Consider the following 72089-nt stretch of genomic DNA (forward strand, 5'->3'; position numbering starts at 1 on the left):
GGAGAAGAAACAGTTGATACCATTAACAAGCTGAACAGATTAATGTTTGTTTAAATGATTTTGAGGCAATTCAGAAGTAAATGATAAGTATCGGAATCATTTCTCTTTCTGGGCAAGAATTTTCTGGAATAATGAAATCATGTTAGTGTAGCCAGGAAGCTACATGTTGTAGTCAGTTTCCCTTCTCAAATTTTCTCTGTTGCAAGAGGTCACATAACCTCAGCGACATCTTACAAGGATTGCAGCTCTTCATTATGCATCCTGTGTAATGGGTAAAACTTAGATGACTCTGTCATTTCTGTTTCAGAACCAATGATCTGTACTAGTTTTCTAGTTTGGGAAATGTTGTTCCATTGTATCCAAACATTATTATTTTGGGTTCTCTTAGGCATTTTCTTAACTCCTTCCATCTCAAGTTACTTGTCTTTTAAAATGTAGAGGTGGAGTTTTATCAAAGTATATTAAAACTTATTGATTTCTTTTTTTTTTAACCCAAGTTCTAAAAGACCCAGATAAAAATCTTGTTGAAGGACACAATCCTTTCTGTTTCTCTTTAGAACATATCATATGTTATATTTATGCTTAGTGTTTTGTCTCTTGAGAGTGCTCAAAACTGAATCTAGGAAAGGAATAACAAGCCTTTAGGTTCCAGGGGCTTCAGTCATATTGTAAGATAGGGCTTCATCCTTCCTTTTCCCTTGGGAATCTCTTGTGTCAAAAACCTAAACAGTACCTGAAAGTCAGCAGAATACGACACCCCCAATCACCTGTACGGGTTTTTTTCTACATCCTTCTACAAACAATGACTAATGATTGAATAACACAAATGCCTTATTTTTGTAGGGAAATTATCTGTACTAACATTTAACTAATTTGAATCAGAAAGATACTGTGTAATTTCACCCAAGTGCTGTAGCTGTTTAATTAGTAACCTTACCCTTCCACCTTATTCATTTACAACACTAATGCTTAATGCCTTGTTATTGAAGCCTTGATACCTGTTTATCTAGGTTTTCTTACATTAGGTGAATTTTGAAGCCACTATTAATGGTACACACTTCAAATGAAAAAAAAATGAAGTCAGTTTAAATGATGTGGTAAAAATGTGTGTAAATGGAGGATAAAAAAAGACTAGAGTACATGGGTAGGTAATGAATTTTAAGTCATGCCCTCAAAGAAGTGGCAAAATTGAGTATATATCAAAGAAGCATTTTGTGCTTAATGAAAACCTTTGGAAGTTTAATGATTTTCCCCAGTTCCTAGTTTGTCAATGACCCTTCAGTTCAGATTATGAGATCATTTCATATGTCACTGTTTGTTCTTTCTTTGTGGAAACCCCTCAAGAGGAAGATGAGACACTCCAATTAGTAGGTGAGTTATTTTTTACTCAATCAGCTTATTTAGAATTTTCTAGATGGATTCTAGGAACTCCGGGTAAATAAAAATAATCCAAAAGGCCTATGAATTTTTTTTGCTTTGAACAATCATGCTTTACCTTGAATAATTCCTTTTTCAACCATCATACTCTATAGTTTTATCTTAATAGTTCAACATTACAAAAAGACCAAACAAGGGGGAAAAATCGTTTGTAGAGGGTAATGATTTGCATTCATTTTAAGAGTTCTCTCAGCTCTAGACAGTGTGGTCATTGCTTTCCTTCTGAACATGCCTATTTGAGGATTCCTCAAAGAAATGCTTTCATTATCCACATGCTCTATCCCATCACTGAGTCAATAAAATGGAATACTTGATAATAACCATGACAGGATCCTGTACTTGGTATAAAGGCTGCAGAGTAAATGAAATATTGTTCCTATCATTAAGGAACACAGAATCCAATGGAAGATTATCTTGCACATAACAAGGATCACAGTCAAAACTGGGGCAAAAGAAGGTATTTCAGGGCTCAGAACAGGGAGAAAAGAGGAGAGGCATACTGGATATGCCAGGTGGTCTGGACTGTGGAGTGGGGAGGCCCAGGGGAAAGCAGAGTGAAATCCAAGGCTAAATCTCTCCATATTATTGTCAATAATCTAGGAACACTGAATAATCAGTAAGGTTGAAGTGAATCTAAGAAGATAGAGCTGGCGATGTGGGTTAGTTTCATCGTGTGAAGGGTGTTAACAAATGGCAAAGTCAATTTGATATTTAATCTATGGGCAACAGAGAGATCTTTGAAAACCAAGTGATGCATCGATTTCTTTGCTAATGTGACAACAATAAGGAGTAAGTGGCCTGAGAGCACAGGCTATGTCTTTTCAGCTTGGAATCTTAGCATCTGCAAAAGGTGCAATTATACTTCTTGGGCATTCAATAAAGTCTATATTAATCCTGAGGAAAGCGATGATAAGAGAGATAGCTAGGAGAAAATGAAGAAATGAATGAAAAAAGATGCCACAGACAGTGAGGGATTACTCATAAAAAATACTTAAAATTGTGGAAGGGGCTCACTGGCTCAGTTGGTAGATCAAGTGATTTTTGAACTTAGGGTTGTGAGCTTGAGAGACCTGCATGAGGTGTTAGAGGTTTCTAAAGAGAGAGAGAGAGAGAGATGCAGAGGTTTTATACTCCATTATAGGTACCAGAAATGTGCAAAAGGAAACACTAAAGGGTAGGCTTTATTTATACTTTTTTTGCCACAGACTTCACAATTTTTAGAAGGTGACAGATGATAGGGCAAGGGAGGATATTCCAGGATTGTTGGACCATTGCTAACCCAAGTGCATGCACTGTCACAAAGCCAGGATCTTATTGCCTCTTCTTTTCTGAGATCTAGTCCCTGGTCACTACCTAGTACCACAGACACCAGTTATATCTTATTTAATTCTTTTTTTTAAATTTTCTTTTTAATATTTTATTTATTCATGAGAGACACACAGAGAGAGAGGGCAGGGCAGGCAGGCAGAGAGGCAGAGACACAGGCAGAGGGAGAAGCAGGCTCCATGCAAGGAGCCTGACATGGGACTCAAACCCGGGTCTCCAGGATCAGGCCCTGGGCTGAAGGCAGTGCTAAACTGCTGAGCCACCTGGGGTCTCCTTATATCTTATTTCTAATTCCATTTCGGCTTTGTACTTCTGTGCATGTCTCCTTGTAGTTTGTAGCTAAACTTTCTTTTCACTTGTTCCTTTCTGAATTTGTGTTCTCTTCCCTAAATAGATGATGAATTGTTGAAAGAAAACCCAGAGGAATCACAAGTGAAACCTGAAGAAGGATATGGAGCGGAGTACAGCAAACCTGGCAAAGATGGTCCAGGTGGCGCTCAGGGACCAGCAGGCCAACAAGTTCAAGGTAGTCAACAGCATCCAGGAGCCCAAGGAGGTCCAAGAGGCCCACAGCATCCAGCAGGCCAACAAGGCCCAGGTGGCCAGCAGCGTCCAGGACCTCAAGGTGATCCAAGTGGTCCACAGCATCCAGCAGGCCAACAAGGTCCAGATGGCCAACAGCGTCCAGGAGCCCAAGGTGGTCCAAGTGGTCCACAGCATGCACCAGGCCAACAGGTACCAGGTGGCCAACAGCATCCAGGATCCCAAGGTGATCCAAGTGGCCCACAGGGTCCAGCAGGCCAACAGGGGCCAAATGACAAACAGCATCCAGGAGTCCAAGGTGGTCCAGGTGGCCCACAGCATCCAGCAGGCCAACAAGGTCCAGATGGGCAACAGCGTCCAGGAGCCCAAGGTGGTCCAAGTGGCCCACAGCATCCAGCAGGCCAACAGGGGCCAGGTGGCCAACATCGTCCAGGATCCCAAGGTGGTCCAAGTGGCCCACAGGGTCCAGCAGGCCAACAAGGTCCAGATGGCCAACAGCATCCAGGATCTCAAGGTGGTCCAAGTGGCCCACAGGGTCCAGCAGGCCAACAGGGCCCAGGTGGCCAACAGCGTCCAGGATCCCAAGGTGGTCCAAGTGGCCCACAGGGTCCAGGAGGCCAACAGCGTCCAGGATCCCAAGGTGGTCCAAGTGGCCCACAGGGCCCAAGTAGCCAACAGGGTGCAGGTGGCCAGCATGGTGGACAGTGACAAGAAAAACCAAGTAAAGAGGACCTCCTGTGATTTTCTAGGTATTAATTCCATTCTTATTCAATAATCTTCTGAATTTCTTTTGATATTTCCTAATTCTCTTTTCTTGTTTCTCTTTTGTCTTAGTTAAATTTTCACTTCAATCTCTCTTAAAATTGTTGTTCATGCTATGACTCTCCTTGCCTTAAGCTAACCCTTAAAATCTCTCCTCCTTTTACAATCAAGTGTTCTTTCCTTCAAACAATTTTTATTTTCATGCTCATTCTTATATTCGCCTATAACTTTCCCATTTCTACCTTCCCTGTTGTCCTCTTCTTCTCTCCTCTCTTCTCTTCCCTTTACTCTCTCCTGGCCTGTTCCTCTGACATCCTACTTCTCTCCCTTAACATGATGCTTGTAGTGTCTTCTAGTACCCACTAGGAGAAACACTGACATGGATCAATTTCAGGCCTAACGAATATTTCTGTCTAAAATTCTTCTCTTTGTTTTAGAAATTGAGAGCTCAACTGGTGACCATGGACTTTTCAGTCGTGTCATCATGGCCTTTCCTTTCTCTGACTTCAATTCATCAATAAAGTCATCAGCATTAAAGTCCTGGCTCTTGTTTTCCTTCTAAGTCATGGTTCTTGGTTAGAGGACAAGAAGGGCAGGTTGGAAGATACAGCCCTGAAAGACTCCTAATGTTGTGTATTGTGCAGATTTATCTAGCTCTGATTTTAATAATTTTGTGGGGACTTCACTCCCACCAATATTACAAAGCAGAAACATTTTATCCTTGAGACCAGTAAGGGAGTTTGTCATGTTCAGATGAGCAATGTACACATCCTTTTCTTAGCTTAGACACAGAGAGAATTACCTCATGAACTCCTTTGACTTCTGGTAGTCCTTCAATGTATGTAAGTTCTATTATGAGGTGAGGGTGTGTAGAAAGGAAACACTGTGCAGTGTTTGTGGGAATGCACACTGGCACAGCCACTATAAAAAACAGCATGGTGATTCTTCAAAGAGTTACAAATACAACTACAATGCAATACAGCACTTGCCTTTCGGGTATTTATTGAAAGAAAGTGAAAACACTATTTTGCAAATATATGCACCCCTAATGTTAACTGCATCATTATTTATGAGAGTCCAGCTGTGGAAGCAGCCCTCATGGCCCTGAATAGAGGAATGGGTAAAGATGTGGTACGCATACACAATGGAATATTACTCACTCTAAGGAAGAAGGAAATCCTGCCATTTGCCACAATACAAATGGATCTAGAGAGTGTAATGGTCACTGAAAGAAGTCAACCAGAGACAGATAAATACCATATGATTTCATGCATACATGAAATCCAAAAGACAAAACGAATGAGCCAACAAAACAAAACAGAACTAATTATCCTTTGCCTACCAGAAGGCAGGGGATGGAAGGATGGTCAAATAGGAGTGAAAAGCAGATGTAAGGTGCAAGAATACATTTATAACATAAATAAGGTACAGGGAGAAAAGATATACATAAGGAACACAGGACAGCAGTTAAGAATATGCAACCATTTTGTTTGTTGTGCATGGTAACTCAATTTTTCTTGGTGAACCTTCACAATGTATAGAAATGCTGAATCACTATCTTGTACACTGAAAACTAATGTAATAATGTAGGTCAAGTATGCTTCCATCCGGGACCCTAAGATCATGACCTGACCCAAAGGCAGACACTTAGCCAACTGAACCACAAAAGCACTCCTATAAAACTTATTTTTAATCCTCCTTTGAATAAACACTTAACACCAAAATAAAATATGTCCTTCCAATTTTCAAAAATTAGCTTCTCCCTCCATAACTAAACAGGGTTTGTCATTTATTAAATGAGAAATCAAAATACCCTTTTATAAAAAGGCAAAGAACATTTATAATGATATTCAATAATCCAAAATTTTCTACTTAAAAGTCTCTTCCTCCTGCCAGAAACCCAAAGTAATGCCATTCATAAGGGGCTGGGAGACCATTTACTATGCAAGAAAACTATGTGCCTGCACACTTTGAGACCCAACCACAATATTCTCTCACTTTCTCTCCTTTATCCACATCAAACTCTACAGTTACTTCAATTCCTACACTGTGCAGATATTTCCGTGAATTATTCTTTTTGTTGGCAGTCTGTCAACAGAACAGAAAGTTGTAAATGAAGCAACATTAATACTGGCCACAGATTTCATCTTTCACGTTTATTGCCTGTATTATTACTTTTTTTACATTATCATTACCCACTAACCTGGATCTCCAAAACAATAACGAAAGTAATAAATACACTGTAAATCTCTGTTTCATTCTTTTCTTGATTCATGCTACCTTTGGTAATTCTCCTTCATAGATGGATTAAATAGAATGTTTAGTTACTACATACTGTTGTTACAGCTTGATGATGGTATTGGATACTATTAGTTCCCTCAAAATATTCAGCACCTAACATTCTGACTGTACGCCTATCACTAGAGGTCTGGGGGGGGGGGGTCTTGATGAAATCTTGGAAAACACAAAAATACACATTTCAGGTAAAGAGGTTTCTACAGACAAGGGAAACTGTGAGCCTGATAAGGAATTATAAAGTATGTGAAAGAGGAGGGATATTGAAGAATGGAAAATAGCAATTTAAAAATGCCAGTGGGATAAAGTATTTCTGATGGGAATACACAAGATTACCTCGGGAATGAACCACTACTGATAATCATAATGTGGCCTCTTCCCTCATGCCCTCCATCTTAAGGATAAGTTAATACGAGGCTGGTAAGTGATTTACCTGAACACCTAAAGGTACAGCTTGATCCAGGAGGAGTGCATAGGGGAAATTCATATCCCTGCACTGTATGTATGATTATTTCTGCAATAGTTGCCCCATCATACCACTCTCACCTACTCAACCCTACACATTCCGTGATGATGCATTAAATGGTTGAGGCAGTTATTACACTGCATAAGACACCTATACCTGAAGATCTTCCTTCTCAGTCAGTGGAAGGCACAGAAGAGTTTCTGCAATGAATTTCTGTTTCTTTCCTTTGTCTCTGTAAACAGTAAAAGGGGCTCAGATTTTCTGTGAAAACTGGTCAACTTTATTTTCTAAAGCAATTAGGCATATGAGAAAGAAAAGCTGTGAATAATTCCAGACTAAAAAAAGCTAAAGAAACATGGCAATCCAATATAGTACTTGAATGGGGGGATCCCTGGGTGGCGCAGTGGTTTGGCGCCTGCCTTTGGCCCAGGGCGCGATCCTGGAGACCCGGGATCGAATCCCACATCGGGCTCCCGGTGCATGGAGCCTGCTTCTCCCTCTGCCTGTGTCTCTGCACCTCTCTCTCTCTCTGTGACTATCATAAATAAATAAAAATTAAAAAAAAAAATTTGAATGGGTCTGTGTTCTGGAGGAGAAAAAAAAAATGTTCCCAAATCATGGTTGGATTAATTAGCAATTTGGGAATACAGCCTGTAGATTACATGAAAGTATTATATCAATGTTAAATAGATCAAGGTTTTACACGACTCTTGTTTCATAAGAAATTATTACCACTCTTAGGGAATACACACTGAAAAGTTAGGGCTGAAAGGACACAATTTATGTAATTTACCCTCAAATCATCAGACAGAAAGAGAGAACAATACAGCAAAGAGGCAAATATTAATAGATGAATCTGGATAGAAGACATGTGGATTCTTCTTGTACGCTTCCCTAATTGCAATTGTACTCTTCAATTGCAGTTTTCTGTATGTTTGAAAGTATATGCATATTAAAAGCTAAAACCCTATTTAAAACATGCATGTCATCTTTTTATTCTTTTGAATGCATTTACAATGTTTCTAAATGTGTTCAAATAAAGTTCAATACATTCAAATACATTTTTTTCTGGCATGACACATCAAATTTACTTCTTAAATTTATTAATTTCCAACTGCTATGATAAAACCACAGACCTCGGCATGGAAACAGAGAGCAGTTCTCTGTGAGGCACCAACAGCTGGAAGGCCTAGAAACACATAGTGTGGCATCTCTGTAATTGATGAGACGATATGGTTGCCTGGCAGGGTGGAAAGGGAGCAAAATGAGGATGATGAAGAAGAAAAGAGCATAATGTGAATCTCTTACTGTGTCTAAGCAGAAAAGAGCATAATGTGAATCTCTTACTGTGTCTAAGCACCCAAATTAAAATACGCAATGCATTCCATATTATAAATATGGGTCGCTATATATTTGATCTATGGAGTTACTTACACCGGTTAATATATATCACATTTTTAGGTGTCAGGCATCCAACATAGTGTGGAGATTTAATATTGTGCCAATATAACTAAGAAAATAACATTATTTCTATTAATTCCCCAATTGGCACATGACCAAACTATAAAATAAAACCCAGTTAGACAAAAGACCCTGTTTTTGATGGTGCCTTTCAGACAACCATCCACCTCCTAAGTTGGGAGTTTTTCCTAAGCATAAAGGATTATGACAATGCTGACCAAGTTCTCAGTATCACTCTGAGGAGTAGCTTGTAAAAAGGTGTTAAAGACTTGAATCATTTATGAATGTCTCATAAAAATAAGCTAACAATGACAGGATATTTCCACCCCGTACAACACTGCAGTCTCTATCAAGCGTGGAAGGAGAGGAAGTTCTAACAATTCACCTCGTGGGGTCAGTAGAGAACTTTATAGAATATTGTATGTGACCTTTGGGACAGGAAAGATCAAAGTTACCATTTATTTGCAGTCTTATGGCAGGAGCTATGTACAATATACCTACAAGGAATTAGAGGAGGGATGAAACAAAATTTCAAAGCAGCCACTAAAATCTAAGCACTCAGAAGGCCAGGGAGGTGCTCCCCTACCTACCTGGCAAACAGTCTGTTTGCTCTCACACCCTTCAGTGGTAAGAGGAAGAAATAATGGAACAGAAGCCTCAGAGCGTGACTCAGCACATCCTACCCTGGCTCCTTTAACTGCTCTTCCTCTCTCCTGGCCCCTAATCCACCTTCAACAAACTAACATCTCTTTGCTCTTATCTGCTCTATCAAACAATGAGAATTCATCTGAGGTAATTACTCTAGAAGCTTCTCCTACTGTAAAATGTCAGTCTCCCTAGACTGAAATTCTACCAAATAGAGGTTTATACACTTCAGTTAGGGAAGTTTTAGCAGAAATTTCATAGTCTCTGCCAACTTCAGTTGATGGCAGTGGCTACCTGGACCAACTTGCTAGGAAAGAATCTGAGATGGCTGAGCTCAGCATGAAGGAAGAGAACCCTGCTGGTCAGTGATGTCAAGAACAGTGGGAAAAGAGACTACCAGGGGCATTTCTGAGTGTTTCTAGGTGAATGGATTGCACCTTTAGGCATCCATTTTATTCACATGCTGTCACATCTCCATGTGCTTTACAAATCCGTTCATCTGTCTACAATCCACTTTCCCCTTCTGCACTTCTGAGAGTTTTCATTATTCCTTCAAGACTGAGCTCAAACTTTTCTATCTTTCTGAAGTGTCCCCTGGCTTCTCCAAGGATCTTCCGAGATGAGCATGTTGTGTGCCCTTGGAAATCTGATTATTGGTCTCCCTCACCATACAGACTCTGCAGGAGCAGCAGAGTGACTAACTAGAGGCAAGAATCAAATGTGAGATGAGTAAATAAATTATTAGTCTCAAGAAAAGTCATAATCTTGGAGTGCCTGGGTGCCTCAGTTGGTGACGCCTGTGCCCTCTGTTCAGGTCAGGATCTGCTGGGGCTTTGACCTTACATATTGCCCCATGTGCTCTGGGGATTCTGTTTTCATGTTTACAAAATGGGAATGATGACGGTTACGATGATGATGACCATACTGGAGGGGATTTCATGAGTACGACACATGCTAACATGCCAGTGGGTTGCTACCCACGTAGTAGGACTCCCTATATGGTGGCTTTTACCTGTGAATTCGTACTATGTGCCCAACAACATTTTAACGTTACCTGATAGTGTTCTCAACAGTCACTTTTACTCGGTATGATGAAACCCAGTACATACATTTACAAACTTAGGAAGTAGTAGACGTAGGCTATAACCCTGGCTGGCCTGACAAATATGTAACAATTCCATTATACCAGCATCCTTCAGAGACACGTGACAATAGGAATACATAGAACTTGGCTTTTCATTTTGTCTAGTACTAGCCCTGTTGCCATCTTTTGAGCTTTCATTCATCACTGAGAGGATTTGGGATGTTATCTGTGAATGTGTGTATATGTATTTAACTCTGCTGACCACCGTGATCCCTATGTCCAATTTGTGTCAACCAGGATCTTGAGATGGAAGGCAGTAACTTATTTTACTATTTGTTGTTTACTTAGAGTTTTGAGTGCCTTTGGTTGTGTTTGGTATAACTGTATGAGCCCAGGAAAATATCTATTAGAAATGATTCTTCTGTGCTGAGCTGTGTGTAAGAGTTTTTTTTTTTTTTTATTTTAAGATTTTATTATTCATGAGAGACACAGAGAGAGAGAGAGAGGCAGAGACACAGGCAGAGGGAGAAGCAGGCTCCATGCAGGGAGCCCGACGTGGGACTCGATCTGGGATCTCCAGGATCACACCCTGGGCTGAAGGCGGCGCTAAACCACTGAGCCACCCGGGCTGCCCTGTTTGTAGTTCTTAAAGTTCTCAAAGTTCCTTGACATTAGACTTGATGAGGACATATTTAAATTTGACAACAAAAGGGTAAGTCCAAATAAACAAGTGAGACTATGTCAAACTAAAACGTTTCTGCACAACCAAGGAAGCCATTAAGAAAATGAAAAGGCAACCCCCAGGATGGGAGAAAAAAGTAGAAAGTGGTTACCAGGGACTGGAGGGTAGAAGAAATAGGGAAAGGTTGGTAAAGGGGCACAAACTTTCAGCTACACATGAATAAAATCTTAGGGTCCAATATAGAACACGGGGAGCTAATGCATCTTTATTCCATTTAAAATACACCCTTTTAAAATTTTTATTTAGTTATTTGACAGAGAGAGTGGGCACACAGGGGAAGCAGGAGAGGGAGAAGCAGACTCCTCACTGAGCAAGAGTCTATCCTGGGGCTCCATGTCAGGACCCAACGACCTGGAACAGATCTGAACACAGATGCTTAACCAACTCAGTCACACACATGCTCCAAAAACACATCCTTTAAGTTTGAATGAAATTCTGTTATTTTAAACTCAAAGTGCCTCAAGATGACAGCCAATGAAGAAATGTTCCTGAGACAGCTGGATGGCTCAGTTGATTAAGCATCTGCCTTTGGCTCAGGTCATGATCCTGGCTTCTTGAGTGGGGCTCCCTGCTCAGGACTGGGGTGGGGGTGAGAAGTAGACTCCCTCTCACTCTGTCACAAGCCAAATCAGTTCACTTTCTCTCCCTCTCTCTCTCTCTCAAATAAATAAATAAATAAAATCTTAAATAAAAACAAATGAAATTTCCTGTTCCATTTAAGAAGCTGGAAAGAATTGTGAATGATCCTGATATAATCCCTAAAGTGAAATTTCTATAGAAATGAAACTATTATTTAATAGTGGTTGTGAAAGTTATTTGTATTTTCTTATCCTAAAAATGAATATAATCTTTTAAGTGTCCCTTCTGTTATAAAGAAAATAGCCAACATTTCATTTCTAAAGCAATGATAAATTGGTTAGGAGGAAGGAGGGTAAATCTGTGTTATTCTAATAGGTTGGGTTTTTTTTCTTTTTGTTTCTGTTTTTTTTCCCCCGAGGTCTCAAGTGTGGTGGAAGGACCATGGACTTTGACCAGAGCCACTAACTTTTGAATTCTGGCTCCATCACTTCCTCTCCATCCCCTTGAGAATTTACTTAGTTTCTCCCTGCCTACTTTCTTTCTGCAAAATAAGGGTGAGGATGGTGAAGTCTCTTTTGCTGGACTGTGAGGAAGGCAGAAAGTCTGGAGGGCAGTTGGTCCCACGGTGCGAGTCCTCCCCATCCTGCTGTGTGTGCAGCCTCCTTCTCACAGCTCCTCTGGCCTGGGTGACATCATCAGAACCGGGGAAGAGAAATCTGGACACATGAGCCATTGAAGAAACCTGCTTCTTAGAATTCAGCTTTGAATTTAGTTTAGTTCAGGGCTCCTGCCGCCCTGTGGATGTCTTGGGTAGTGAAACAGTCTGAGAAACTAAAAGGGGGACTGCTGTCCCTGTAATCTTCCTGAGAGTCCCCTTGTGAGCATCGGAGGACTGAGCACAGGCAGCCTTCCAGTGTGGTCTGTGAGGTGGGATGTCTGTAGAGCAGGGTCAGGGAATGAAATCCTTAAAGCATCCATCCTCCTCTGTAGACCTGGCTCTTCCTCAGTTTAGACTCAAATGCTCAATCCTAAGGAATCTGAATGTCAAAGCTGGCAGGAGTCAACCCAGAAAGGGAATTTTAGGCCTCCTGACTTCCAATTGAACACACTTCCCACTTACACAATTGGATAGGAGAAGCTTAGAGCTGCAGTTAGCTGACGGTTATTTTTCCTTTATATATTATTTTATGGGCTGCAGTTTGTTCATCAGTTAATTAATTTGCATTATGGCACTGTATTTACATGCTCTCTTCTAGTTATTTTTTGGGTGCTGCCAATTCCTTATGTTTCTAATCATTTTCTTGTCATTTGTGTGTGTGTTTGTGTGTATGTATGTGTGTGTGCTTGAGTGTATAATTTTGGGTAAAGGTTTAATACCCTGTCCAAGTCGGCTGAAGATTCTTTGCAAATTTCGACTTCTGTGGATTCCTCCTGCTTTCTGAAATATCCCTCCCCATCTCTCATGTATGCAAATGCTATTTTTTTAAGGCACATTTCAAGATCTGCTACTTCTTTTGAGACTTTCAGGCCACCATGGCTCGTGCTATTTCCTTTGGGGACTCATAATACTGACATGTTATTGAAACATGGATATTATCACTCCTTTAGGTTCTCTGTGCCCTCTTTGAAAGCAAAATCTGGGTCTTAATTGTGTTCCTATGAGCACTTGAATACCCAGCCTATAGATGATTAACACGTATTGCCTGATTCATTGGTGTGTCCCAGCTGTCATTTCCCTTTTCATTCATATTGCCATCTTTCTAGGCAAGCCGGAAAATCCTCTGATCTGTTTAAGATGAATGCTTTTTGTTTCCACTGGTTTCGTGTCACCTGGGTCCTCATTTGTGCACATTGCTTTATAAGCAGACAAGTGAGCCGAAGACAGAGGTAGAGAGCTTGACTTCTCCTATAACTTCCAGTTCCCAGCAAGTTTCCATGAATTGGGATCTATATTCAAGTGCTTTCCCCATTAAGGGTTTCTTATTTCCTTCTGTCAGGCAACTGCTGGTATCACTTTAAACTCTCAGGTGGAGGTTTGGAGAACTAAATGTGACATGTTTGAAGACTGATTTGTGGGTATGAATCCTCAGTGGAGATTCCTTCCCTTTCTCCCTTCATTTCCAAGGGTGAAACCTATAGTTTACTACTTCTTTACCTGAGGAGAGGAGTGGTTTTTTGTTGTTGCTTTAATATGTTTGTTTCTGTTTAGTTCCGCTCACAATGAGAGTGTAGCTTTATTTGTTTCACATGCATGTGTGTGTGGAGGGGTTCATGCCCATGAATTATCATCCAGCTGAATAATGATTGTTCGTTATTAGGGATCTTGAGTGAGTACTCAGTTTTGTGTCTTTCTTTTTCCACGTGGGCTGTTACCTGGTTGGGCAGATTCCCTAAGGGTAGGTCACATTTGAGGCTTTACTTCCCTCTGTGGATTGTTCCTTTTGTTTAATTTTGTTACATCTATGAGCATTTCCTTTGATATTGTCCAGCTTGGGAATGCACTGAAAAAAATTTTTTTTCATATCATATGTGGAATTCTAGTTGGTGGAACTGCATTGTTTATCTTTCTATTTTTACTTCTTGGTATGTCTTTAAGGAACTTCATATCCTTTCATAATTTTTTACCTGGTGAGTCTGTTTACTACCTGGAAGTTTCCTGTCACTGGATTTCTTTTGCACATCAGTAAGTACAATTATATCACCTTAGTTATTTGCTTCCTTGCTTTCTTTTTCAATATCTGTGCATATTTTTTGTTTAATCTTTTTTTCATTGTGTCTTATTTGGTGCCTCCATTTAAGGAAATTGTTTTTCCCTGTGTGTTTCACTAACTTTATGGTAAGCTTATCTTTGCTTTTGAGAATTTGCCTTTTCCTGACTGTAGACACTTTTAAATTTCATATCGCCTACTGCTAATGTTGGAGTAGAGGTGCTTGGAATCTACCAGCAAAGAACCTTCCTGTTATTCCTACCAGGCTGTTCATTTCCTTTTGAGTGTTGTCAGCCACCTGGAACGTATAATGACTCCGAGACCCAGTAATTCATACTGGTTTCTTCAGTCTGGAAGCACTTGCTGAACTGTGGACTGCTTGACTCCCTGTGTGTGTGTGTGTGTGTGTGTGTGTGTGTGTGCACATGTGTGTGCAGGAGGCATGGTATCAGGGCAAGCCTGCTTGACTGCTTACATTCCTTCTCTATGCAGTCACTCTCCTGAATGTCCTTGGGCTCCCTTTTCCTCTTTCATTTCATTAGTTATGAGTTAGAGAAGTCTTTATAAGTAATACAAGTCACCCATATCAGCCATTTTATGTGGTGTCTCTTTGTCCCCAATTTCCTTCCTCAATTCAATCCTGTCTGATTTCTATCCTTTAGACGTAGATAAACAATTCTGCTTTCCTTATGACATTCGTTTTTTTTCCAGTACCGTTACGAATTTATTCCTTATTTTTTGTTCATATTTCAATATTCGTCATGAAATGAATTTTGTTGTTTTTTTATTCTATTACTAATACCCACCTACTAATTATTAATACCACTTATTAATCATTTTTCTCATTCCTAGCTATTTGTTATTGGCTCAATTGTTAGGAAACCACACTAACAATAGCAATAGTGAAGGATATTTGTTTCCAGCAATTTCCAATGAATATATAGACTAGGAAATCATTGGACTGAGTAAAACTGAGTAATTATCAAGGGAGGCGAAAAGAACAAGAGAGAAGCAGAACCCCCATAAACTGGGAACTCAATGTGGGGCTTCATCACAGGACCCTGGTTCCTGACCTCAGTGGAAGGTAGCCACTGGGAGCCTGAGCCTCACAGCCACCACATATCCAGCATCTTTTACTACATTGTATCATTATATGTAAGGGTAATTGTTTTTGAGAGACAAAGAGTAAACATGTGGGACATGGGCTGTAGTGGGAGGAGGGGCAGAAGGAGAAAAGGAGAGAGAAGCCTTAGCAGGATCCATGGGCAGCACTGAGCTCACTGTAGGTCTCCATCCAAAACCCTGAGATTGTGACCTGAACCGAAATCAAGAGTCACACACTCAACTCACTGAACCACCCACGTACCCTAGACTAATTATAAAGGTCCTTTTGAATTTAGGCATAAGATCAAATGAAAAGCGAGAACCTTCCAAAAGTGCAAATACGCACACAGTACATAAGTATTGTCTAAGCATTTGCAGTGCTAGCTTAACCTATATTCTAGACAATGTATAAAATGTGGCAAGGAAGCAGTGTTGAAGAAGAAAGATTCTGCTATCTCTCATGGAGCTTACATACCAGAAAAGGAGGCAAGTGATAAAAAATATAGTTATACTAGGAGCCCCTGCCTGGCTCAATTGGAAAAGCATACAGCTCTTGAGCATCTGACTCTTGATTTTGTTCAGCTCATGATTTCAGGGTTGTGAGTACAAGCCCCACATTGGGTGTAGTGTTTACTTACAAATAAAATCTTTAATAAAACTATTATACTAAACAAAGTCATTAGAGTTGTACTAAGAGCCTCAATGTATGATATAATTTCACAATGTACTACTTATAAAAATTAGATACTCAAAGTCAATTGCAGTGACTAGAATTTTATTTTCCCAAAGGCATATTTAGAAAATAACTGCCTTTATTTTTAAAGATTTATGTATTTATTTATTTGAGTGAGAGTGTGAATGAGTGTTGGGACTGGCTGAGGGAGAGGGAGGGAAGGAATCCCAAGCAGTCTCCCCACTGAGCACACAGCCCAACATTGTGCTGGATGCCATTGTTCTGAGAACATGACGAGAGCTGAAATCAAGAGTCAGATTTTCACCAACTGAGCCACCCAGGCGCCCTAATAAGTGCCTTTGAAAATGTTGAAAAAATGTGGAATATCAATTCAATGGCTTCTATTAAGAGAGTCAAAAACAAAACTTTATCATTTTTTTCTTTTACTATTGCAGTAAGGGAAACAGAGCATCTGACAGGCAAAAGGTCATCTCTTTGGACACATGTTCTCAATTGTGAAAAGAAGAACAGGTCTTCTGTTTTTGTTGATGCAAGGTTCCAGAGGGAGATGCTTGAGCGGAACAAATATGCATCTTTGTGTTCATGGATTACAGGTAGGATGTTACCAAACGGCTGTGTTTTGAGTGCTGTGTCCCTTCAAATTCCTATCTTGAAATCCTAATCCCAAAGATGATGCTATTAGGAGGAAGGCCTCAAGGAGATGCTAATGTCATGAGGATGGTGTCTTTGCGAATGGGATCCTTGTTCTTCTGAGAGACCCTTCACAGGTTACCCCCTCCCCCCTTCTTTCACCATGTGAAGCACACAGGGAGAGGTTGGCAGTGTGCAATCACAAGAAGGCCTTTGCCCAATCACACTGGCACTCTGCTACTAGACTTCCAGCCTCCAGAATTGTGAGAAATAGATTTCTGTTGTTCTTAAGTTGCCCTGTCTATGGTATTTTGTTATGGGCAGCATGAACGGTCTATGGAAATAAAAAATTAATACTTGCTGTGTATTGATCAGAGATCACTGACTTAATATTTCTTTCATTACTTGTGTTGGTTCCTTTGTGTTTTATTCCCAGGTGACTCAATAAGAAATATCCTTCAGGTTTTAAGTATTTGTTAATATATAAATATATATAAATAACATATTAATATATAAACAGTTTTATATTTTTATATATAAATAGTATATAAATATATGTATATATTATAAAAAATATTTAAAATTCAAAGAAGGAGAGTATAAGTATTGATATGTGTGCAATCAAAATAATTAGCAATTAATACATAATTAATATTTACCATTTCAGATATAGGCTGACTCCTCACAATGCCCTAGGCACATATCGAGGCATTTGGGGACATATTAGTGAGAAAAACGTGTCATGATATCTGACTTTGCCACTGTAAGTAGGCAACAGAAAATACCCCCTGTTCTCTACCCACTGTCTCTGGGGAGAGATGAGGAAGGGGCAGGACCCTGCTACTGATGACAGAAGTGAGGTAAGAATAAAGACACCTGAGCTCCAATCAAGGCAAGGAACCACTGTAATGTTCCTCTTGTTGGTCTTGATGAGGTTTGCTGGCCTGAGGTATTTTCACAGGACATCCTCCATAGGGTGTGCACTGTGGGTTCACTGGCAGCCACGGATGTTCTCTCAGTGGTCACATACTATGCCAAGCATCACAGGGCCTCTCTATCTGCAGGCAGAGCGTTCAGGGCACGTGGAGAGGATGGTGACCTTTCCAGAGTAATGCGACAGACTAATGGGAGTTGAAGCCAGTACAAGGGATGCAGAAGGGAATGATTGTTAAGGAAGCATTGCTAAAAGAGTGAGATTTGAGGCCTTAGATGTCATTAAAATGGTCCCCTGAGATGTTTCCATTAGATTTTTGCCTTAGGAGTCCTCCCTGAGAAGATTCTATGAAAAGAAGAGTGATCAAAAGAAAAGCACACTGCTGTGGAGCAGCCTCTAACACAGAATGCAGAAGCCAAGTCTGAACACAAGGTGGAAACTCATGGAGTGGTACAAATACCCATGAACATCTTGTAATTGACTCAAGTAAAAGGACTTCACATGTGTCATGTTTACAACTCTGCGTCAGGTCCTATCACCCTTTGTTAGTCACCTTTTTCTTTTTTTAATTGGAGTTCAATTTGCCAACATATAGCATAACACCCAGTGCTCATCCTGCCAAGTGCCCCCTTAGTCACTTTTTTTTATGCCCTTACTCAACTCCTCAATCTTTCTTTCTGGAATATTAACAAATCCAGCATCACTCACATGTCTGGCCACATGACCCACACATTTCTTTTCTCCTTTCTTTCTATATCAAAAATCCTTCACATCAATTGCACCAATGTCCTTAGGTTTGCTAATACACATTGACTCTCTTCAGCTTGACTGGACTTACTTAGTCTAGATGATGCTCAATTTATATCCAATATTTTAATAAATTAAATTTGTGTATGAAAACTTTGTGACATTAGAAATCATCTGGGTGAGCAGTAGGTAGTGCAGGACTCTTTGGGATAAACTGGATTGGAAGTCTGGAGGTTTAAGTGAGGCCTCTGGCCCTCTTTATCTCTCTCTCTGTCTGACACAAAGGCTGAGCCCAAGAGGGGACCCTTGAGACCTTACTGATCTCGATACATGTTGGGGAGAGAATGATCAGTCTGCCTTATGGGAACAAGGCCAGCTAGGATTTACTCCAGGAAGCGCATGAACAAGAAAGTGTACTCTCATGATATTTTTGTTGCTGAACAAAAAGATTAATAAATCCTTTCCTCTCCTGAGAGGGAGCAGCAAGAGAGGTGGGCAGAGGGTGAGAGGAAGGACTGGAGACATAGGAGGAAGGACGCAAGTATATTTAGCAGGTAAACAAGCTTCTCTATATATAAACCCCATTACAAATCAACTGTGCTATAGGGACATAATGAACCCAAGGCTTCCAATGAAAAACATCACCAAAGAAAAAATGCCTCATATTATTACTTTTTCAAAAGACATTCTACATATACCTTCTACCGTAATAAGAAAAAAAAAACAGAAAAAAAAATGACTCTAGATTCCAAAGTAGTCTCTTCAATGTCAACTTCTGTGCATCTTCTCTGAGCCATTCAAATACTTAGTTGGATTCTACTTTCCTTTTGTTGTAACTGTGCTTGAGCCCTCTGTCACTTAAATAATTTTAGATCCTTGAATCACCAAAATTGAAAAATTGCCCCTTATTGTCCAACCCCAGCATCTCATATGTTCTATTTCCTTAAATACAATAAAAATAATTGCAACATAAAAATTCACAAAGATGTCTCTGGACTTAAGTTTAGGATAAGCCTTGAACAATAACATTTAATGAGTAAAACAATCTTCCCTCATTACTATCACCAGGCACAGACATAGGAAAATGAAAAAGAAAAAATACTGTTTTAAACTTCAACTATCAAATTCTACCAGAAGCACACAGTCCAGAAATCTTAAGCTAAAAATCAACTGGAAGAAATCTCTGCTTTAAGAAGTTAGCAGAGATCTTATGCTTTCTCTATAGATTCTCTGTCAGAGAGTGGAGTGCAAACCTCTGACTTTAAATCTTTAGGAACATTGTCTACAGTTTACTTCAGAAATACCTCTTTCCCATTAGTTTATGAGAAGCCTCTGAATTTCCATTTCCTTAGGAATCTCATGTTCCTAGCATCACAATATTAAGTGGGGTCTGAGTTCTTCCACAGTATTTTTTAAAATTTCTTTATTTATTTTAGGGAGAGACAAAGAGAGAGCACTGGAGCCAGGGGGAGGGGTAGAGGGAGAGGGAGGAACCTCAAGCTGCTGAGCACAGAGCCCCACAAGGTGCCTGAATCTCTTGACCAAGAGATCATGCCCTGAGCCGAAATCAGGAGTCAGATGTTTCACAGCCTGAACCCCCCGGGGGCCCCCACAGGATTGTTTTAAACACAATTCCCTTATGTGCAAAAGGAAGTCTAAACATCTTTAGTCTTCGTCAGGTTTTCTGCTTTGAACGATGTATGTCTTCATCCCCAGTAGGAGCCTCAAGCGTCTCAGCCCTTTATTATTACTGTGTCTGTCACTGTTATTTCCTAGAGTGAAATTCTTTAGGCCCATGAATCCTGTCCCTAGAGGAAACTTCTTTCTTGCGCTCAAGGTTACTTCATCTGGAGAATTACTCTTACCTTATGCTTTTAACCAACTTCTCTTTCTGTTGAGGAGTAACTTACACACAGTCTAGTGCACAGATCCAAGTCTATAGCTTGATACCATTGTACATATGAACATTCTTGGTGACTGCCTCCTCAGTGAAGCTAAAGGACTTGTCAGTTGATACTTGAATGAAGCTCTTGATGTATGGGGAGCAAACTCAATTCCTCAAGGACTAGGTGAGAAACAAGAGATCCCTTCCATAAGCCCTTTCCTGCAGGAGCAGCAGAAATATATCTGTTACAACTCCTATCTTGAAAAACTAGACTGGATTACCAGTGTTCTGTTTCCTTTTTTTTGTCCTTTCAGTTTTTTGTTTGTTTGTTTGTGTTTTATTTTGTTTAGTTTTTAGATATGCCTCTAATTTTTTTCAAGCATATCTGACTTAATTATTTCATTTGTATTTCCATGATGATTAATAAAGATGAACATCTTTTCTTACGTTATTGGTCATTTGGTGTCCTTTTCTGATGCATCCATTCAGATCCTTTACTTATTATTATATGTTCTTTTTTCCAATTTTCTTAACTGATTGAAGGAGTTTCCTCTAACTTCTGGAGAGAAGCCTTTCTCAAGGATTTGCCAATATGTTCATTTTGTTGTTGTTGTTGTTTTCTGATTAGCACTTTTGTCTCTGTCAATCAATCTTTTATGATTCCTAGGCAACTTTTCTCAAATTTGTACTATATTCAGAATCCAAAATTCAGTATACAATTCCCAAAGGGTTGTGATGGTCACTTAAGGTTTTTAAGTGAAGAGAGCACTGTTGTTCTGCCTTTGTATTCAAGGAAGCACTCAGATAGGGCAAAAGACCCCTAAACTGCTGTCATACACCTACTGCAAATTATCTTATAGTATACAGTACATAGAAAGAAAGCATTCTTGGGAGTCAAGACCCAGTTTTGACTTCTGAGTTTTCTCCCATAATGAATAATATGAATGTGGAAGAATCATTAATACACTCTGAGTTTCACTTCATTGTAACTTCAAATTATGATTAAATTTAGATTTATAAAATTGACTTAGACATTTATATTTTAAAGGAGAAAATGAAAGAATCAAATATGGTTGGAGATAACTGGTTTTATTTTGTTATAGGCACATTCATTCACATATATCAGAAACAGTATTATTTTCTAAACATACCCCAAGTGGTAGAAATCAGTTTAGAAAACATGTGTTTGATTTTCCATGGGTACGGCCTGCAGTTTGTTCTCAAATTTTCATACCAGAGGAGGTCCTTGGAGCAGCAGCATTTCAGGAGAGGGAAATTTGAGGATTCAGTTTGAAATGGAAGAGTCCCATTTCCATAAAAGTTCCCAATCCTACCTCCTCAAAAGGCTGTTTCTTAGTGATGGGCTCTTTTAAATTGGCCTTGGATAAACAGGGTATTAAGCAAGGCTGGTGATTTTCTCCTCCATCTATTTCTGGGTTTACTAATACTATTGGGATGTTACTAAAGAGCAGTTACAAGTTTCTAGAGAAAGCTTTAAATATTTTTTTAATCAAATTGTGTCAGATTCAAAGAAAACCCTCACAGACCAATACTGAGTCTTTCAGAAACAGGAGGTGGGGCATGACTGGCTGGCTCAGTAGGGGAGTATGCTGACTCTTGACCTGGGGATAGTGAGTTTGAGCCCCAGAGTGGGTAGAGATTACAGAAAGAAGAAAAGAAAAAGAAGAAAGAAGAAAATAAAGAAGAAAGAAAAGAAAGAAAGAAAGAAAGAAAGAAAGAAAGAAAGAAAGAAAGAAGAAAGAAAGAAAGAAAGAAAGAAAGAAAGAAAGAAAGAAAGAAAGAAAGAAAGAAAGAAAGAAAGAAAGAAAGAAAGAAAGAAAGAAAGAAGAAGGAAGGAAGGAAGGAAGGAAGGAAGGAAGGAAGGAAGGAAGGAAGGAAGGAAGGAAGGAAGTAGGAAAGCCCTGGGGATTTATACATAGAGAAAAGAAAGTTTAATGAACCACAAATATCTTGGATTCTTTCTTTTTTTCCTTTTTACTGTAGTGATGACCACATCACATCTTTGGACGATTCTGAGCTTCAGTCCCCTGACCCATTAAATGGGAATCATTTCACTGAACTGTTGTGGTTTTTACAAGGCCTATGTGAGACAGCAGTGCCTTGCACATAGTAGCTGCTTAATAAATGTGGGTTTTCTTTTCCTTATGGTTTTTCCAGCTTATCTTCTATCCATTGTTAAGTAAATCAGGAGCCCATCATAACCAGAATAAGACAGAGCTAAGATGCTTATAGCTCTTGAAATGGACTGCCTGAGTCCCACTAATTCTTCTCTGCCTGACGTTACATATGCTTTAGTATTCTTATTTGCAAAGTAAGAAAAATAGTAGTACATACTTAACGATATTTTGGTAGGGATTGAATGAGACAAGCTTATAAAGTCCTTCACACAGTGCATGGCTCAGGTAATACTAAAAAATGTTGCCATTTAAAACAGCAAAGGAAATGAGAAGGTAGAAATAGATATTTGTATTAAACTTTAAGATAGTCGTAGGAATTCACCTAAAGGGCCACATCAATATAAGAATGCAGAATTTAAGTAAAGATGGTAGGGAAACCACAGTGTGGAATGGGTCTATGTTTCTAATAACTGTTCTTCAATTATCTACTGGGGCTACTTTTCTGTTACTTGAAACATATCAACATGTTCATATGGTTGTTGATCTCTAAAGCTCTCCAGTCACCCCTGCAGTTGTCCCTGTGACCTACCACCAGCTGCCCACCTCACCTCAATACTAGACTGCCCTGAACACAGTTCTTGACCCTGATCAGCCTGTTCTCTAATTTCTACCCTTATTTACGTAAAAAATAGAAACAGAAAGACAATTGGCTGTGCAGGACCAGGGCAGACACCCCAAGAGAACACCTTTGGCAAGAACATGATCTTTGAGTTAAAAAGCAATCAAAACTCAGCAGATTCAGGAAAAGCTCTTTACCTTCCCTTCAACTGCATAAGAAAAATTGAGGATGAGGACTTGCTCCAGCAGGAGAGCTATCACCTGAGTTAGGTCAGTACATACCTAGCTATGGTAGACAGAGAGGAACCCCAGAGGCCTGCTTGATCAAAGTCCTCTATGTCCCATTGTTTACCAACCCTCTTTTTCATCTTCCTGTAAATTGAACTCTGTCCCTTAGAAGTCTCAGACCCCTACCCACTTCTTAGTTCAGAATCCCATGTATACCTCATTTTGCCTGTCTTTCGAATTCTCATGTCTGTGTGGATTCCCCATATATAGAAAATAAAATTTTATTTTCTCCTATAAATCTGTCTTTTGTTGATGGAGGACTTTACCTTAATTTTGTCCATAATCTGTATTTTCTAACAGATTTAATTCTTCTTTACAGCATATCTTTTAATTCAGGCAAAAGACTATGTATGCAAGGCATCCTGTGATGAGAATAGAAATTACCCCCAACCATGATGCTAGTAATACCCTGAATGATTGACCCCAAGACAACTGAGCTGACCTTTACTGCCTACATGCACAACCTCTGACCTTTGTCTCACATTTGCCTCATATGAACCAAGAAATAGTTTTAGCACCTGAAGACAGTCTCTGAGACATTAGCCTGTGTCTTCCCGGTGTTAGCTTCATTGAAATAAATTCCTTTCTTATTTCATCACCACTTGTTTCTCTTCCTTTGGCTTTTGTCAGTGGCAAGTTTCCAAACCTGTCTGTTTGGAGCCCCTACAGCCATGTGCTCTTGGACCTGCATTACTACATGCTTTTATTTTATTCTTAGTTCAGCTAGAAGGATGCTGAACAGCAGAGGAAATTCTTCCTCCCAAACAACTGCAATGTTACTTCCTTTAGGGGATAACTCGGATTCTTCTCTGTCCATACCCCCTTACCCTCAATGTATTGTCTTTATTGCCTTGGTTCACATCTTTGTTTCAACTTTCTCCATGACTTTTTTAACAACTCCACTCCCCACTCACCCATCCCCACGCCACACATACCTTATAATCTGTTAGATGCTCAGTAGATGAGAGATGATCCTCTCTTTCATCAAGCTGTTCACTTCACAAGAAAGAATTCATACGTACTAAGGAAGATCATGTCACTATCATCATTGTCCTCATCAGTCATATTTATTGTATTTTGGTAGGTCAGGATAAAAACTTTATACATGTCATCTCCCTCAGTTCTCAAAAAATATTGTAAGCTAATTACTCCTATTTCTCTTTTATAGACAAAAAGAATGAGCCTTAGAGTGCTGAACTATTTTGCCCAGATTACAAAACTAATAAGTGAGGAAGACAGATTTTGAAACCACATGTGTTCAGGACACAATTGCTGCCCCTATATTCTACTTCTTAGAACCAAAGGAGCCTCCTTTCTTGGTGTATTCTTCCAATCAAGTATTTTTCTAGTACATGCTAAATAGTTTGGATTTGAGTTTTTCGGTTTTTTGTTTTTTGTGGGGTTCTTTTTTTGTAATTTTCCATAGACAATTGATAAAATAGCCATTTCTATCCTTAGAAACTCTGTTCAGACTCCCAGCATGTGACATAAGCATTTCTTCAGAGAATGTTTCATTCAGCTCTTCAGGTTTTTAGCCTTTTTTTTTTAAGATTTAAAAAATATTTTTAATTAGGATTGATATGCTGACATTTGTTTCTCATTCCTTATCTTCAATTCTTTAGTTTTTTTTTTAATTCTTTAGGTTTTAATGCTCAAATTTAAAGGTACAGTAAATGGAGGAAACGAGTCTGAAGTTACAGAATTCCTTGGACTTGATTTTTCATGTTTGTGCAAGTTAAAAAGTCAACTTCTATTTATTTTTTTAACCCCATAAGTCCCTTCCATGGAGATTAGTTTGTTTTAACTTCCCTTCCAAGGTGTTCTGGAAAGGACCAGCCACCACCAGATGATTCTCTGGACACTCTCTACAATGTCCATTCCTCAGTTGTAACATTTTTGCTAAGGGAATTTGATGTCAAAATTATCTTCACTTATTAATTCTCTATGTACTAAATTAATTCTAAAATTAGATATATTGAGGTGAGTCTCCTTTGTAGACTCTTGCCTTGGCACTACTTAGTGATTCCTTTGGCTCTATTGACAAATCAAAATGTTCTTCCTAAATCCTCCCACCCAATGTAGTTCCTGTGTCATCAAGCAATTACATTTGCATTTTCTTAACCTTTCATTATTTGTCACAGTTAAGGAAGACCTATTATCACTTGACCGTTTAATAATATGGAAAACAATGAGATTAGTGATAAAACCTATAGAGGAAATGTTCTGGTTGAAGCAACCCAGTGAAAGACTAGAGGTTCTTCCTATATAACAGCAATACTCTTATTGTTCTTTAGGAGCTATATAAGTGAGAAACTCCGAATTTCTCCACAAGAAAGAAGAGTATACCTGTAATTTAAAGATAAGTAGCTACTTCTTCTTCTCATCCTCTGCTGCTTCTTTTCTTCTTCTTCTCCTTCTTCTTCTCCTTCTTCTTCTTTCTTCTTCTTCTTCTTCTTCTTCTTCTTCTTCTTCTTCTTCTTCTTCTTCTTCTTCTTCTTCCTTCTTCTTCCCTTCTTCTTCTTCTTCTTTACTTCTTTTCTTCTTCTGCTTCTGCTTCTGCTTCTTCCCGATTCTTTTGAAATTGAGCACAGACCAGTAAAAGGCAAAAGACCAAGCTTGGTAAATCTGATATGGTAAGAGGTATGGTAAAATTTTGATGAGCAGATATTTTAGTGACTTTACTGTCTCTCAGTCATTATTTTTGCGTTCCATTTTCTGAAAGCAATCAGAGAACAAGAAGTGATAGAATTAGATTAATAATACTACAACTAGTACAATTGACTTCCAATCAATTAAAAAAATTGTAGCCTTTTCTACTTCAAGTCAACTAAATATATCATTTCAATTCCAAAAAGATATGATGAGGAGTAATTTCCTCAGCCACTAAAATGTTTAACCATGGTTATACTTCATCTGTGTTCAAGTCTCTTGAAACTTTTATCAATTTTTTATAATGTTTATAATTAATGTTTATAATTTTTTATTCCAATCACTAGGACAGATTAACATTTCTAAACTTGGTCTTACCATCTCCCGAGAATTGTACCCTATTACTTTAGTTATATGCTACTGAAATTTTAGGGAGCAATTTGTTTTATTTAAAGTAGTATTCTTGAAAGTTAATTGGATTAATCAATGAAAAGACAAGAGTTCATGTTGATATACTTGTCACTTTGGGCAATAAAAATAAAATTTGAAAATATAAGTAATTAATTTGATGAAATTGTTAATTGAAATATAATTTTAGAAATGTAGCCTTCTTCAAACTATGAGTTTTAAATTAAAGATATATTCCTATAGAAGATACAAAGGAAATGTGGTATGTGGCTTATTTCTGAACAATCTTCACTTAGAGTAAGACTTAATATATTTAGTAGAGTAGTGTATAAAGAAGTACTAAGTTCAACATTTTACTGCTAGAGTATCTGATAGAAATAAGTGACATATATCCTATGGGATTGTAGTACTAAGGCAGTAGTAAGTTGTTAGAATAAAATAAAAAAGAGATTAAGAGGGCAATGAGAAAAGGGCAAAAATGGAGTCTATGTGATTGAGTGACTTTCCCATAGCTAGAAGATAAAGACTAGTTGAACAAGATTTGTTTATACGGACCTATCAGTCCAAAATTACCTGTCTTTAGGGATAAGAATGTCTTCTTCCCTCCCAGTACACAGAGGGTATCTTTCACATCTTACAAAGTCAAACATTAATTTTCAGAAGAAGTATGGTCTGAATTTTTATGGAAGGAGGGAATAATTTTTTTCCCAATTGGTTCATAATGAGCCAGGTAATTTGAGTGATCAGAAAAATCTTGTAACTTCTTGAATTTTCACCAAAAGAAAGGAGAAGCCTTTTTTACCCTGATATTTTGCAGAGTTTGTTGGATACAAAGGATTGTACCCCTTTGAATCGCTACTTTTTTAACATACTACTTATAGATCACTCAGTGTCTGAGCACAGCTAGTGATTAATTTTCCCCTTAAGAACTCAACCTTGTTTCAAATTTCAATAATCCAAAGAATCTTATTTTTATGTTATCTAAGATACTTAAAATTTCTCTGAGATAGTTTTAAAATAAATTTTAATTAAATCTAAGATTATTTAAGCCATTCTAAAAAATTATTTTATATTGTCTTCAAAATATCCTCTTTTAACAATCAATAGATCTTTCTTCTTATTTCTACCAGAACTGTCCATATGAGATTACTCTTTGTTCTATGTAAATAAAATTATCATACTTACTCATATTCTTATCTTTTCAAGCTGAACACCCTAATTAACAATGAAACTTTGCATAATATTATTTTCTAACCCACTCATTAATCTGGGCATTTCGAGTTTTAAGATTTCACAGTCCATTGAACTCATGAATTCAGGTGTATTCTGAGTAAGTATATATATAATTTCCTGAGTCTGAAGTTGGTTCTATTCTCTTACTGACAGATGTTTACATTTTTCAATACCTTATATTAGCCTTTCTTGATGCTTTGTTGTTCTTTCATGCTATAGATTGCTTTTCTGTTATTTTAGTTGATGACTTCATGATGATTCTCTTGGCTCATTTTATAGGAAAGAGGCCTGAAGTAAACAACATTTGGACAGCTTAAAAAATGTCGAATAGGGTAGTAAAACAGAACCAATTCTGAACTGAATATTACAAAATGGAATACTTACAACTATAACTAATAATTGAGGATTATAAACAACTGTTTTTAAAAACCTAATTGATGGTATTCCAGTGAAGAGCTTGACCATATCTTGATCCCAACAAGTTGACTGAGACACAAATGGAAAATCAGATATTGGTGGGACGTGGGTAAGAATCCATGGTTTTGAATAGTGATATCATTCTCTTGGATTTTGCCCAGGAGTGTGTCTGAGTTTCCTGCAGCATCAGGAGAGGGAGAGAGACAACATGACTTCTACCAAGATTCTGCTGCTCTTGCTGTCAACAGTTTTGCTGGCCTTGGGCTCTGCTCAGGGCCATCGATGACAGTAAGTTGGGGAAATGGAAGATCATGTAAGCATGTGGGTAAGATTCATAGAAAAGAGTAAGGTTGAATTGAGCTTTCTCAGAAATCAAGTACTTGATATTCCAAGAATAGGTTTATCAAAGAGGAGAGAACATTAGTTTCTATTTTCCACTGGTTGCAAATATCTCTCTGAAATCTGGGACCTGAGTCTCAATTAAGTATCTTCATGAGGTGACCTTTGCTATACTCAGAAATATGGACTTTCACTTATTCACTCTATTTGCGTGAAAAAAAAATTCTAGATGGAGTGGATATTTTAAAATTCATCTAGATATCTCATTTCCTTGTCATTGAACAACTGGCCATTTACAAATATTGAGAATTTGTATTAAATTTTCTTTATTCCATTAAATAGATAAGTGGGCACTATTAATTCTCTCCATTGTATTAACTTTTTATTTTTTTAACCTCTATGTCGGGTTTGGGAGCAATATGGCAGGCATGTTGAGATCTAGAAGGTCCTAAAAATGGATACTTTCAGGAAACGATAGAAGAATGTACACATAATAAAAAAGAAAGTTTAATTATTTATGGATCTTTGGCTCTTTTAAACAGAAAACATGGATGGCATATTTTAAAGATACCAAATATCCAGATAGAAAGTCAAAATCCAGATAAGTATTTCCATGACTGCAAACAGTCAGATATTAGGCTTTTTCAAGACAAATGATGACAAGTTGAAAGAAAATGACATTTTCTTATTAAATATTTTGTCATCGTATCAGAAAAGCCCAAGTCAAAAACTTGGAATCTTAAAGACATGAAATGCTAATGGAATATTTGAGTTTTAAATCTGCTGCCATCTGCTGAGACAAATTTGATGCTCAAAATTCTAAAATGGTAGTTAATGACTTTTCTGAAAGGCACAGAAACTTTAAAAAGGATCTATAATTAGTTATTTTTTATAACCTTATTTTGAGCTTCCATCTCTATGTTTTGTGTTATTTTGGCTATTAGGTGGGAAATAACAGTAAAATTCTGAGGAGAGAGTCGTTTTTAAATAGTCTGTACAGGAAATTTAGTTTATGCCTGGTCTTGTATATATTTTATGTCATTAATTATTCACTGCACCAATTTAAGTAGACATTATTATTCACAGTCGACACTTGAACCCTACCTTTGGAGTTTAAATATTCTGCAGAACATCCATGATTAGAGAGTTACAAAGCTGTGTTATAGACTCAGCCCTGTCAGCTTTCAAAGCCCATGATATTTCTACCTCATCCTCTGACCTCTGTTTTAGCTTTTACTTCATCTGCAATGACTGAATTTTCTGAAGTATGTCCACTATTTTCAACTTAATATATCTATTCAACATGTAAATTCCTTTGCCCCAGATCTCTTCCTGTTCCCATATAGATTTGTTTCTTGTCTTCCATCCTGAATTCACCCACTTCCCACGGGCAGCATTACACTTAATAAACTGCAGTGCTATGTTCCTCTGAGTATTGCATAAAGATTTCTCAAACTGTTGAGTAACTTAACTAGTAAAATACAGTTTGAGAATTCTAAAGGGAAGATGCTCAGAATATACCACCAAAATTTTGTCATTAAGGCTAACATGAGTTTATTCTACCTTTGGTAAGGGAGAAAGTCTCTGAGGGAAAAAGAGAAAGTTGGGATCTTTACAGATAAGGTTTTAGGGTCTACTTTAAGGAGAGCTTTCTTAGGGATGAACAAGGTCCATGATTTAACAGTTTAGGGGCCAAATGGACTGAGGCGATGGCAAGTGTCTTGGAGGAAACAGTTGATGCCATTAACAAGCTGAATAGATTCATGTTTGTTTAAGTGACTTTGGGACAAGTTCTGGAAATAAATGATAAGTATTAGAAACATTTCTGTTTCTGAGCAAGATTTTCTGGAATAATAAGGTCATATTAATGTAGCCAGGAAGCTACATGGTTGTAGTTGGTTTCCCTTCTCAAATTTTCTCTGTTTTAAGAAGTCACATAATCTCTGATACATCTACAAACATTACAGCTCTTCATTATGCGTCATGTGGAATTAGAATAACTATATGACTCTCTCATGTCTGCTTCAGAACCAGTGATCAGGACTAGGATTCTAGTTTGGGAAATGTTGGTCCATTGTAACCAAACATTTTTATGTTGGGTTCTCTTAGGCATTTTCTTAACTCCTTCTATCTCAATTTACTTTTCTTTCTGCAAATGTAGAGATGGAGTCTTATCAAATCATATTTTAAATTTATTGTTTCTTTTTTTTTCTTTTTAAATACAAATACTGTTTCTGAAGACCCAGATAAAATTGTTCAAGGACATGTTCCTTTCTTTTTCACCTCAGAACATATCTTATGTTATATTTTTGCTTAGTGTTTTGTCTCTTGAGAGCTCTCTAAATAGATTCTAGGGAAGGGTGAAAAGGAATAACAAGCCCTTAGGTTTCCGGATTCTTCAGTCATATTGTTAGATAAGGCTCAATCCTTCCTTTTCACTTTTGAATATCTTATGTCAGAGACCTAAACAGTACCTGAAGGTCAGCAGAACATGATACCCCAACCACTTGTACATGTCTTTCTCTAAATCTTTCTACAACCAATGGCTAATTATTGAATAGCACAAATGTCTTACATTTGTAAGAGAATTATCTCTATTGACATTTAACTAATTTGAAGTATAAAGATACTATGTAATTTCACTAAAGTACTGTATTTGTTCAATCAGTAACCTTACCATTACACCTTATTCATTTATAGCACTAATGCTTTGTGCCTTTGTTATTGAGGTCTTGATACCTGTTTAAATAGATTTTCTCAGAGCAGGTGAAATTTGAAGCCACTATTAATGGCACACATTTCTCATGAAAGAAAAAACTGAAGTCAGTTTTAATCATGTGGTAGGAATATGTGTAAAAGGGAAGATCAGAAAAGACCAGAGTACTTGGGGGAGCTAATGAATTGTAACTCATGCCACCAAAGAAGTGGCAAAATTAAGCAAATGTCAAACAAACATTTCGTGCTTAATGAAAACCTTTAGAAGTTTAATGATTTTCCCTAGTTCCTAGTTTCTCAATGACCCTTCAATTCAGGTTATGAGATCATTTCATATGTCATTCTTTTGTTCTTTCTTTGTGGAAGCCCTTCAAAAGGAAGAGGATACACCCCAATTAGTAGGTGAGTTATTTTTAATTCAATCAACTTATTTAGAATTTTTCTAGATGGATTCTAGGAACCCCAGGTAAATAGAAATAATCCAAAATTCCTATTAATCTTTTTTACATTAAGCAATCATACTTAACCTTGAAAAATTCCTTTTCAACCATCATACTTTATAGTTTAATCTTATTAGTTCCACATTGCAAAAGGAGCACAGAAGACCAAATGAGAGGGGAAAAGTTGGCTGGGGTAATGATTTGCATTCATTTTAAAAGTTTTCTCAGACCTAGATAGTGTGGTCATTTTGCTCCTTCTGATTTTTTCATGCTTCAGTTACCTGGTGTTGGTTGTCTTAGTAAGAACATGCCTATTTGAGGATTCCTCAAAGAAATGCTTTCATTATCCACATGCTCTATCCCATCACTGAGTCAATAAAATGCAATACTTGATAATAACCATGACAGGATCCTGTACTTGGTATCAAGGCTGAAGAGTAAATAAAATATTGTTCCTATCATTAAGGAACACAGAATCCAATGGAAGATTATCCTGCACATAACAATGATCACTGTCAAAAATGGGACAAAGGAAGTTATTACAGAGCTCAGAACAAGGGAAAAAAGAGGAGACCTTATACAGGAGATGCCATATGATCTGGAGCATGGAGAGGAGAGACCGAAGGGAAAGCAGAGTGAAATACAAGGCTAAATCTATCCATATACTAATTTGCAATAATCTAGAAACACTGAATAACCAGTAAGGCTGAAGTGAATCTAGGAAGATAGAGCTGGAGACATGGGTTGGTTTCATCATGTGAAGGATGTTACAAATGGCCAAGTGATTTTGTATTTTATTCTATGGGCAACGGAAATTTTTGAAAAACAAAGTGACACCCCAATTTCTTTGTTGATCTGACGACAATGAGGAATAAGCATCCTGAGAGCACAGACTGTCTTTTCAGCTTGGAATCTTAGCATCTGACAAAAGGTGCAATTATACTATATGAGCTCTCAATAAACTCTATATTGGAATGTGAAGAGTAAGAGCCAGGAGATTACAAAGATATGATTGAAAGTTGATACATGAGATGGTGAGGGATTACTTAAAAGTAAAATTCCCTAGCGAGGGGCTAGGTGGCTCAGTTGGTAGAGCAAGTGACAGTGAATCTCAGGGTTGTGAGTTTTAGTGCCATGTGAGGTATAAGATTTGGTATACAAACCAAATCTTAAAAAAAGAGAGGGAGATGGTGAGGGCTTGTACTCGATATAGGTACCAGAAATGTGCAAAAGGAAACACTAGAGAATTAGACTTCACAATTTGTAGAAGGTGATAGAAGGTAGGGCAGAGTGGGTATTCTAGGATTGTTGGACCATTGTGAGGGGCAGGCAGGCTGATCATTTCCCCACATTCAATAGATCTGTGTCAAAATATCATGCATAGCTGTAGATAGACACAGTGAAGATGAGTGGTGGTTTTACTCAGATATCATGAGATATCTGGTAATTATAGATGATTTGATGTCTATCATGGCAAGTTCAGAATGAATGACAGTAGAGAAGAAGCAGAAGCATCAAAAGAGGAGATTCAATGGTGAGTGGGCAAAGAAAACCTGTTAAGACAAGTACATGCACTGTCACAAAGCCAGGATCTCTCTGCCTCTCCTCTTCTGGGGTCTAGGCCTTGGTCATTACCTAATATCACAGAATCCAGTAATATCTTATTTTAACTCCATTTAGGCTATCATACTTTCCATGCTTGCCTCGTTGAAGTTTGTGGCTAACCTTTCCTTTTACTTGCTCCTTTCTGAATCTGTGTTCTCTTGGCTAAGAAGATGATGAACTATTTGAAGAAAACTCAGAGGAATCACAAGTAAAACCTCAAGAAGAAAATGGAGATCAGAATGGCAAGCCAGGCAAAGAGGAAGACAAAGGCAATGGACAAAAGCAGAGGCCTCATCACCAGGGTGTCCAGGGAGTCCTTGGAAGCCTATTTAGCAGAGGTGGCCCACATCACCCTAGTGGCCAACAGGGCCCAGGAGGCCAACAGGGTTCAGGTGGTCAACAAGCCCAGGTGGTCAACAGGGCCCAGGTGGCCAACACTGTCCAGGTGGCCAACAGGGCCCAGGTAGCCAAGGTGGTCAAGGAAGACAATAGGGTCCAGGTGGCCAACAGGGTCCAGGTGGCCAACAGGGCCCAGGTGGCCAAGGTGGTCAAGGAAGCCAACAGAGTCCAGAAGGCCAACAAGGTCCTGGTGGTCAACATGGCCCAGGTAGCCTAGGTGGTCAAGGAAGCCAACAGGGTCCAGGTGGCCAACAGGGCTCAGGTGGCCAAAGAGACCAGCAGGGAAGAAATGACTAGCATGGTCAACATGGTGGCCAGTGACTAGGAAAACCAACTAAAGAAGACCTCCTTCAATTCTCTAGGTATTAATTCTATTCGTACTAATCTAGTAAGATAGTAATTTCTTTTGATATTTCCTAATATCTCTTCTTGTTTCTTCCACTCAGAGTTTTTTTGTTTTGTTATATTTTGACTCCCTCATTCTTATATTGGCCTACAGCCTTCCCAAGTTTTACCTCCCTTCCCCTCTTCCTCTTGTCTCCTGTGTTCCCTTCCCTTTACTCTCTCCTGGCCTCCTCCTCTCATCCTGCTTCTTCTGTTCTCTCTTAACATGATATCCTGTCATGTCCTCTAGTACCCACTAGTAGAAATACTGACATAGATCATGTCCAGGTCAAATTAATATTTCTGTCTAAAATTCTTCTCTTTGTCTTAGAAATTGAGAGAGATGAACTGGTGACCATGGAGTTTTCAGTCATGTCAATGTGGCCTTTCCTTTCTCTGACTTCAAATCATCAATAAAGTCATTAGCATTAAAGTTCTGGCTATTGTTTTTCTTCTAAGTTCATGATTCTTAGGGTATAAGAAGGCCAAGTTGGGAGATACAAGCCTTGAAGGACTCCAAATGTTGTGCATTATGCAGCTTTATGCAGCTCTGATTAATATTTTGTGGGGACTTAACTCCCACCAATATTACAAAACAGAAACATTTTTTTCTTGAGACCAGTAAGGGGGTTTGCCAATTTCAGTTGACCAATACTACCCTTTTCTTAGCTTAAACACAGAGAGAATTACCTCATAATTTCCATTGACTTCTGGTAGTCCTTCGATGTACGTGTGTTCTATTGTGAGGTGAGGGTGTGTAGAAGGGGAAACATTGTGCATTGTTGGTGGGAATGTACACCAGTGCCATGGCTATTGAACACAGCATGGAGGTTCCTCGAAAAATGACAAAGAGAACTGCAATACAATCCAGCACTTCCACTTCTGGGTATTTATTCAAAGAAAATGAAAACACTATTTTGTAAAGAGACATGCACCCCTAATGTTCATGGCAGCATTATTCACAATAGGCAAGCTATCGAAGTAGCCTACATGTCCATGAGTAGATGAATGGATAAAGAAGATGTGGTGTGTATACACAATGGAATATTACTCAGCCATAAAAAGGAAGGAAATCTTGCTATTTTCGACAACACATGGATCTAGAGAGTATAATGTTGAGTCAAATAAGTCAGTCAGAGACAAACACCATATGATTTCATACATACGTGAAATCTAAAAGCCAAAATAAATGAGCCAACAGAACAAAACAAAAACAGACTTGCAGATACAGAGAACTAATGATCCAGTGCTTTCCAGAAGGCAGAGGGAGGGAGGATGGGCAAAATAGGATCAAAAAGCAGATTAAAAGGTATGACATACATTTATAAGTGTATAAATAAGATACAGGGATACACCATACACATAAGGAATGCAGTTAATAATGTGTAACTTTTTTGTATGTTGATAGATGATAGCTAGATTTTTCTTGATGATCCTTCACAGTGTATAGAAATGTTCAATCACTATGTTGTACATCTGAAAATAATATAATATTGTAGGTCAACTATGCTTCAATTTTTTTGAGAGAGAAATGTGACTGGGAGAAAAGAAAAAGAAAAATAAACAGGGAAAATGTGGACACACAAGTGTACACAGGAAGATAAAGCCACACAAGTGGCCATGCGAAGATAAAGCCAGAGATCAGGGCAATGTAGCAGAAGCTAAGGAACATTAAAGATTGCCAGCAAACAACCAGGGGCTGTGAGAAAGGCCTGGAACAGATTCTTCCTGAGAGCCCTCAGACTGAACCAACACCTTAGTCTTGGCCTTCTGGTCTCCAGAACTGTTAATAAATAAATTTCTGTCATTTAAGTCACTTACTTTGTACTACTCTGTTACACTTAATCCATCTACCTCTGAAGCCTCTGAGTGGAAAGCCACAGAAAGAGGGTTTCCAGAGAAGCATCCCTCACTTGGGAAGGGGGTCCATAGAGACAGGCTAGGAAGGTGAAGCACCTTCCTAGGTGAAGCACCAGAAGTCCTTGTTTCTCGAGTGTCAAAATGTGACAATCCCTGTGGCAGCTCACACATGGAAATGCAGGTTGCCCCACAAGGCTGACAATAAAAATCAGGATAGGATAAAAAAGAAGGTTGTAGTGGACAATGCTAAGAAGAATATAAGTAGTTTGCCTTCAGTATGAGTATTAGTGAAGAATTTACAGGTTACGATAACAGACACAAAGTAAAAATGTTCAATTCTGTTTATTCCCACACTTCCTGCCAGGTTCAGTTCTGAAATCAGACCTAGAACTGACCTTCTCTTTGGAAGCAGAATCAATATCTGGTCGTTCTGGCATTCTCAGTATCATGATAGACTTACTATACAATTTTGGAAGTAATGTGATTATTCTGCAGGTGGAGTTGGGTACCTTGCACAAAGCAACATATGTGAAGATATGTAAACCTGAGGGTAGAAACATCTGAAAGTAACTTCAGGGAGGATTCAAGGATAAGTGAGCAGCTTTCTCTTTACTCTGCAAACAGGGTAGGAGTCCCAGCTGCAATATTTTTCAATTTACCATCATTTACTAAAAGCACAGAGGAAAAAAAACATAAAAGATAAAAACCTACAAGCCTCATGATAACACTAGTTACTAAAGATAATTGAAAATAACGTACTAAATAATGAGCTTCTATCATTTCAATCCAAATATTGGGCAGCAAAGCTCATAGTCTTGTATCCAAATCAGTACAGTTTTGCATAATGCAAGAGTATTGAACAGGCAAGGTCACTCACAAATGACCTGGCATGCTTTGTTTTCAGAAAGAGATCCCCAAAATTGTCTTTCCTAGTTAAAAACTGCATGCCTAGCAATATTATCTTCAGTTCAGACCTCTAGTCCCCATTTCTTCTCCCCTCACATTACTTGGAAGACCTGTTTCCCAGCCCACTGGAAGGAATTTCCTGTTTGCTCACATTAAAATCAAGTACTCCTTGGGAGTACTTCTGAAGGTACTCCTCCTCCTAAAATACAGCTTTATATTAAAAGTTATATCCCAGTCTGAAGTATTTGCAAAGAAATGATCGGGCTACTCCTACTCTCCAAAAATGTCTTTGTTGCCGATAGAATCGATCACAAATTCGGTTTGACATTCACAACATTCTTCACAATCTGGAACTAACCCACATCTGAGCTTTATCTTCTTATATTCTCTTCAATCTTACTGGATCATTCAGTGTTCCTAGACCATTGAAAATACTATACTACATACATAGGGTTAGCCATGCTTTTCACTTTGCCTTCTTCCACACTGCTCTCCAAAGGTACAGCTGCCACGGCATCTCCTTCCTGTATGAAACTTTCCTTTCTCCCCTGCTCTGAACTTTGAAAATTGCTTCTTTTGCCACTTTTCCAATAGTGATCATCATTATGTCAAAGCTAAATCTCCCATGAGATCTTGCATCCTCTAAGGACAGGAACAATGAATGTTTCATATACCTTCATGTCACCAGTACTATTTAAGGACAATGAAAAAGACAATGCAGAAGCTGTTGTTTTGCAGACTTTTGACCTTGGGGTCAAAATTATACGGTTTTGACCTTGGGGTCTTAATTATACGGTTCTAACTGAACAGAGAAATGCTCCCTAAAGACTAATTTCTACTGCCAGACTTAGAGTTCTAGGGAAAAAATTTCTAGCAATTTGAGGGTAGATTTTTTCTTTTTAGGCACACTTAAATGCCAGTCACAAAAAGGATTCTGCTAAGCAGTCATATTTTAAGGATAGCAGTGGGTATTTGCATGTAAATTTTAATTACATGTTTTAAATTTTACCATACCAACATTAAACATCAAATTATCTTGTTTTTTTCTGGATACTTAGAAACTTAGGAATCCTGATTCAATTTGAGGAAGAATTTTCCCCACACTCAGTGATGATGGGCCTGAATGAGACTCACAGTTGGTTGTCTGCATGTGTTTTGTCTTTTGAGAGGAAGTTATATGGTTGGTTCTAAAGCAGGCAGAGAGACTGCAGTCTTCGTTAGTGTCTGCCCTGGGAGTGATGAATAAGACTGACCCCAAACTTGACCATGCACACCTCACTATCCAGGAACTGCTTTTCAAAAGAGCCAAGTCTATGTGTAGTTCTACCTCTTTGGCACCCGATTAGTACTTGTCTTTGAAGGGCTGAAGACAAAAGCTTGCAGCTCTGTCTTCTCTGTATTTGGATCAGCTCTCCTACCCTTCATCCCCTGAAAATGTTGACCTGTGCAAAGTTCACCTGTACCTCCTTCTTGGTGAGGAGCGCCTCTCAGCTGTTGAGCGATCACTGCTGCCATGGTGCTAAAACCACCAGAGACACTGAGAGATGAGAGCCTCAGCAGCTTGGCAGATGCAGCTTCTGACCTCACTTATTCCCAGATGCAGCTTCTGAACCAGTGCCATTTCAAAGGATCTTGAGATAGCAGCCAAGTTCAGTAGCGCTAGGACTGCCACTGTGGGGGTGGTTGGTTCTGGGGCTACAATAAGGGCTGTGTTAGGGAGCTTCATGACTGGTTATGCCAAGAACTTGTCTCTGAAGCAACAGCTCTTCTCCTACACTATTCTGGACTTTGCCATTTCAGAGGTAGGTGGTTCTCTTGCCTAATGGTGGCCTCTCACATCCTCTCCACCATGCAAAGGAGCCATCTCCACCTCCTATAATTCTTTCTCTCATGTCTCGTTCCTTTTCCTCTATCTCCCCAGTAAGCCTGGGGCAAGTGGTTGGCTTGGGATTTGACAGAGAGAAGACAAATAAACAGTGTATTAATAAGAAAAAAAGCTTGCTGATATTCACTAGATGAGACATTCTATCTACCCAAACCCTAGAAAGGTCAGTACTTCATTCGGACAGATGCTAAGCACATTTATCTGAATTTTATTCTTGAAAACAAGGTAGATAACCACAGGGTTGGGTATGTGGATCCACTGGAGCCGCTGAAGGATTTGTTCTGCCTAGACTTACATTCTACCTGGAAGATCATGATGCCATTTTGGTTGTTCTGGTATTACTGTCCAGTCATATCTGATATTTTAAAACTTTCAGAATATCTAATTACTTTCTTTCCCCAGTTCACAATTATTCTATCAAATGAGTGCAATTCCCTTTGGGGAGGATTGAAACTGTGAAAACTGTACCATGAAAACTTGGTAATGTCTTTCCTCAGTGGGACTCAGCCTCCTCTTTAGTCATTGAAATGAGTTGGAAGCTTGAGAAGAAATAGTGTTTTTCTATTACATTATTTCTTAGCATTCATTTTTTATTACATAATTCAAAAAGCACCTTACTTAACTATCTATCAGAATCCTAGGAATATCATTTTTCTTAGTACTGATCACAGATTCCAGCACTCTGACTGGCCTTGCTGATCAATATGCTAATGACAGTTTAGTGCTACAACAGACAATTCCAATGTACTCATAGATACGTGGAGCCCAGGTTTCTGGCAGCTTCTCCATCAGCCAATTCTAACCCACAGAGAACATCCCATCATGGAGTTCTCAGCAACGCGAATGTTCCCTCACCAGAGCATTCATTGTTGCCTCTGTGAAGAAAATATTTTTAAGGATCTCCTGGGGGAATATAGGTGATGGTTTCTTGGGTCTTTTGTAGTTAATCCTTTCTGACATTACCATCTCCCTGAACTTTCCAATTCTTTTGAATACTATGTCAAGGGAATTGCAGCAAGTCTACCTTATATATGAGGCCAGTATTGTGTCCAAATTTCATGGAGCTGTCCCAATGGGACATTAGGGCTGGATTTATTTGCCCTTGCCAGAATAAGAGCCCTAAGTCATTATTGAGGGGCCCCAGGTCGATAAATTCTCCATACTCAGACTGAATAAAGAGAACATTTTGATCCATCACCCTCAAAACCCATTTCCAGCATGTTCTATTATTTCTGCTATGTTAGCAATACGTGCTAGTATTAGCTTGAAGCCTTTTTTTTTTTTTTTTCTTTTAATGGAAATTGTACTTAGCTTATTGGGCTGTGTGGAAACTTTGTCCTGAAGTAATGAAGAATGGTAGGGGATATCTTGAAGAGAATAAATGTTACCTTCCCTCAAAATGAGTTAATTGAGCAATTTTCAGGAGTGGGGAGGCTCTCCTGACCTTGTAAGTGGTAAGGGTTTGCTCCTGGTGGCCCAGAAGGTTTCAGGGAATCTAGGGGTTTCATATTTTCAGATCCATCCACTTAAGTACCTCTATCTCAAGTATGAGGGTTCCACTTTCTAATGTCAGAAATAATGATTATCACATAGTTGTTTCAGCAATTACTACCCTTCTCCTACGTTATTATCCTCCTTTCTTTTATATTGTTTCAGTTTGCAGGTACTCACTGTATTATCCAACTTAAAAACAAAACCAATGAAAATGCTAAAATTTCGTCTTGCTTTCATGCTCCATTCTCTACTCTTAATAACAAAACTGACTAAAAAGATATACATTCACCATCTCTCTGTCTTATTTCATTCCCTCCTTAACCTTTTCCACTGAAACTGGTGTCTGCCCCTATACCTCACTAACATTGCTCTTATTGGCTCATCAATTACATCCATGTTGCTAGATCTATTGGTTATGTTGTTATATCAATTTTACTGTTTTTCTCAGCACCATTTGAAAGCTGATCTCTCCCTCTGCCTAACAGAATGACATCTCTCTTATTTCCATTTCACCAGGCAGTTCCTTGCTTTTTTCTTATCTTCCTAAGAGCTCTTGCTTGTTTTCTTTTGCTGGGCCTTTTGCTGTGATTTAACCCCTAAAGATTTGAATATCTTAGAGTACCCATCTGGTGTCACTTTTTTATAACTTTTTTAGGAAATCCTACTTATATGTTGATGACTTCCAAATGTTTATCTGTTTTTTCTATCCTTAAAGATTCACATAATCAGTTATCTATTTGAAATTTTCACTTGGTTATTTCATAGATCTCTCAACATACATGTTAAGAAAAGAATTTTTGAGTTTTGTTCTCTTGTCCCTCATAAATATTTGCCACTCAAACTTAGGGAAGAGTGTAGTTTCAATGGCTAAAGTAAAAACAATCTAAAAGTTTTAAAATCTTCTTTTTCTTCAATTCCTGTTCTTTAATCAAAGAATAAGACTATCAGCTTTATCTATATAATATATAGAATTCATCCGTTTAAAAATGTCCTAACTCTATGACCATGATCCAAACCTGAGCCACTATGATTTCTCATAAGGACCACTTACTACATTATAACTTATTGGCTGGTCCCCTTAATTGTACTCCTCCTCATTCCAACACATACTACATTCATTCTTATAACCAAAGTAAACTTAAATCTACATATAAATCAAATTATGTTACTTGTGGTTTCAATCCCTTCAATGTCTTCCCATTGCACTTAAATCTAAATTCCCTCTCATGGTCTATAACGCTTTCTCATGATCTTGCCAGTCACCCCTTGCTCACCATGCTCTTGTCACTCAGATCTTATTGCTCTTCTTCAAACACTTATTCCTCAGGGTACTGGCGTTTACAGTGTCATCTTTTTGGGATATTATTTTGTCCAGGATGGCACATGGCTGGATTATATTTGTGATTCAAGTTTTAATTTGAAATATCAGTTTCTCAGGTAGGTCTATCCTGACTACACTCTATAAAGCTATTTCTATTCCCCCATTATTCTCAACTGTATCAATCATGACCTTGTAATTCTGAGTTTGTTTACTTGATTACAATCTGTCTTCCATAATGTTTTCCACAACTGTGCATTACATGACAGCATGAACTTTGTCACATTTCATCTGTATTTATAGCATCCAGGATCGTGTATTAACAGTCAGATATTCAAAGTGTGAGTGTATATGTACTTATTAAACAAGGAATAAAAACAAGAAGGAACTTGCCTGCATTCTCTGTAAACTATTTGCTACATTCTCTTAGAGTAAGCCTGAAAAACTATTCCACAAACTGGGAGTAAAAGAAATAGTACAAATCTTTCACCCTGAGTTATTATCATTTTTGCCTGATTTGTCAGAATTAATATGATCTCAGAAGATAAACCACTTGCCTTGGTTATATCACTTTCATCCTACATATGCCAGTAAGTAGAATTATGTACAGTAAGAGATTTCTAATATGGCTTCTGTTTCCACATTAGTATCCTTTGCCTGGCTACTGTTCACAGAGAAATTGAATGTAAGTGTTAATGTTTCTAATGTAAGTAGATGATCAAATTTCTTGGGTCCACAATATGAAGACATCACACAAGGAGTTTCCAAGGATTCCCTTAGCCCTCAGCTGTTTTTTTGTCCTATGCCCAATAAATCCAAATAAACTGGTTTCTGCATAGGTGGGTGGTGGGGACAGGTATTCCTTAAGACCATATTTTTTAAAATGTAAGTTTCAGGGTATGCATCTAATTTTCTGCTGTTTCTTTAACTTACAAAGTACTCAATATAAATCTTTTTAAATTTATCAATTTAATCAATGTGTATCTTGCACTGTTAGATTCAGAGAAGAAAAATTAAGATATGAAACTAACGAAGAATTAATTTTTATTTTTGCCAAATTTATTGATGAGAATGTTTACATTTTCTTTTCTACACACAAAGTTTATGGCTAATCTAGGCTGATTAATAACAGAGTCAGTCATTCCAAAATATCTTTTCTGCAACATAAATGATGTGCTTTTGTTGGAATTTCCCAAGGAGATATTTCATAGATAACATTTGTATAGTCCAAATAGTGATAATCTATATTGAATCAATGTTTCCTTTGACAGTTTTGACACTTTAACATCTCAACACATAAGTTTTTGATTGAATGTCTCATTTTATAAGGATATCTTGACAATCAGTGCCTGCTACACCCTAGTCTGCTAAAGGCAAACTTACATGTGTCTTTCGTAGAAAAATGTACTTCAATAAGCAATCAATAGTTCCTGTTTAAGCCAATTTTGTTTTACTTTCTTAATATAAACTCTCCTCTCACACTTACAGAGTATCTTTCTTTCATTGATCTATAGTCCTAAAATGATTTTTGAACTTGTGACAAGATTTATTTTAATCACCATTTATATATCTTAACTGTGATAATAAACAGTATTAATTTCTGCCACATTCACAGAATTGCATAACATTTTATTAAGAACTGTCACCATATTGAACTTTTTCCAAAGGTGGAGTCCATTGGATAATCTGAGAAAAGAATCTAAAACCATGGGATGAGTTAGCTGCTTTTCATATGGATGCAAATAACAACTAGATTATATTACAGTTGTTCTGAACCAGTTATACAATTTTGCATCTAGAGAAATGATTTAGAACTAACTATGAAAATATTCTCTCCTCTGACAGTTAATATTAAGATATTAACTTTTATAAGCTCCAAAACATTTTTTTTTAATTCTGAAGGGAGGGAGAGAGAGACAGAGAGAAAAAGACAAAATCAGCTTCACATGAGATCTTTCTAAGTTACAATTATAGATATACTAAATACATTTAAGAGTAATTAACCATATGAAACTAACAATGTAAGAACTGAAGACAACTAAGAAACATCTTGTCTTCCTTCATCCTAGTAGATGATAGGTTAACTATCTAACAGATCTACCTCCAGATCTGTTTATGGTGTTAGAAGTTTCTTCTTTTTAAGACATATTTTACTTTCCATAGTACCCTTAGAGATGCCTGTCTTAATTTATTGCTCCCCAGAATTAGGATAAACGAATGGCTCGAGGGATAGATTAGAGCTATCAACTCACCAATGATCACAGCTAATTCAGTCTCTGGCATAAAGTAGCTAGAGGTGGCTACAAGAAAGGCCAAATAGTAGGCGATGAAAAGGAGGAGAAAGGAGATGACAGCTTTCATGGCTCCCATGTGGGCTTCTATGCTGAAGTCTCTACACCCTGTGGCATTGAACTTCATCTGCCTGGTATGTCTCCAGAGGGAGAGGATCAAGAGGAGAAATGAGATCAGGGACACAGAAAAGGGGAATAGCGTTAACAGGTTGAGGCAAATCTTGATGGAAGAATATTTAGCTTTCTTTACTCTGCATCTCACAGTTAAGTTTGTTTTCTTCTTTGTCCTAACACAACATCTGAAATCATCATTCAAATTCTCAGTGACAACAAGGCTAATAAACACAGAAAGGGCCAAGCATCCCAGCAGGATCCTAGGAATCGCACTGTCAATTCTCCACTTCATCCAGAGGAAAAGGGGATGGAAGAAATTCGCAATCTTGAGGAAATAGAAAATGCTGAGACAGGTGGCAAACCAGACACTTAAATGGTTGGTTAGTGTCCAGAAGAAGTCAATTATTCTCATTTGTTTACCGGTAGCATAGACATCTGGATACAGCACCAATATAAAACAATCTAATAGTATTATACATAATAGACAAATTCTGGATATGGCCAGACTTGTGAGGATTAAATCAATGGAGGCAATCTTCCTCTTCTTGATCCAGCCTATGCAGTTTACCAATCCAATGAATGTATTCCCTAAAATCCCCATTGAAAATTCTCCAGCTGCTACGAGCATTAAGATGCTCTCCACTTTATCCGGCATGGTAAAATACAAAAATATCCAATTTGTTTCTAGTTGAACTGATGTAGTTTGATAGGCACACCTACTTTTTAGATTTTGCTATAATTTTCTTTGCCTTTTTTATTGTACTCTGTCTTGTGATGGAGACTGGAATGATAAATGAAGACTGTAGCTATCATCATTAAATCCTAATTAGTCTTGAGAAACAAATGTGGTTGGCAATCCCTGGCCTGGCCATTGCATGTATCACCTGTATGTAAAACCTGTATCAGCAGGTTTTACTTTTCCACATATGGTTAATTTAGTCTGAGCTACATTTTAGGATGCAAATTAGACCTGTTGCCTCTCATGGTCCTGCACTGTCAATGTTTTTGCAACGCTATGTTTTGCAAGTTTTGGATTCATTAATCTGCAACACATACAGTAACTTAAATAGGGCTGTTAGATTTTAAAAAACAAAACAAAACAGGACACCCAGTTAAACTTGAATTTCAAATAAACAATGAATGATCTGGGTTTTTTGTTGTTGGTGGTGGTGGTGTTTTTTTTTGTTTGTTTTTGTTTGTTTGTTTGTTTGTTTGTTTTTTGGTGTATATCCCAAATTGCACGAGATTAGTACTTCCAAGAAGTACTAAAATTCAATATTAATTGGGTGTCCCATATTTTATCTGGCAAATCTGCACTCCAAGGATTTTCTAGCAATTAGAAAACAGGTCAAAATTGAACTTTGTAGAGGAATCTTCATTTTGCTGATTGCCATCTTCATTTTGATGATAACACTGATTACCACTAATAATCCAAAGTTTGGGTTAACATTGAGAACTGTACATTTTCAGAGAATTTAAAAGGTTAACACTAAATATAGATTATTTGGGTCTAAAAAATATCTTAGCCCATTTATCTCCATTGTTCAGATGAACAGTTACATGCACAAGGTCTCTTAAAATAATACATTGTCTTATTATTCAAGTGACATTTAATGGTCATTCAGTTTGTGATGCTATATATAATAAGATGAAGGAGCAATAATGGAGTATTGATTACCTTTATATTTTCTTTTATGACTTATGACAGAAGAGATTAAAATCCTGTGTTTTGATCTACTCCCCACTCTCCACTGTGCCAAATTGCATCTGAGAATCTAGATCCTTAGCCCTTCTAGACTATCAGGTAAAAGACTGATAATTAAGTTTACCTCATTCTTACAGGTTACTCTTATTTTTAAGTAGCTTCTCTAATTTAGAGTTATTGAGAAACACTTTGCTACATAGTATTTCCATGGAATAATTCTGAGGTGCTGATACTTTCTTGGGGAACACATATCTTCCCATCATTCATTAAAGAACAAACCTTCATTCCTGAGATACAGCTCTGAATTTTTGGATAAACTATCTCATTCTATAACTATCACAAATGACTGTTTTCCTCTGATCTTAGAAATGATCCCTGACCCAAGAACATCATTTTCTTCTCCACAATGTCCTGGGAAGTAAAGGGCCCTAGTAACTATGATAGTACCTTTACTCAAATAAATTTTAGAATATGTTTTTGGGGGGTTTGTGTGTTTTTTGGGTTTTTTTTTGTTTGTTTTTTGTTTTTTTGCAGGTCAGTATAGTCCTTATGCATATCTGTATTGTACAACATAGAGATAATGGTGCAGCTACTATGGAAATAGGATAGGTCCTCAAAAGTTTAAAAATACAACTACCAGATGATCCAGCATCCCCAAAATCTGGGTATTTATCTGAAAGAATTGAAATCAGGATCTCAAAATGATATTGGCACTCATGTTTATAGTAGTGTTAATCACAATAGCTAAATGCAGAAGCACCCTTAATTGCCCATTGACATATGAATGAATAAAGAAAATGTGTTACATACAGACAATGGATAGCATTCAGTCTTAAAAAGAAGAAAATTAGGCTCCTGGGTAGTTCAGTGGTTGTGTCTGCCTTTGGCTCAGGTTGTGATCCCTGGGTTCTGGGATTAAATCCCACATCGGGCTCCCCCTCTGCCTGTGCCTCTGCCTCTCTCTCACTCTCTGTCTCTCATGAATAAATAAAATCTTAAAAAAAAAAGAAAATTTTGCAAAATGCAAAGACGTAGGTGGACCTAGAAGACATTATGCAAAGTGAAATAAGCTAGTTACAGAAGGACAAATATTGCCCGATTACACTTCTGTAGGTATCTAGAATAGTCAAATCATAAAAACAAAGAGTAAAACAGTGGTTGCCAGGGCCTGAGGGGAGATAAGAATGCAGAGTTGTTATTCAGTAAGTATCAAGTTTCAGTTATGCAAGATGATTAATTCCAGAGATATGCTAAATAATGTAGTGCTTATAGTTAATAACATTATACTGTACACTTAAAAATTTGTTAAAAGTATAGATCTCATATTAAATGCCTTACCACAATAAAAAAAATAGAAAACAAAACAAAAAATTTTGCAGAGAGTACTTTGTCCCCAGCTTACTACTCCAAACCCTTACTATTTTGAACTACTTTGAACTTTCATGGTCTGTGGAGGTATTTCAAATACGGGAGACACAGAAAACTAAATATGGAAGGAAGGACTTCACACTCGTGGAGGAAAATCTTCCTAGAAGTACTAATCTTTTTTTTTTTTTTTTAATTTATTCATGAGAGACACAGGCACAGGCAGAAGGAGAAGCAGACACCCTGCAGGGACCCTGACACGGGACTCGATCCTGGGACTCCAGGATCAGGCCCTGGGCTGAAGGCGGCGCTGAACCGCTGAGCCACCTGGGCTGCCTTAGAAGTACTAATCTTAACAAAACATTTATTTCATCTGAACCTGCAGAAGAATGTAAAGTTCAGTCTAGTGTAGGTTTAACGGGTATTTTGTAGATTATACTAATATACTCCATCAAAAGAATACCAATTCTCTGGTCTTGTACAAATAAATAACAACCTAATAGTTGGATATTGTAAATATATTTGATGAAGTTTATGTATGACTATAAAGATTGGGACTTTCCAGAGTGAATTTTACATCATCATATGCAGAAAAATCAATAATCTTCAGGTAATTAATATTTTAGTTAAAACAAATGAGTAGATTGAAATAAACCAGATTTTAACAAAACAAATGGTGGGACATAAAATGCACAACCATATCAGAACAGACATGAACTTAGACATGCCAGACCAAGTGTTTCAATGTTACTCTAGTGAGGAAGAATTTGATGTTCATAGTAGAACAACATTTTAGTAGTTATTTTTTATTATTTTTTTTGTAATTTACTCTGTATATGTTATAAGCATACATTGTGTTTTTTAGTGATAGCACGTAGTTATTCCATTATGTATGTTTATTACTTCCCAATTAATTGCTTTTCTAGTCCTGAGTGAAAAGAACCCCTGCAGGTCTTATTAAGAAAGGAACCTGAGTAAAGCAGTCTGATCAATATTAGTTGTGCCCTCCTTTTATCCAAATTGTGAGGAGCACTTAGGAATGTCCTTAGAGAGAAATACTTGAATGGGATCTATTCCCATCCTATTGCTGTCTAAACAGCAAGTTGTTTGTAAGGAAATTTAATTTCAAGGAAAATGAATAGGAGGTAACAAAATAAGGTCAACCATAAAATATTATCTAGGAGACCACCTAAAAGTATCACTACTTGGGAGGAGACAGATACATCACTGGGAAACTGAACCAGAGATGGGACAGGGAAGATCTGAATTCCTAGTTAATAAGCTAAATGGGAAAGGATGCCTGGGTGGCTCAGCAGTTGAGCCACTGCCTTCAGCCCAGGGCGTGATCCTGGAGTTCTAGGATCAAGTCCCACATCAGGCTCCCTGCATGGAGCCTGCTTCTCCTTCTGCCTCTCTCTCTCTCTGTCTCTTATGAATAAATAAGTAAAATCTTAAAAAAAAAAAAAAAAAAAAAGCCAAGTGGGAGTGACCCAACAGAGCCATGAAGGAAACAAAATTAAGGCCAGCAATGAAAATGTATGATAGGGAAAAAAATGGAAAAAAAAAGTTACTGCAGTTCAGTACTCTTTACTATGGGCCAAAGTAGAATCTTAAAGGAACTTAACTAGGCAGCACATGCTGAGCATCTGCAGCAAGAAGGCAAAAAGAAACATGAGCTCTGAAATTCTTGGAAGAAAGGGCATGTGAAGATGAGAATCTGGGGTGTAAACAGACAAAAGGGATGTATACACTCATGTGCTAATAGGTCTCAAGACCACTTAAAGATGTGTATCCAAAATAAATAGGATAACTGGAAAAAATGAGAATGTATTTTTTTATTAGCAAAGTCCACTTACAAAGCTAAAATTTTACATCATGCAGACTGTTCTTCCGTATCTCAGCATCCTGATAAATGCCTGCCTCAGCTTGTTATTTCCAATAACCAAAATAAGTGAATGACCAGAAGGATAGAGTGTTGCTATAATTTCTTCAAACATCACAGCTAACTTGCTTTCTTTCATAAGGTAGCTAAAAGTTACCAAAAGAGAAGCCCCATAGTACACAAAAAGGAGGAAAAGAAATGAAGTCACAGTTTTCATGGCTCCCGCCTCTGTGCTGAGGTCTCCACAGCCTATAACGTTGAGTTTCATTTGCTTGATATGTCTCCATAGGGACATAATTAAAAGGAAAAATGAGACCAATGACACAGTACATGGGACAATTGCCAACAAGTTAAAGAGAGTCAATGGCTTGAAGTATTGACTTTTACTTACAGAGAGCATTTCAGTTCAGTTTCCTTTATGTTTTGCAATGTTACAAAACTCACAATCATAATTTGGTGTCATTGCTAGTATAAGGCTGATTAAGGAAGAAAGAGCCAAACAACCCAGCAGAATCCAGTGAATCACTCTGTCAATTCTCCTCTTTAGCCAGAGAAAAAGGTGGGTGGGAGAAATTGGCTATCTTGAGTAAATAGAAGACATTAAGGCAGGTGGTGAACCACATACTTAAGTAGTTGGTGAGTATCCAGAAGATATTAATGACTGCTTGTAGCTTATCCTTTTTATAAAAATCTGGGCAGAATACGATTTTGGTGCCATTTAGTATCATTATACAGAGCAAACCAATTTTGGCTAGACTGGTGAGGATATAGTCAATTGAGGAGATCTTTTTCTTCTTAATCCAGTCAATAGAGTTTACTAGTCCAATGCATGCATTCCCCAACATTCCTATTATGAATTCTCCAGTTATTACGATCATGAAGATGATGTCTTCCATACTGAGCATGTTGGTAGAGAGAACACCCCTGATCTCCAATATCACTGCAGATAGACTAATAGACTCTCAGTTGAAGCATGTTAAGTAAGTTCTTCAAATCACAGAATAATGTTTTTATTTCATCCACTATTTTAACTCTGATATAATTCCAGAAGTACCCAGCTCTCTTTTGAGATAAAATTGAGGACTAAACCAACTGGTTAATAGTTTGACTAGCTTTGAGCCTGGGCAAATTATAATCATCACTGTTTAGCTAGTGATAAGTGAAATCACTTGGTTGAAACTGCTCTCATACAAATTAAAAGAGATCGTATTTCATGAATTTGCAACCAGGCTTCTTACTGTTAAGTTCTATGCATTTTTACCTGTCAAGTTGAGTTTTGAACACAGAACTACAGAAAGCAAACAAAAACAATGTATTCCATAAAAATCACAATGTATAAATGAAAGTCCATTTTCTTCACTATAAATTATAAATTAATCCAAAGTCAGATTTCCTAGTGGAAATGAATTTTCATTTTGGAAATGATCAGAACAACCAGATTGCACAAAATTAAGAGGATGATAATTTTCATTTTCATATAAATGCTTAACTAGAGAAGGATATGATACAAATCTGATTATAAATAACATAGTATTATTAGGCAGGCACATGGCAATATTTACTAAAAATTTTTTCTCCATGAAACTTTTTAATAGAAGTGAAAGATGCTAGATGAGGATTTGCTATGCTTAGTTTTATTTAATATGGGAAATGCTATCCATGACAATTCACTTCCTGAAATGTTGTCTCTTGGTATTTTCATATATAATTAAGGAAATACACTTGAAATTGGAATAAGCTCCTTTTGTAAGATTTATAATCTCACATTCTACATTGTAATGTAGATGGGGCAATCATATTTTTAAAAAAGATTTACTAAATAATATTTCCAAGGAATAGGACTAATTCTACCATTAAATTGGTTTATTCTTTCTTGGAAAACCCAACCCATAATAAATTTAAGTCCAGGTAATACAAATCACATAAATTAGGGTTCTTCTTCTTATGTTTAAGTACTTTTATAATGTGAACAACATATATAGTATTTTTTCTATTTCTTATGTGTACCTAGTATGTAATAGGAAAGCATGAAATTAACAATTTAAGAAAACCTAGTTATCTGTAAGATGTTATCAGAAACAGAATAGAAAAGAGAATGATGCTAAGAGGGAAAAAAAAAGTGTCAAAGTTTGAGAACTGACTCCTAAAACTGGCATTACCAGCTAGGGTGGTTTGGGTATACATATTTCTAACTGTACATCCCCCAGCCCCTTTCCTGGTCAAACCTTTTCTTAAGATCATACTTCTTTTCTTACATTATATTTCACCCTAGTGAGGAACTCACCAGAGTGTTTTTTCTCCCTCTTATGAGGACAAACCATTCTAGAAATGGAGGGGACAGGGCAGAAAAGATAAGGACTGACCTCCAGCTTAGACAAAGTAGACAGTTTTTTACATGATTGATTTTATAGGAAAGGCTGATAGATTTTAAAATCTCTTCCCCACAGCCTGTTTACCTGAAATTTTTCTATGTTTTGAGTTCAAGGCCTTTACCAGAATATTATTTAAAGGCGTAGAACCTTTCTGCATTAGGCAAATATATAAAATGTTAGCATGGGATCTGGAGTCATTTTTCCTGCAAAGACAAAGAAATACATGAGTTTCAATGATAACATTTGATTTATTTTTCTTTTTTTAAGGTTTTTTATTTATTTACGACAGAGAGAGAGAGAGAGAGAGAGAGAGAGGTAGAGACACAGACAGAGAGAGAAGCAGGCTCCAATGCAGGGAGCCCAACATAGGACTCGATCCCTAGTCTCCAGGATTACAGCCCCAGGGCCGAAAGCGGCACTAAACCGCTGGGCCAGCAGGGCTGCCCAATAACATTTGATTTAAAGTTAAACAGAACAGAAAGGTGAAAGAAAAAAGGAAAATTTAAGAATAATGCTAGATACTAATAATTGCTATTAGCATGGAGTAAAAACAATGAATGTAATCAATTGAGAGAAGGGAGAGTCTTTTGTTGATTTCTTTCTCCTTGTATTCAGGATTCTCTATGGAACAAAAGGTTTCCTTCTTTTGTGGAAACCCTTCACAATCCTAAGCACTTTTAGGAAAGCCCCCCTCAGCTTGCTGTTGCCCATTATCAGTATGAACGAATGGCTCGATGGGAAAATGCCAACTACCACGCCACCAAACATAACCACTAATTTTCCGTGAGGAATCAGGAAGCTAGAGGTTACTACAAGAGAGACTGCATAGTAAATAATGAAGAGGAGCAGAAAGATCATCACTGCCTTTATGGCCCTCATGTGGGCCTCTGTGCTGGGGTCTCTGGACCCTGTGGCATAAAGTTTCATCTGCCTAGTGTGTCTAAATAGGGAGAAAGTAACAAGTAACAAGAGAACTGAGATTAGGCAAAGAACAAAGGGAACTATAGCTCCCAGATTCAGGATAAACAGTTTGAAAGCACTTGGGATTTTACTCACTTTGGATTCCCAAGTTATGTTTTCCTTATGATTGACTTTGAAGGGATCCCAGAAGTCCTCATTCAATGAAACACTAATAATTATACAGGTAAGAAAAGACATCAGAAACATCCCCAGAATGACTCTGTTAATCTTTAGCTTCAGCCAGAGAAAAAACGGATGGGATATATTGGCTATCTTCAGTAAATAGAAAATACTGAGGCAAGAAGTAAAACAGATACTTGAATGATTGCTAAGTGTCCAGACAACATCCACAATATTCATTAGCTCGCTATTGGCATATATATCTGGAGAGAGCAGCAAAATAAAGCCATCTAAAGATACCACACACAGCAAACAGATTCTGGAGATGGCCAAGATCACCAGGATGATGTCAATCACGGAGATGTCTCTCCTTCTGAGCCACCTAGTGCAGTTAACCAGTGCAATAAATCCATTTCCCCAAATTCCTATAGTCATTTCTCCGGCAATCAAGAAGATGTATATTACCTCCATTGTACTTAGCATGGCAGCAGAGAGTTCTGATTTGGGATATCACTGATGATGAACTGGCTTTCAGCTGACCAGTGAAGAATGGTTTACATATCTGTCACTTAGGTTATGATGCATTTGTCTTTTTCTGTCCTCTTTGTCAGCTCTAATTCAGCTGAGCGGGATACTAACTCAGTTGAGTTCTGCTCTGCATGAGAACTGCCTAAAAGACCTCACTGTTGGACCAGTAATATCTTTCATGTACAGTGATGATTGAATGCCTCCAAGATGCAAATAGGAATGGATCTGATTTCTTGGATTTGCACAATCTTTCTCATCTTAAACTCTGTATATTTTGGAGTCATTGAATTTAAGCCATTGACCAAGGACTTCAAGAAAAAATTAATTACTTGGAAAATATGGATCCAAATTAAATTGGAGATGCGGCAGCATTACCATTGCTAATGACTTGCTAAGTACCCCCATATCGTGTTCCATTTTGTGCAAATGCATATTTTGGAGCTTAAAATTAATTTTGAATTTAAAATGTAGACAGTTAAGGGATGCCTGGGTGGTTCAGCAGTTGAGCCTCTGCCTTTGGCTCAGTCCTGATCCCGGGTGTGGGGATAGAGTCCTGCATCGGGCTTCCTGTGAGGAGCCCGCTTCTCCCTCAGCCTATGTCTCTGCTTCTTTCTCTGTCTCTCATGAATAAATAAATAAAATATTTTTAAATAAATAAATAAATAAAGTGTAGACAGTTAACATGAACAATTTTTGTCTTATAGCAATGTATTCATTTCATTAATTAGGATAACTCAAGTAGGGTTGCAGCAGTTTTCACTTTTCTTGTAAAGACAGTTATTTGACTTTCTAGCTTCCCTGCCCTGTAATGAGGAAGACTGAGTACTGAAGATGTTCCAGTTGTGCCTGTTATTACTCAGAATTTGACCTCAGAATCTGTATTTGTATGCAGCCTATGTTAAAATCTGAGTGTAATCTTCTTTACAATATTTTTATAGTAATGGACACCAATTTCAAAGACAAAACATATTGGGTCACATTTTTACTATTTGTATACTTTATTGATTGTTTCATGATTTAAAACACATAGCATCTAAATCCATAAAACAATAAATAAAGCTATATTAATGTTTTCCTGCACTGATTTTAATATTTCACCAACTTAACATGTAAGCTGGTGGCTTTAGGCTTTGCTGTAACTGCAGGAATTGCTCTGTCAGGGCAGCCCTGGTGGTGCAGCGGTTTGGTGCTGCCTGCGGCCTGAGGTGTGATCCTGGAGACCTGGGATCAAGTCCCGCATCGGGCTCCCTGCATGGAGCCTGCTTCTCCCTCTGCCTGTGTCTCTGCCTCTCTCTCTGTCTCTCATGAATAAATAAATAAAATCTTAAAAAAAAAAAAAAAAAGGAGTTGCTCTGTCAGAGGGAAAGGACTTGAGGTGATGATCTCAAATGCCCAACATCATTTGCACATGTGTTTTTAGGATATTGGTGACAACGGACACTGAGGATAAGGACTAGACACAAAGAATCCCATATATATATAAATAAAAGCCATTTGAATTTTTTGTGGACTGTTTGTTCATTTTTTATTTTTTTATGAATTTCTATGATGTTTATATATTAGAAAAATTAGCATTTTTTTCTATGTTATGTTTAAGTTCTTGTTAGAAAATTTCCTCATTGAAATTTTCCTCTATTACTTTTATGGTTTTTGTTTTCTTTTCTGCACAATAGAAAATTTTATTTTTATTTTTTAAAGATTTTATCTATTTATTCATGAGAGACACAGAGAGAGAGAGAGAGAGGCAGAGTCACAGGCAGAGGGAGAAGCAGGCTCCACTCAGGGAGCCGGACGTGGGACTCCATCTCAGGACTCCAGGAACACCCTGGGCTGAAGGCAGGCACTAATCCACTGAGCCACCCGGGCTGCCCGCAAATAGAAAATTTTAAAAGTACTTTGGCCATATATATATATATATATATATATATTCTTTAGAATCTTACATTTTCTCTTGACATTTTCTCTTTAGTTATGCTACAGATTATTTATGGTCAACTCAGGCAAGTAACTATTCTTTCCACATGTATCAAGAATGGAATGTTGCCATACTGGTCCTATCTTCAGACATCTCATATTTTGAATTATTTGCTGATTTCATCTCCCTCCCACCCCAAATCCTTCACCATGTCCACTGCAATTCACAGTAAATCATCAGCAAAAACCTTATGTTCTCATCCATTTTTCCGACAGTCTGCTTTATTTTCTTTGTTTGAACTCAGGGGGTCTTAAATTTTTTGTACCATAGACTACTGTGGCAGACTGGTGAAGACTAGGACATCCTCAGAAGAATGTTTTTTTAAAGTGAATATAATTAAAATACATGGAATCTTAGAGGAATCCAGATAAAGTATACATACATGGATATATATGTATATATTTAATATCTATAAAAACTTATGTAAGTAATCTGTACACTCAACATGGGGCTTGAATCCACAATCCTGAGATCAAGTCACATGCTCTTCCAACTGAGCCAGCTAGGTAGGCCCCATAATTAAAGCATATTTTAGATGAGATTTGGCAATCCCTGTGCTTCTCTTTTCACACAATAATAATATCTGGCAGAAAGAGCAGTGAGAAAGGTAAATGATAATTTGAGGTATCTGTAACAATAGTGATTTGTGATTTCCAGAAATGAAAAGTTACAGGCACTGCTGATGTTTCCTTGACTGTTACCTACCTTTATACCTACCTAGAAGGAATGCTAGGGTTGAGTTAAAGGTTAATAGGAAGAAAGACATAATTTGGTGGCCCTACAAGTTCATAAAGCCCTCAATTCTATCCATAGACCCCTTATTTTATGAACTCAAAACTAAATCCTGCCTCTTCTCTATGGACATTACTTCCCCTACAGCCTTTCAAGATGCAATCGTTTTCTCTCTCATATTCCATCATCTGGATTGAAGTGAAACTGGCAGAGTGGTTTCCCTTCTTTGTTATTTTCAGCTCATTCTCCCTACTTCCTCTCAAGACACCCAAACGGTAAAATCTCCTGTCACCTGTCTATATATTGTTGAAATGTAATGTTGCAGTCAATCAATCACCAGCCTTTCTTCTTTTATTTCAAGCTTCTATGTATGGTAAAATATATTAAATTTCACCACCATTCTTTTTGTTGAAGTTCCCTCAACCATCTCTTAACTAGATGAAGTCAACCTCTAATCTATTTTTCATGAATGGCTAGTAGATACAGCATTTCCTGAGTCCTCGTATATTAAAAACATCTTCCCTTCCCCAACAACCTTTGTACTTGAAATACAGTGTGGCTAGATAAAAAATTACTGGGTCACACTTTTTTCCTTGAGCTTAGTGTTAATTTTGCTCTTTTTCATATTGTTGAGAAGTCTAACATCAGCTTTTTACTTTCTCTTCAAGTGACTTGTCTATTTGCCTTTTAATTCAGAGACATTTATCTTCACATTTAAAGTCTAATGTAATTAGTAGGATATGTCTTTGAGCTGACCTTTCTGGATCAGTTTTCCCATGTATGCTGTCATTCCAGCATACGACTTCAAGTAATGGATATTTTTTTTCAAGTAATTTATTTTGAAAAAACTTTCTTGAGTCCTCTTTTTAAGTATTAGTTCACTTCCTTACTTTGCTTTTTCTCATCAGAGACCAATTATTTATCACGGCCTGCTTTTTTATATTCATCTTTTTCTCTTTAATATTATTGTCTTCTGTGATTTCTGTGTTACTTTCTTCTTTCTCATTTCTTTCATCTCCTTTACTAGTAACTTTGTTTGATCTAAGTGCTTTTATGCACATTAAAATTTCTCTTCATTTCTTTTTCTTTAAGATTTTTTTTTATTATTATTATTCATGAGAGACACACAGAGAGAAAGAGAGAGGCAGAGACATAGACAGAGGGAAAAGCAGGCTCCATGCAGGGAGCCTGACATGGGACTCAATCCTGAGACTCCAGGATCATGCCCTGAGCCAAAGGCAGATGTTTAACCGCTGAGCCACCCACGGGTCCTTTTCTCTTCATTTCTAAGGAGATTTTTATCTCTTTAAATTTTTTTCTTGATTTCTATCAGCTTTTGTGTCATGTCTTTCCGTTTTTTGAACATATCTTGTTTGAGTGTTTCGTTTATGTTTCATTTTTTTCACTCGTTTAATTCTCTTTAATTCATCTTACCATGTTGTGTCGATTTTTCTCTGCTTCATGGTTGTTACTTTTCTAGTGTATATTTATATCCTGAGAATATGAAAAAGTTGGTTTTCCCTTTGTGTTGTGTGTGATGATTTTTTTGACAGTCAAGAGGCTAAGGTTGAAGCTCAGTGATTTTATTTCTCAGCTCTGGGATCTTCTTGAATTATACAGTTTGGACATTTTCTTTATGATATGTTATTTTCCAGTTTTATCTGTCTGTCTTTCTTGGTCTTGGCTTGTCTCTCAAGGAGTTACTGCTTCAGCCTTCTGTGTTTTCTCCTCTCTCCCTGCGAGTCACTGCCTTCCTAACTATAACCTCTTGCCCCAAGCATTTCGCAGGCTACTTCATTGCTACTCTTCTGTAGCTAAGTGCAGTTCACACACGGTGTAATTCATCTTTTTCTTATGTGTGGACCTTATGGTTGGCATCTGGCCACTACCACTTCTAGAGTCCTTCTAAATCCTCTACTTCTCTGAAACAAATCAGCTGGAATTCTGACATCAGTATGAGCTCTGTTGCTCACTCTATTCACTTCAGGTGCTCTCCATCCATTTACATTGAAATTGTAATGAGTAGGTCTTCTATGTATCATGGTTATGCTAAAGATTTAGGTTATGATTATTTTTATTTTCCTGGTCTTCTTCACGTTTTTAAAAAAGGAGCAGTGGTTTTTGTTTTGTTTTGTTTTTTAAGATTTATTTACTTATTTGAGAGAGAGAGAGAGAGAGAAAGAGCAAGTAGGAGGAGGGGCAGATGGAGAGAGTGTGTCTTAAGCGGACTCTGCACTGAGCAGGAGCCCAGTGTAGGACTCTATCCCAGAACCCTGAGATCATGACCTATGCTGAAACCAAGAGTCAGATCTTAGTTGACTGAGCCACCCAGTTTCCCTTAAAAAGAGGCTCTTAAAAGGAAGTATGAAGAGATTACATCTAAGCAGCCATCATTGTCTTAGAACTAGAACACTCACATCTCTCTTATAAACAGGTACCAAAATACAATAACAATTTAATATACACAATTGCCCAGTTAAAATATGTGAAGCTGCCATTTATGTCAGAAATTTTTCATAATTACTGTTTGTTTAAATGTTTATTTTCATTTTACTTCTCCCACAGAATTTATCCTATTGTTATTCTCGAAATCCTTTTATTAATTATTCTATATTTCTATAATAAAAAAATATATAAATTGATTTTATTTTCAATTTCCTGTAACTAAGAGGCCCTAGTGTTTTTGTTCTGGATTGGTTATTGTTGCAATTTCTGTTAGTACAAAGTTTATCAAGACAGCTTTTTATAGTTATTTGCAACAAAAAGTAATATTTATATGTGGAGAATATTTGAAAATGTTGACTAATATGCAAGCACAAAATAAATACAAACATTGCTACAAAAGAATAAATTTGATTATAAAACACTACTTAAAATTACACAATTAATAGCTAAAGTGAAAAATGCCACATATAATTTTAGAAACATTCATTAAAAAAAAAAAAAAAGAAAGAAACATTCATTTTATGAGTGTGCATGGAAGTTGTCATTACTATGTTTAGGATGACAGAAGCAAAGGAAATTCAAATTTCAAATAATATTATTAATAGAAACATTGATGACCTATGAGAAGACAGAAGGCTATTAAATAATATTTTTATTTCAGATCAGTACATACACAGATACTGAAAAAAGGGTGCTTTGTTGATAGCATTAATTGGAATCTGGAGGAGAAAAGCTTAGACAAATATATTTTTTTAATTCTCAAAAAACGTTATCAAATACAGGTAAAACAGTCAAAGTCTTTCAGAAGTATTTTAGGAAATATAAGATGTTATGAAAACACTGTAAATTTGTATACAGTGGCTGAACAGAGAGTAGATTTTACCAAAGATTTTACCCCAAGAATTTGGGGAAAGCTAAAATTAAATACTATAGCTTTTTATTTATTGAGAAACTCTTCTATAGAAAAGTTGAATGTATGTTCTAAGAATAGACCATAAACAGAACAGAATGGGAAAAAATCAAAAGGGACTCATTTGTTTCACTTTTATTCAAAATAGTTGTATCAGAAAATCATCTATGGTTGTTTCACAGTAAAAGGCATTGACTCTGGGGTGATTGGGTGATGGGCACTTAGGGGGGCACTTGGCGGGATGAGCACTGGGTGTTATGCTATATGTTGGCAAATTGAACTCCAATAAAAATTTTTTTTAAAAAGGGAAAAAAAATAAAAGGCATTGACTAGTCAAAGTTTTCCAAGAGTTTATGAACTAAAATAAAAGTTAAAATTAAAAAAATTGTGAATTATTGTCCTTTGCATACTTGTTAAAGGATAGTTATTAGTGCCAATAAATGGTTTCTATGACTAACTTTTTGAGCATAGTAGCTCAACTAGTACCAATTAGTTGATATCAAAATTTTGATGACATTTGTGTTTAACTTTTTTCATATGCAAAACATTGCTAAAAATACTACCTATTACATGGAATTGTTGTGATTAATGAAGTCTCACATTTGATACTATTATTGAATTTCCTGGCATCTAGCTCAAAAAAAAATCATGACACTTTTATCAAATTGTTTTGCTATAGAGCCTTTCTTGATGCATCTTAATTACAATTGCCTATGTTTGTATAAATTCCAAGGTTCATGATAGTTACATGAAATCATAAATTATGGTAATATAATAGTGATGGTTCAACAATGTATTTTTTATTATTTACTGAATATGTATAAACTAACAATGGAGTTAGTAGGTTTTATTCATATGTAGTTTTTTGTTTGTAATCATTCAATATTAATGCTAATTATATCTTCTGATATTGATACAACAGATAGCTCTTTTGTTTCTCTTCACAACAGCATAAATAAAATGATTCTTATAGTACATTGACTTAAATACAATGGAATGTTTATTTCTATTTGATGACATGTTTTAAGATTTTATTTATTTATTTGAGAGAGAGAGAGAGTACAAGCAGGGGGAGAAGCAGACTTTCCACAGAGCAGGGAACATAATGTGGGGCTCAATCCCAGGGCTCTGAGAAGATGGCCTGAGCCAAAGGCAGACACCCAACCAGTTGAGTTACCTAGGCACCCCTTGATGACACATTTAAATATGCAAGTTAAACAAAAATATCCTAAAGGTATGTAGGTTTCAGAATGTTTACAACACATAGACCTTTATTCAAAGAAGTTTTTTGGAGGATCCATTAGCGAAAACTGAACAGAATAAGAAGAAACCTATATGACTTATATGGAATTAAGTTTAGTAAGGAACTTTATAAAGTTTATGATGTCAAGTTATATAAAGTTGTAGTGAGCATCAACATACTATGAAAATAAAACTTTAAAACTCCAATTGGAGGATATAAGATCAACACAAAAAATGTCTGTTTCTGCATACCACCAATAAACAATCTTAAAAGTAAATAAAGAAAGCAGTTCCATTTACAGTAGCATCCAAAAGAATAAAATGCCTAGAAATAAATTTAACCAAGGAGGCAAAAGACTTAAACACTAAAAACTATAAAGCATTGCTGAAAGAAATTAAAGAAGACACAAATAGGGGCATCTGGGTAGTCAGATAAGCATCTGCCTTCGATGCAGTCATGATCCCAAGGTCCTGGGATGGGCCCCATGATGGGCTCCCAGCTCAGTGAGAAATCTGCTTCTCCCCCTCTATCTGCCTTTCCTTCCCTTCATGTTTGCACTCACTCACTCTCTCTCTCCCTCTCAAATAAGTAAGATCTTAAAAAATTTTAAAAAGGAGAAGTCACAAATAGATATTCCATGTTCATGGATAAGAAGACTTAATATTGGTAAGATGACAGTCACTATGTCCCAAAGTTATATATAGATTCAATGAAATCCCTATCAGATATTCCCAGAGGCTTTTTTTTTCTTTTTCAGAAACAGAAAAACTGATTCTCAAGTTCATATGGAATTACAAAGATAGTGAACATCAAAACAATCTTAAAAAAGAAGAACAAAGTTGGAGGACTCACACTTACTGATCTTAAGACTTACTACAAAGCTACGGTAGTTAAGATTCTATGGTACTGTCATAAGGATAGATACAAGGACCATTAGAACAGAATTGAGGGTCTTGAAGTAAACCTATATGCATATGGTGAAATGATTTTCAACAAAGATGTTAAAACAACTCATTAGGAGAAGGGTCTTTTTAAGACTGTACAGCACTGTGAATGTAGGTAAATACACAGAATATAGACTTAAAACCACTAAAATGATATATTTTTTGTCGTAATTTACCATAATAAAAAGACATTTTAAATGAAAACATAAATTTTAAAACTTGAAACTGCAAGCCATAAAAATAATCAGCATAAGAAAGACTAGAAATAGATAAGACAAACTAAACTTCTATTTTACTTGGGATGAAGATTTAAAAAAAAATTTTTTTTTGAGACAGAGTGCATGAATGGATGGGAGGAGCAGAGGGAGACAGAGAGAGAAATTATTAAGTGGGATCCAAGCTCAGCATGGATCCTCACTCAGGGTTTGATCTCACAACTGTGAGAACATGACTTGAACTGAAATCAGGAGTTGGACGCTTAACAGACTGAGCCACCCCAGTGACCGAAAGATAAAGATATTTTAAAATCAGCACATGAAACTGTATTATCAATAGAATATAGGAAAGGAAGGAAAGAAAACTAGAAGAAACCATGAAAATTTTAAAAAAAAGAAATGAGAACATAAAAAATTAATATAACTGCAATTATAGTAAGTGTAAAAATGTTCACTTAATGATCCTAATTTTGAGATTCTTATATTAAAAGCATCAAAAATCAGATACTCGTTTCCCACAAGAGATAATAAAATAAAAATGTAGAAATGCTAAAAATATACAAATAGAAAACACATAAAATATACAGATAGAAAGCATAATAATCAGACATGAAGCAAAATAACAAAATTAGTGATTTTTTTACATGGACAAAAGAAAAATTAGAGTAAAAGACTACATGAGGGCCAGAGTTGTGTGTGTGTGTGTGTGTGTGTGTGTGTGTGTGTGTTTAAGATTTTACTTATTTACTCACAAGAGACACAGAGAGAGGCAAAATCATGGGCAGAGGGAGGAAAAGTAGGCTCCATGCAGGGAGCCTGACATGGGACTCGATCCCAGAACTCCGGGATCCTGCCCTGAGCCAAAGGCAGACGCTTAACCACTGAGCCGCCCAGCATCCCCAGAGTTTTTAATATAAGTCAAAACAATAATAAAAGTAATGATCATGAATACAAATGCAATTATTAAGATATTACTTTAAGTGAAATCTAGCTACAAATAAAATAATTATCAATCAATCAGTAATTGTGAATGAATATATTTTATCTATCTCAAATTAACACATAATAAACACAGGTATAAAGAAGCAATATCATTAATATGGTTCACCTAATGTATGTAATTTGACTTTAGCACCATGAAACTCCTTTCATGAAAACATGGTCCATTCACCAAAACAGATGATATATTAAGCCAAATCAATCTTATCCTAGGCCAAGCATCATACAAATATATTGCCTGACCCAACTTCAATAAAATAAAATATCAATATGAAAGCAACCTTTACAAATATTTTATAGCTAGAAAGTTATTCTGTTAACACTTGAATTAAAAGGAAATTACAAGGAATATTTTGAAACTCTTTGAGTTGATTGAAAATATAAGAACTATGTGTTGACATTGCAGAATGTATTTAAATCAATATTTAGGGGGAAATATATAGCTTTGAATGCACTTACTAAAAAAAATTGAAAAGAAGCTAAAAAAGAACAACCAAAAACACACAATTAAAATTAAAATTTTCTTAACTAAAAAAAAAGAAAAAAAAAGAACAACCAACTGTTGCTTTCAAGACTGTGGCAAACCAGATGTCTAGAGAAATCCCTCCAGTCTAAACACATAAAAATAGAGAAAAACAAGTCTTCAGAATTACATTAAGTACATGGCTTAGCTGCCAGGAAAAAATTTAGGAATACCCTCAGACGCCCAGAATGGTGGGAAATTGAAATTTTGAGAGCAAAAAGAAGCAGAAAGTAGAGTTGGGAGGGGGAGGCACATTTTCAACCTTCTTTAAACTAAAGCATACATTTTAAAGGACCATGTGCATGTAGGATAAAGTGTCTAGCTTGGGCCTCTTCAAGGTTAGAAATGAGATCGAATACCATCAAAAAGCCAGGACCCCGGAAAGCAATTCCTTAAGAATGAATGAAAAAATACTATATGCCCAGCAAAAAGTTAAAATTAGAGGTATTTACCTCTCAACTATACTGAATTGAAGGAAGAATGTAAAAGATACATTATTCTGAAAATTTCCAAAAGTAGACTTGCACACATGTATATTGGTGACCAGAATCTGTACTATCTATGCAGCATAAAAAATTATGAACTGAAAATTTAATTTAAAGAAGTACGAAGCAGGTGGTATTGCCAGTCAGCCTTGCAAGCAAAGTAAAACCTTTCTGGCAGAGTGCACGATAAGGACACTTAACTATGTTCTTCAGAGAATTCCCACACATAAAGTTCTAATAAAACTAAGTTCAAAATAGAATCCCAAAATACACAGCGACCAAGAGTCATAATCACAACAAAGAAAGAGTCTCATAAATATAGAGAACCAGCTGGTGGTTGCCAAAAGGGAGAGTGATGTGGGTGAAGGGAATTGAAATGTACAAACTCCCAGTTATAAAATAAATAAATCACTGGGATGTAAAGTATACCATAGGGAATACAGTCCATAATACTGTAACACACTTTTGGTGGTAAGCATTTTATGTTGTATATAATTGTTGAATCACTATGTTGTATACCCAAAACTAATTTTATATATAAACTATACTTTAATTTTAAAATTTTACAACTTTTGAATTAATGAAAGTAAAAAAAAAAGGAGAAGAAGATAAACTATCAGAACTGCCAAGGCAGCAGACATTTAGAGTTAGTACTTATTTAGCTAATGAAAACTCTGGGGAAAGCTCTTTTCATCATTTCTCAAGGAAAGTTAACCAAACAGATTTTATTCATGTATCTTGTTTTTTATTTAATTATATTTCCATGATTACAGTAATTATTGCATAAATTATAGGAAATTTAGAAATTTATAGAGGGCTAAAAGAAGAAAACAAAAATCATCTATACTTTCACTATTTATGGATAAAGGATTGTATCCATCTAGTCCCTATATAAATATAGTCAAAACATTTTTATTTTTTTAAAGATTTTATTTATTTATTCTTGAGAGACAGAGAGAGAGAGAGAGAGAGAGGCAGAGACACAGGTAGAGAGGGAGAAGCCGGCTCCATGCAGGGAGCCTGACGTGGGACTCGATCCTGGGTCTCCAGTATCACACCTGGGCTGAAGGCGGCGCTAAACCACTGAGCCACACGGGCTGCCCTACTCAAAACATTTTTAAGCAACATATCTATGAATCTATATGTATTTTGAAATTTATCTTGAAATCTACATAGAAACATGCTAAGCAGCAGTTAGTTGAGTGTCACAAATATGCACGATCTTAATTTCTCCTCATCTCTCTCTGTGTTTTTAATTTTAGGTGCAGTGAAACTTTTATTTTATAATAAAAAAAAAATGGATTCATTGATCAAAGGAACATGTACCAATAAAACGAAACCAAACCCAATTTTTGTAAAAATGACAGTAGAAGAAATCATAAAGGGAAACAAATGGATTTGAGTTCATATAAATTACAAACTTATTTCCCCAAATAACAAACTAAGTTATTTACTAAATAGCAAATATATATATATACATATATGCCGTAATACATATATAGCATAATGTTAATATATAAAGTGTCAAAATTGGTAAGAAACATGATAAGGCATGAGAAAAGAAATAGAAAACAAATGAACAATTCCCAAAAATTGTATCCCACTGGTTAATAATTCTGTACAAATGCTTAACCTCATTAGTAATCAAATATATGCAAATATAAAAGATGCTTTGTGATCAAATAACAACTGTAAAAGTAATAATCTTGAATGATTTTGAGATTGAAATAGGATGGGTTACTTTTTTCACTATCAAAATATTAGTTTGCTCTTTCTGCAGGCAACATCAATTCTGCAAGGAATATATCAAGTTCTTCCATATTAGAATGTTTCTGAAAAAATAATTTCAAATACTACACTATCTACTAGTCATACTGGACTTTCAGTTCCTATAATTCCCTCTACTTCTTCTGGCTTCAACACCTATGTATATGCTCATATCCCCCACCCCAAATCTCTCCTGCTCTGCCCACCTTACTCTTAGGTATTGTTTAGATCTCAAAAAAAATTTTTTTTTCAACCTCAGTGGCACCTTCTCTACTCTCAGGACTACGTCAGGTCATTTGCTTAGCACCCTTTAGTTTTTCTCTCTCAACTCCATACATATAATCATTTATTATTTTCTATTCATTTGTTTTTCTACTAGAATATCTTATTCATTATATTCGTCTCTTCTTCACTACTATATCCAGAGTTGGTGTTCAAAAACTATTTGAATAAATTAAGCCCTTATATTTAGAAATCTTCTAGGCCTCAGGCCATAGTATCAATCAATGCACTATTGCAAGTTGCCAAAATAAGTTACTTGGTTCACATTCTGGGTTGGACATAAATATTCACTTCAAAAATCAGCATCTAATATGTCTGTGAGTTTGTGTGTATGAACATAAGTATGTGTAAGAGCCTAGAGCAGAACATTCCATGCTTATACTAATTCTACCCTGGGTTCAGACTTACCTCCCTTGGCATAACTCAGTGACCATGTTGAATCTTTTGGATCTGTACTTCTAGCAGAAGCTTTGCTCAAATCTAGTTAGTTCATGATTCTACTTCATCTCAAATCAGTTGGTTTAAAGAATATAAAGACTCATTTCATCAGTGCTCTGATCTCCTGTCCCCAGTCTAGACTCTGCTCCCTGAGCTATTTCCTGTAGAAAATCTACTACTATCACTACTGCTACTCCATCAAACCCATGCCAATAAAAAAAAAATTAATTTAAACAGTGAAAATACAATTTTAAAGAATTAGAATTACATACTCCAAAGACACACCTCTGTCTCTGTCTCTTACATCCATGTTCTAAATGTCAAAACTGATTACAATTCCCTCTGTCTTGCTTTCTTTTTCTGAGTCTTCTTGGTGAAAGGCTGACAGTGCTTCAGGGAAGTCAGATGAAGCATGGTGAAAACTCTGTTTTAGGTACTTATTGTCACCATCATAACCTTTACAGTGAATATTCTCCAAGCTGTTTTCCTGTGGGTGGTGTGTGGGAAAAAGAATTTGCAGGATAGATAAGCTGATTGAGCCACCGAGTTGTCTTGTTGAAAAGAGAAATTTCCTAAAATGTAGTCAAGATAATTATGGAAGATTTTAGTGATGTTCAATACCAAAGCTACAACCAATGTAAGTGTATGTGGTGAAGGTGAAACAGGTCTTCAGGGGCTTCTTCACTAGATTATTCTCCTGGAACATCCATTTCCCCCCACATGGATCTGTGCAGCTGTGAGCAGTCTCCTTGCCTCACAGCACTTGAGTTGCTGCAGGGTCTTCAAAGAAGCTTGCTTTAGCTTGCTGTTTCCTAGAATTAGGATAAATGAATGACCCCAGGGATAGATGGCTGTGGTCATCATACCAAAAATAAACAGCAGTTTGTTTTCTGGCAGAATGAAACATGATATTTCTATGGCAATGCCTATAAAATACACGATAAAGAGGATGATAAAAGATACCAAAATTTTCATTGCTTTCACATGTGCTTCTGTACTGGGGTCTCGGAGTCCAGTGACATTCAATTGCATGTGCCTGTTGTGTCTCCAAAGGGAAACGATTAGCAAAAAACATGTAATCAGGCATAGAGTAAAGAGAAGAATGACTCCTAGGTTGAGTAAAATCTGCTTAGTAAAGAATTCACTTTTCTGCATGTTGAGCTGCCAGGTTGTATTTCTACTCTTCATTCTATTATCATTAATAATCTTCACAATTTGTGGAAAAGTAAATAACCATGAAATAAACAAGGATCCCATCAGAAGGGGAAGAACGCTATTGATTCTACCCTTCAGCCAGAGAAAAATGTGGTGGGAAAAATTTGCTATCTTCAGGAAATAGAAGATGCTGAGGCTGGTGGCAAACCAGATACTTGATTGATTGATAATTACCCATAGGTAACTAATATAATCAATTAAGTTACCAGAGGAATACATATCTGGAGAGAATATCTTTATAAATCCATCTGTAATTATTATCAATATCAGACAAATTCTGGAAGTAGCTAAGCCAGTGAGAATAAAGCCAACCATAGAAAACTTTTTGTTCTTCACACAGTCAATACAATTGACAAGTCCAATAAATCCATTCCCTAAAACTCCCAGTATTGATTCACTAACAGCTATAAAAATGAGGAGGCCTTCCAGTATGCTTAGCATATCTGCCAATTCCTAATACTGGTTCTGTTACATCTATTTTAGATTACCTGCTGCAGAATGAGACAAAGGTTGGCTGCTTGGTAGAAGAATTATTTTCTTCTCTTTCATACATAAAAACTTAAAAGTGCCCTAATAATGCCTTGTGATGGGATCTGAAATGTCTTCATGGAGACCACCTCAGTTACATCTATCAAACTTAGCTAGTCTGGAGAACGTGTGTCCAGACTGAATGCCTACATGCAATTTGTTAAGATGCAAATGAAGGTTTCTGTTTCATGGATTTCACTTGTCCTCCTGAGACTATTTTGCATTTGTTAACCTGACTTGTGGAGTAGGAGTGCAAAGGAAACAAAACATAACAGAAACAAAAATTGGACTTCATCTTTTTAAATGTCAACTATAACATCATCATTTATGTTGTATTTATGACAGTTTAAATATACATAAAGGAAAAATAGTTTAAGAGGTGACAAATGAATTTAGCCATTGTAGACATTTACTGTAAATAATTAAAGGCATAAAAATACATATTCACCATTTTCCTGATAATTTGGGCAAAGTACATTTCAAGTCTCAATATAAAGAGGACAATAGATTATGACTCAATTATATAGAAACAGAGAAAAATTGCCACTTTGTGTTAGAGATGTACTGATCTAGTAGGCATAAAATCAGTAAGGACATAGTTGGAACTCAACAACACCAGTCAACAGGATATAATTGTCATATATGAACTGCTTCATCCAATAACAGCAGATTATACATTTTTCTCAAGCTCACCTGGAACGTTTATAAACATAGACCACCTTCTGGGCCACAGAGGACACCTTAACAAATGTAAAGAATAGAAATCCTACAATATCTTCTTTCAGATCAGAATGAAATTAATAATCAATAACAAAGAAACTGGAAAATCCCCAAATACAGGGAGATTAAACAACACATTTCTAGCGGTGTCTGGGTGGCTCAGTCGGTTAAGCGTCTGCCTCTGGCTCAGGTCAGGATCCCAGATCCTGGGACTGAGCTCTTTGTAGGGCTCCCTGCTCCACGGAGAGTCTGCTTCTCCCTCTCCTTCCGCCCCTTTCGCTCATGTGTGCGCTCCCTCTCTCTCTCAGATAAATAAGTAAAATCTTTAACAAAATAAAAAACAAATAGCACATTTCTAAATAACATGCAGGTCAAAGAAACTATCTCAAGAGAAATTTAAAACTTTGAACTACAGAAAAATGAAAACACAACTTATCAAAATCTGGGGGGTGCAGGGAAAGCAGTGCTTAGAGGGAAATATATAGCATTGAATGCATGTACTAGAAAAGAAAAAAGATCTAAAATCAATTATCTAAGGCTCCACCTTAGAAAACTAGAAATAAGAAGAGCAAATTCAATCCAATAAGCAGAAGAAAGGAAACAATAAGAATTTGAGCAGAAAACAATGAAATTGAAAATAGGAAATCAATGGACAAAATCAAGATGAAATGCTACTTCTTTGAAAGGTCAATAAAAGTAATAAGCTTCTTAGGTTAACAAAGAAGAAAAAGAGGACACAAATTACTAAAATCAGAAATGAAAGGGAACATCACTACTAATCCCATATATTTTTTTAAGATTTTATTCACTTATTCATAAGAGACACAGAGAGGGATAGAGGCAGAGACACGGGCAGAGGGAGAAGCAGGCTCCCTGCAGGAAGCTCCATGCAGGACTGGATCCCAGGACCCTGGGATCACGCCCTGAGCGGAAGGCAGACGCTCAACTGCTGAGGCACCTAGGCGTCCCTAGTCCCATATTTTTGATAAAAATCAAATCTGAAGAGTAGAGAATTTGTTTTTAGTTAGCGTTGCTACAAGTTCTGATTTGATTTTCATATGAATGAGTACCTGCAGTTAAGACATATAGATTCAAACTCATACACACATTCTGTTATATATATTAATATATAATAATTAATAATATAATAAAATAATATAATTAATTAATAATATAAAGATTTATTTATTTACTCATGAGAGACACAGAGAGAGGCAGAGACACAGGCAGAGGGAGAAGCAGGCTCCATGCAGGGAGCCCAAGGTGGGACTCAATCCCGGGACTCCAGGATCATCCCCTGACCTGAAGGCAGATGCCCAACCGCTGAGCCACCCAGGCATTCCCTAGATATATTTTTTTAATTAAATATGAGCTACCAGGAAAAATCTCCAAGGCAGCTTATCTTCATTTGACACATTTGATATGAGAACAATTATTCTATCGACAAATATTTATAACTGCTCTGACATTATCAGCTGCTATATGGGGATGCTTTTAGTGCCAGGGCAAACTCATTCTGAGAGCAGTTTTAACGTGTGGAGAGGGTTTGTTTTCCATATCACCACCAAGAAACTCTCCAGACATCAAGAGTTCTACAATTCAACTCAGTCTCACACTATTTACTGGGAGATGTCAGATTCCACAGAGTAAGGGCTTAATCTTATATGACTGCCCTCCTCCACCCCCACTTCAGATGCCAGTCACTAGTCCCGGCTGTTACCTGTGCCTCTGAGCTAACTATAAGTCAGAAAGATTTCCACAACCTCCTCCTTGGGTATGATTAATTTACTAGAGAAGCCCACAGAACTCAAAGAAACATTTTATTTACTATACTACCAATTTATTATAAAATGCTTTGACTCAGAAACAGCTAGATGGAAGGTAGGCATCAGGCAAGTATGTGGAAAAGGATGCAGAGCTTCTGGGACCTCTCCAAGAGTGCCACTGTCCCCACACCTTTAGGTGTGCACCAAATACTGAATCCTGTCTTTTTCAGATACAGAATAGTGATTAACACATGGGAGTGCTTCTTACATTATTTGAAAAGGTAAAATTTATTAGGTAATACATTAAACTGGTTTTTTTTTCAATTGCTAATTGAGAACATTACTACATTCAAGTGAATTCAGACATACTTGCTTTGGTTAGATGCTCAAATTCTTTGATAAAATATGAAATGTAGTATACTACTATGACTATATATTTTTTCTATTAAGTGCATGTCAGAAGAGGAGCATATAAGACAATTATTTCATTCAGTTTTATTATAAAAAGGTTGGAAAATAAAAATATAGTTGCTTAAGTCTGTATAAGGAAACACTAGATATGCAAAACAAAAGTAATTATTTCTGGAGTTGGATTGATTTCAATTTGGGTTTATTTGAATTTATACTGAAGATGCACTTCCAAAAAAATAAAAATACTGTAATATTGTAATTTAAAATAAATATGTATTTTTATCTTCTATCCATGTTTCCAGGCTCTCAGTTCCCCAAACCCTCAGAATTTCCCAAGTGATAGAACAGTGAAAGCATATTTCATTATAATACATAGTCTCTTGTCCTCAGTTCCTAAAATTTTTTAGAGCCATAAAGATGAAATGAATGTCCTATTATTCATAACAAGCCCCTTTCAACCACAACTGAGTTTATGTTAAGGAGGCAACATTTAGAAAGCCTGTAAGGAAGGATAGGGGCTGATTTCAGGAGAATCAACCAGAATTAGAGAGTTCAGACTTTCAGTCCCATTTTCTGATTTCCAGGGAAGGGGGACTGGAGATGGAGGTGGAGTCAATCACCAATGATCAATCATTTAATCAATCATGTCTATGTAGTGAAGCATCCATAAAACACCAAAGGGATGGAGTTTGGAGAGCTTCCATCTAGTGAACCAGAATGCTTCCCTGTGCCACAGTACCAAGTCCCAAATTCCACAAGGAGGGAAGCTCCTGTGTTCAGGAACTCATTCTGTATATCTCTCGATCTGACTTTTTATTTTTATCCTTTAATATCCTTTGTAATAAACTGGTAACCTAGTGAGTAAACTGGTTTCCTGAGTTCTGGTGAGCCATTCTAGCAGATTAATAGACCCTAAAAAGGGGATTGTGGGAACCCCTGATTTATAACCTATTCAGTCAAAGAATAAGTAACAACCTGGGCCTGAGATTGGCATCTGATTGGCAGTCTTATGGTACTGAGCCCTTAATCCATGGTACCTGATGCTGTCTCTGAGTAGAGAGTGTCAGAACCGAATGAATTAGTTGGCGGTATAGGAAACCTCTCCCCACACCATACAAACAGGAATTGGGTGTTAGAATCAGCAATACATATGCACAAGATTATTCATAGCAGCAGTGTTTATAATTGTAAAATATTGGAACCAAACAAATATAAACATAACTTTGTTCAATCCATTCTGACACATTCATACAATGGAGTACTATGAAGCTATGAAAAATTATAAGAAATAATTTTATAAATAGATGAAACAATTTCTTATATATAATTAAATAAAAAAAGAAAGTTTAAATTATCACTTGTATAAGAATTATGAAAAATGTAATATGTACATTATTTTTTTTTCTTTTCCTTTTTTTAAAAAAATTTCATTTTAGGTAAGCTCCATGCCACATGTAGGGCTTAAACTCACAGCCCTGAGATCAAGAGACACATGCTCTACTAACTGGGATAGCCAGGTGCCCCATATTTGTTTATTTTTTCAAAAATGCAAATAATGAGGAAGAAACCAGAAATAAGTGAAATTGATTACCGATAGGGAGCAATTCAAAATGAGATGGAAATTATGGGAAGGAGATGACACTATTATCATATGCTTTTTGTATAGTTTTGAGTCTTGATGTTAATGAATAAAAGAAGGGCTGAAGAAAAAATCTAAAGCAAAATGCAATTAAAACATAGTCTTATTTTTTCAAATTAATAATATAACCAATGCTGAAGGGAAAAAAGGAGAACCAGCCAAAATAACTTTTGAACAGTATTTTGATTATTATATGTCCTCATATAGGCGCATATGAACTATAAGAAGTATTGAAGTGTAGTTAGTACTTTCTTTTTTTTTCTTTCCTCCTCTATTTTTCTATATATAAGTGGTATGTGTTACTAATCTGAAACTATTTTCAGTGTATTTTAGGATTGAACAAATGAGTATATATATATATATATATATTTTTTTTT

At 36.8% G+C, this 72089-nt stretch overlaps 5 protein-coding genes and 1 non-coding gene across 6 annotated transcripts in view; 2 read left to right on the forward strand and 4 right to left on the reverse strand.

The window, feature by feature from the left end:
• LOC119866453 overlaps positions 1 to 4630 on the forward strand; it is a 6558-nt gene extending 1928 nt beyond the window's left edge. Inside the window, exons 2-3 of the mRNA XM_038577903.1 lie at positions 3158 to 4055; positions 4506 to 4630. Of these exons, the coding sequence (XP_038433831.1) occupies positions 3215 to 4055; positions 4506 to 4630 (966 nt within the window). The 5' untranslated portion in view covers positions 3158 to 3214. The remainder of the gene's footprint in view (positions 1 to 3157; positions 4056 to 4505) is intronic.
• A 22925-nt stretch (positions 4631 to 27555) lies between these two features.
• LOC111092884 lies at positions 27556 to 34103 on the forward strand. Its single transcript, XR_005379633.1, has 4 exons — positions 27556 to 28081; positions 31214 to 31249; positions 33063 to 33653; positions 34007 to 34103. It is a non-coding gene; the product is annotated as an uncharacterized LOC111092884 (transcript).
• A 9156-nt stretch (positions 34104 to 43259) lies between these two features.
• Positions 43260 to 44198, reverse strand: TAS2R7 (taste 2 receptor member 7). Its single transcript, NM_001145502.1, has one exon. The coding sequence runs from the start codon at positions 44196 to 44198 to the stop codon at positions 43260 to 43262; it is 939 nt and encodes a 312-aa protein (NP_001138974.1).
• A 4283-nt stretch (positions 44199 to 48481) lies between these two features.
• Positions 48482 to 49400, reverse strand: TAS2R8 (taste 2 receptor member 8). The gene is given in 2 exon segments (XM_038577904.1): positions 48482 to 49054; positions 49056 to 49400. Coding segments are annotated over 2 exon segments (918 nt in total).
• Positions 49401 to 51488: 2088 nt separating this feature from the next.
• TAS2R9 (taste 2 receptor member 9) lies at positions 51489 to 52430 on the reverse strand. The gene has a single exon (XM_038576136.1). The coding sequence runs from the start codon at positions 52428 to 52430 to the stop codon at positions 51489 to 51491; it is 942 nt and encodes a 313-aa protein (XP_038432064.1).
• A 13687-nt stretch (positions 52431 to 66117) lies between these two features.
• Positions 66118 to 67089, reverse strand: TAS2R10 (taste 2 receptor member 10). The gene is given in 1 exon segment (NM_001145497.1): positions 66118 to 67089. A coding segment is annotated over 1 exon segment (972 nt).
• Between the last annotated feature and the right edge of the window lie 5000 nt (positions 67090 to 72089).

This window comes from Canis lupus, chromosome 27 (assembly GCF_011100685.1).
Source record: "Canis lupus familiaris isolate Mischka breed German Shepherd chromosome 27, alternate assembly UU_Cfam_GSD_1.0, whole genome shotgun sequence".
Classification (NCBI taxonomy): Eukaryota; Metazoa; Chordata; class Mammalia; order Carnivora; family Canidae; genus Canis; species Canis lupus.

Excerpts from the sequence above, each read along its gene's own strand:
- TAS2R7 (NM_001145502.1), bottom strand. The coding sequence starts at position 44,198 with ATGCCGGATAAAGTGGAGAGCATCTTAATGCTCGTAGCAGCTGGAGAA.
- TAS2R9 (XM_038576136.1), bottom strand. The coding sequence starts at position 52,430 with ATGCTAAGTACAATGGAGGTAATATACATCTTCTTGATTGCCGGAGAA.